Source organism: Vicia villosa, unplaced genomic scaffold (assembly GCF_029867415.1).
Source record: "Vicia villosa cultivar HV-30 ecotype Madison, WI unplaced genomic scaffold, Vvil1.0 ctg.002752F_1_1, whole genome shotgun sequence".
NCBI lineage: Eukaryota > Viridiplantae > Streptophyta > Magnoliopsida > Fabales > Fabaceae > Vicia > Vicia villosa.
The window spans coordinates 236,521-308,609 of record NW_026706021.1 but is presented as its reverse complement, the minus strand read 5'-3'; the positions used below and the strand labels follow the sequence as shown (position 1 = coordinate 308,609).

General features: G+C 34.3%; 2 protein-coding genes, 1 long non-coding RNA gene and 2 pseudogenes across 5 annotated transcripts; 1 reads left to right on the top strand and 4 right to left on the bottom strand.

The window, feature by feature from the left end:
* Nucleotides 1–6,422: 6,422 nt before the first annotated feature.
* Nucleotides 6,423–7,177, bottom strand: LOC131639737 (classical arabinogalactan protein 1-like). Its single transcript, XM_058910202.1, has one exon. The coding sequence runs from the start codon at nucleotides 7,111–7,113 to the stop codon at nucleotides 6,772–6,774; it is 342 nt and encodes a 113-aa protein (XP_058766185.1). The 5' UTR covers nucleotides 7,114–7,177; the 3' UTR covers nucleotides 6,423–6,771.
* A 32,429-nt stretch (nucleotides 7,178–39,606) lies between these two features.
* Nucleotides 39,607–46,899, bottom strand: LOC131639738 (bifunctional riboflavin biosynthesis protein RIBA 1, chloroplastic-like; annotated as a pseudogene).
* Nucleotides 46,900–47,744: 845 nt separating this feature from the next.
* On the bottom strand, nucleotides 47,745–48,260 carry LOC131639746 (secreted RxLR effector protein 161-like). Its single transcript, XM_058910210.1, has one exon. It carries the CDS (start codon nucleotides 48,258–48,260, stop codon nucleotides 47,745–47,747), a length of 516 nt encoding a protein of 171 aa, XP_058766193.1.
* Nucleotides 48,261–54,047: 5,787 nt separating this feature from the next.
* LOC131639745 (bifunctional riboflavin biosynthesis protein RIBA 1, chloroplastic-like) lies at nucleotides 54,048–60,437 on the bottom strand (annotated as a pseudogene).
* A 360-nt stretch (nucleotides 60,438–60,797) lies between these two features.
* On the top strand, nucleotides 60,798–63,723 carry LOC131639740 (uncharacterized). 3 transcript variants are annotated; one of them, XR_009295032.1, is made up of 4 exons: nucleotides 60,798–61,389; nucleotides 61,593–61,681; nucleotides 61,814–62,699; nucleotides 62,950–63,270. It is a non-coding gene; the product is annotated as an uncharacterized LOC131639740 (long non-coding RNA). The 3 variants fall into 3 exon arrangements; XR_009295031.1 differs by lacking the exons at nucleotides 60,798–61,389; nucleotides 62,950–63,270 and adding an exon at nucleotides 63,360–63,723 and having other exon boundaries at nucleotides 61,433–61,681; XR_009295030.1 differs by lacking the exon at nucleotides 60,798–61,389 and having other exon boundaries at nucleotides 61,433–61,681.
* The last annotated feature ends 8,366 nt before the right edge of the window (nucleotides 63,724–72,089 follow it).

Genomic DNA, 72,089 nt, shown 5'->3' with positions numbered 1-72,089 from the left:
GGTTTTTAGGGTTTTTATTATTGTGAAAAAAAAAAAAAATTTATTATTATGCTCGCCAAGACGTTTGTATCTTGTGCCTACGTATTCCCTAGTGCAATGGGAAAGTCAGAGCAATCGTAGTTCGGGCAAAGAACCACGAAAAGTTTTGTTGGTTGATTTTAGCGAGAGGTACTCGATCGCTTTCAAATGGAAATACTACGCGCACATGGATATGAGATCACTACAAGAATGGATGACTAAATCAAGAGTGAGACGAGATTTTGGCCATCATCACATTCGAGCGGAAGATATTCAATCTTCACATGTGGAAGTATGTTCGCATTTGAAGTTGAATAAGTGTCTCGTTTATGAAAAGAGATTTAAAGAAAAAGGCTATAAGGCAAAAGGTTTGAATGAAATTGAAGTTGTGTTTTAAAGGGACGTTTAGCAAAGGATTGAACATAGGTGTTCACCTAGCGCGTCTTTACCCAAGGTATTCAACAGGAGCGAGCCCCATTGTCACTTGTTGTCCTTGTTAATTAATTTGTTTTGATTCAAAGGTTCAAGGTATTCAAGAGGTGTTCACTTCTTGTCACTTGATCACTTTGATTTGATTAATTTGTTTTGATTCAAAGGTTCAGGGTATTCAAGAGGTGTTCACTTCTTGTCACTTGATCACTTTGATTTGATTAATGTATTTTAATTCAAAAGATCAAGGTATTCAAGAGGTGTTCACTTCTTGTCACTTGATCACTTTGATTTGATTAAGAAAGCTTTTTATTTAATGTTTTAATCCAAAAGAATCGAGGTATTCAAGAGGTGTACACTTCTTGTCACTCGATCTTTCGGTATGGTTTAAAAAGATTTTTGTAAAGAAGAAACTCGACGTTGGATCGAGAAATTATTTGGAACGACTTGGCATTGGACCAAGGTTTATTTGAATAAAATTCAATAAAAATAAAAATATTTTTGGTATTTTTTAATAATAAAAAAGAAATAAAAGTCTAATTAAAACACATTTTTTTGTATTTTTCAATATACATATGAAAAGTAAAAAAAACAATTAGTAACATATAAAAGAAAATGGGTTTAAAGAAAAGAGATGGGGTGTGAATCCTAGATTAAAGGTGTAAGGCCCAAATGAGTTATAAAAAAAAACCTTTGTGGTGGACCGGGTCGGGTCAAACCCGGATCCGCCTTTTACTAACAACATGGTTAGAAAGAAAAATAACCTAAACCAAGAGAAGAGAGGCAACGCCCCTTCCCCTCTTTTTAACTCGTTCTGTGTTTGGCTACTCTCAACTTTCCACTCAAATGATTCTCTCACGCGATCGATCTCTCTGCTAGCGATTCTCTCTCGGTTTTCTGCACTCTCTTGCTCTCAATAACTCTCTCGATCTCGTTTGCAATCGTTAGTAGCATACAACAAAAAAAACTCATCGTCTTCACTCATGAACATGAAAACGAAACCCTCTCTGCTTCTCTCTCTCGCGATGCGTTTCAACATCCACAGAAAGTAACATTCCTCACATCTCGATTTCGTTCTCTTTCGGTCTCACTCGTAGTTTCAAGAACAAACATATCAACAAGGAAATAGCACAACAATGATAATCAAAGCAATAGAACCCTTATCCCAAATGAAACCCTAGATCCCCAATCATCAGTTCAGAGTTTTACAAAGGTACATAAGCAAAGATAGAAAGAAAATCGAAATAGAATCAAGGGAGAAGATGCAAACACAGGTATATTCTTCTTGCTTTTAACGTCTGCTCTTCGTCTGCTTCTGATTTCGTCTTTTCCGCTTCTGTGTTGTGGATACGGTGATGATTTGAAGCAGTGGTAATATCGTTTCTTATGATATTTGCAGATTCAATATGGTGAATTCGGAACTGATATTGGTGAAGATTGTGAGAGGTTAAGGTTTCAGTGTATGAGGGAGGTTAGGTTGAACGTTTTTGGGTTCAGTGAAGTGAGGTTAGGTTATGGTAGAGGCCTGAGTGTCTTATTGTTGGGTTGTTGTTCTAAGTTTTTTTGGTAAAGGTGCATAGATGAAGCTAGGGGTGAGCATGGATCATAAACCAAACCAAACCAAATTATATATATGGTTTGGTTTGGATCTTAAAACTGTTCCGGTATGGTTTTTTAAAACCGATTTACATATGGTTCAATCCAGTTTTAAATCAGTTTTTAAAATTAAAACCAATTTTTAAAAAACCGGTTTTAAACCAGTTTTTCTCAAAACCGGTTTTTTACTTACTTTAAAAAAAACAGTTTTAAAATCAATTTTATAAAAAAAACCAGTTTTATAAACCAGTTTCCATCTTCAGCAATAAGCATAACTCCGCCTACTGATATAGCAAAAATAATATTTCCATCTCTTGATCAAAATATTAAAATTAAATTCTATGAATAATATGCAACGACTAACTAAAAATTTGTAGGTTTATCGTCACTTAATCAAAATACAAGCCAACATGTATTGTCGAATAACACTAAAAATTCTACATGACGTCCTTCTAATGTTATTATGCATATACACTTAACATAGTGATAGCAAATTGGAACTTAAAAAATATACAAACTAAAACAACACAGAAGAGAAAGCTTTTTTCACTAGTATTTAATTTTTCTAATCTGATGAGTGATACAATGCAACATTGCATGCCTTTATATAGTGCTTATACGGCGGTAATTAAATCACGGTGTGGTACTAGCTGCAACTAGCTGGTAGTCTATCTTACTAGTTGCAAACTTATCAATTAAGCAAAATAGCCATGACTTAGTATTAAGCAAAATAGCCATGACTTAGTAGTTAAGAAAATATCTAAATATCTTCTATCTAATTCTAGAATTTATTCCAACAATTCTAGAATTCTTCAAAGCAATTCTAAAATATAATTTCTTTCCACTTGATTTAATTCCAACACATAGTTTAAAAATTAATTAATTTTATCTAATTTATTTTATGAGAGTAAAAATGAGAATCGTATATATATTTGAATGATATGTTAGGTATGTACTAATACATAGGTTGTTTTGTAGATTAACCAATTAAAATTCACATTGAAATGAAATAAACAATGCAAGTGGGGTTATCTTAGTTTATGTAGATTAAAGTTACTGCTACTTAACAATGGGTTTTGGAGTATACCCATACTTAAACCGGTTTGTAACCGGTTTTTTTTAATGGGCCACCAGTTTGTAAACATAAATTTGGGCTGAACTTTTAAATGTGGTTTTAGTTGGATAGTAATTTGGTTCTTGGTTACCGGTTATTTTGCACACCCCTAGATGAAGGTTTGAAGGTGAGCAAGATTCAAATGTATGAAACTGTGGCTGAGTTGTGTTTGGTTTAACGTGAAGAGCAAAGTTTATATCATGTTTGTGTGGATTTGATGAGGAGTTAAAATGATGAAGTGAAGTGGTATTTTTTGAGAAAGGTTTGGAGAGAAGATTCACAAGTCTTTCTACCGAGTTTTTTTTATGGTTTTCTTCTTTTCTTTTCGTGGCCAGCCTCCCTGTTCTTTATAGACCAATTTTTGTGGATTTTTGGGGGAAGTTTAGAGATTTTACACATTTATGATGCTCTGCTTTAGCACTTTCTTGTTTCAAGTTTTTGTGTGGACCTTTTTTGAATGCAAGTCTTGGCTTATTGTGTTCGGCATGTAGGTTTTTTGGACGGTTTTGGAGATGATGGTGATGGACCACAAATTGGCGCAGGATAGTAGCAGGTTCTGTGATACAGAGATGTGAAAAAAGACAAAGCTTTTGTTCCTATTTTTTTTGCATTATTTTTTTTACTTGTGTGTAATGACAAAAAAAATGAATAAATGGGCTCTAACCAAAATAATCAATGGGCCTAAGAATCAAATATTTTTCCTTTTGTACATCATAATAAAAATGTTAAACTAAACAAAAATATCTATCCTAATTAACATAAAACTATATATTTAAAATTAAGTATTTTATAAATGAAATTATACTAAAAATAAAATACATATTTTTTTAAAGAGTTAAAAGGTAGTGCACTGACAGTGTAAAATAATTTTACACTGTCATCCAATAGAAAATCATAAATGTGCCATGTCATTAAGTTTTTTTTAAATAAAAAATTAGTTTAATTGGATACATGAGTGGTGATTGGTTGACAGTGTAAAAATATTTTACACGGTCAGTGCATCATCCCTTTTCTCTTTTTTAAATGATAAAAATAAAACAACATCTATAAATTGTCTAAAAATAAAAAATTAAACAAATGGTAATTTGAATAAAAATGTGTAAAAATGCTAAATGCATGTTGTTTTTGTTGATTTTAATAAAAAGCCAATTTTTTCAAAAATATGCAAAAAATGTGACAACTGAATTAAAAGATATCCAGATGCGACATGACCAAGAATGAATGAAATTTGTAGGGCAAAAATTGGGGTGCGACACTCAGGTTAAATATTTCAAGGAATATAATATGTCAAGTAGCGAGATTTAAAGTTAAGGATATCGAGATACTCACAACAGTGTAATAAGATAATCCAACGTGTTAAAATACTCTCGAGTTCATCTCTAAAAACTAGTGTGGTTACAAATCCAACATTTAGATGCACTCAAATGCTTCTATTATTTTGAACTTTATAGAGCATATTGAAATAAGATTAGTGAAAGTGTCTATTTCAAAGTCAGTTACAATAATAAAATTATGTTTATCCATCAACGATCTTTGATATCTCTTTAATGGAAATATCAACTGAATGGAATGCATGTGAATTCAACTATTATATAAATAGGAAGTTCACCTTAGGGATGATTAGTCAATCAATTTGTTTACTTTCTATTTGCATACACTTCATTTTCACTTTAACATTTGAATAACCTTACAGGTGCATCCATTATGCAAAGAAGAAATGTATCAGAAGATGGTGACGAGATTCAATCACGACTATAGCTGATCAAAACCAACGATGTGAAATTGCATCATTTATTCAAGTGATTCATCTAATAAGCTTACACAAGAACATTAGGGTTAGTTTTGTCGATATCATATATAATGAAGCTTATAAACATATTGAATTTACCTGAGACAATCTTAAAATCCAATAATAGGATATTTGTGGCACTCTTTAAGAGACAATGCATATGTCATGAAATTTGTAAAATCTTGATGACCTTCATAGAGGACGTTGGATTGAAGCCAATATGAATCCGTTTATTAACTATCGAAGGTACATCAACTTACAATCCCATTATAGGAAAATATTAAACATACTCAAAGCCATGTGTCAACACCATATACTTGACGTTTAAATTCCTCTTACAGATCGAGCAAGTTTCTATCATGCATTCATATTAACAAGCGGCTAGACAATGTTATATGTCAATGACCTCAAGGAAATTTGAAAAGACGCTGATTGAGATAAGAAACTCATTTAATCAAGAGACAATTGGCACTCACTTGACAGCCTAGTAAGAACACTCTTATGTTCAAACACTAAGAAACAACTTTTTCATAGCATATTCAAAAATATCTTAACATGAAAACATCTAATACAAGCCTAGGAACAACGTACTTATGTTCAAACACTAGGAAACCATTTGTGCTTATCCATATGGACATCAACATACATATTGACCTAAAAGTACTCCCTCGCATGTCGCCTTGTTATTGGTTTGGATTGAACTAGCACATTTTTGCGATAAAGCCTAAATTGAACCAAACTGAAAAACAACTTATTGATTTAGATTGATCGTGTACATGAAACAAATGTGTAAAAATATTATAAAAAATAACTTATCTACAACCAATTATTGTCCATAATACTAATTTTTTTTCCATAACTAGACTAACAACTTTTTCATAGCATTTTCAAAAATATCTAACAAAGATATCTAATACAAATTTTAGTATGGAATAGTCATTTGAGAGGAGAATATAAATGCTTATAAACACAATAGAATATTCAAAATTCCATATTATTTTGTTTCTTCGTTTAGATTGAACACGCAAACATTTGCTTTTTAACAACATGACTTGTGCGAATCAATTTTGATTGGTTTAGGTTGACGGACTTGCAAATATAATATTGAAAATTTGTTTTTAAAATTAAATCAATTAACATGGGATTTCATTGATTTGATTCATTGTTTTTTAGAATTAGTCACGTGCGAAAATATGTAGGATAAATGCAAAATCCATTGCAAATTAGTTATTGAAAATTTGTTGTTCGAATCAATTAACTTCATATTTTATTAGCTTGGTTTTTTTTGTTTTTGTAACTAAAAATTGCCCTCGATATAGCTCAAATTCAAATTTGTTTTTTTTTCTTGAATTTTTTATAATTTGATAATATTTATATGGATCAAATTCCGATTTGAATATAAAAAATCCATTGTATGACACAATTAACATTTGATTTTATTAGTTAGACTCGATTTTTGTAACTAAAAAATGCCCATAGTTCAAATTCCAATTTGTTTTTATTCTTCTTTGAATTTTAATATGATAAAGAAAGAGAGAGTAACAAATTTTCTAATCACTACCAACTGAACGTGAAAATCAGTTACACTTACTACCAATTAGTTTATATAGTACAACTCAAATTAAAATTAAATGCATCATCAAATTCCAATTTTGTTTGAGTTTACCACACAAAAGAATGGATATAATTATAGAAATAAAAATATAAAAAAAATCTCTACTTGTAAGTAATATTCATAAGAACAGTAGTACAAAATAAATCAAAGAATAAAATGAAATTGAAATAATTAAAAAAAAAAAAAGGAATAACTTGAAGAATTCGGCGTCTACAATATCAAAGCAGCTGCGAAAATCACAACTGCAGATCCAGCAGCAACAGAGACTCTATTCAAAACGACAGCGCTGGAAGCAGGTCCTGGCGCTTCAGATGGTGGACCAGAGATGGAAGAAGGAGAGATCGCCGGAGAAGATGCTGATTGTTCAGGAGGAGAACCTCCGGCGGCGGGAGAAGAAGCCGGCGGTGGAGTCACGGTGGCTGGTGACGGAGATATTGCTTTTCTCGGTGACTTCGATTTGATTGGAGATGAGGCTGGAGATTGAGCCATTGTAGTGCTCAACAACAATGCAGCAACAATCATGAAAGCCAAACTCAATTTGAAGTGAGACATTTTTTACTCTTGAAAATAGAAAGAGAATAAAAGAGTGTTTATTCTTAAGTGGAATGTGAAAAGAGTGAAGTGTGTGTGAGAAGAATGAATGAGGGTAGAATGGTATTTATAGGAACTTAAGCGCGTGAAAAGTTTATGCGGAGAAGCAGTTTCTGGGCTTAATTATAGCCGTTGATGTTGAAACTGTCCACTTATGATGGAATAAAAGTAAAAGTTCCCGTTGGTTTATTGGAGAAGTGCTAACGGTCGGAAATAGGACTAGGTCAAATATACAATTAATATTCGGAAGAAATAAGAGAGAGAAAGAATTGAAACATATATCAAAAACAAGAAAAACAAAAAAGTGGAGAAAAGATTTTATAAAAATATCTTTTAAAATATTACTATAAGTTTTTTAAATTTGTTTTTTATATATTGAAAAATTAATTTTGACATTCTGTAACATAAATATATATTTTTAAATTTTAAAGTATAGTTAAAATTATAACTTTTTAAAAAATACGTATTTTAATAATAATTTTTATTAAAAACTATTTGAAATAACTTTAAATTTAAATAACTTTTTTGAAATTTTGATATTAAAAAAGTATAGTAAAATATCTAAAATAATATTTTAAAATTTTTATTCAAAAATTCATTATAAATATTTTAAATAAAAATATATAACACTATAAAAATCAATTTTAAAAAATAAAATAAAACAGAATAATTTTTTTAAAAAAAATAAAACAAATTGGTTAAAGGTCGCCTTTTTAAAAAGACTTATGATACGTTGGAGTATCTATAAAATTATCGGTATTTAGGATAAAAAATTATAGTAGAAGTGTAAATGAATAAAATATATGAATGTGACTTATATATGAGCGTCAATTAGAAATGTCTTCGGTTGAATCAATATGGAGATGAGAATAAAAGGATTCTTTGCAACTGTCAATTAGAATTATAGTACTTATGCTGAGTTCTTTGTAGTATTGTAAGCGCTTGAGGTTGCAAAAAACAAGGGTTGGAGGAAGCTCTGGATTGAGTTGGATTCGCTCTTGGTGGTCAAAGCTTTCTTCAACCATTCCTTGGTGCCTTGGAGGTTTAGAGCCTGTTAGGCTCCGTACACGGATCCTTGTAAAATTATAACCTTTTCATCACTCTCATTTACATAGAGAGTAATAGTTGTGCATACTATTTTGCAAATATCGGTATGTCTTCTCATCCCATTAATTCTTTTGATTCTATCTCACATGGGATTAGGAAAGATTTTGTAAAGAACAGGTTTGATATACTTTTTTTTAGGTTTTCTAATTTCTTTTGACGAGGTTTTTGTCCCTCCCCTTTTGTAATGCTCTTTTTTGCAATATATGAGCTTTATTTTTAAAAAAAAAAATAGAAAGTGGAATAATTTTTTTTACTAATTTAAATGTTAATGGTGTTCATGTGGAGGGAGTTTCAGGTGTTTGTGAGTTTGTTTTTAATCATTTTGAGATATCCATTTTAAGTTAGTCATTTTTTGAAGACCAAATAATGAACATCTTCATTTCTTATCTCTATGCTCTAGTAATTCATATGTGTTGAATAGACATTTCCATAAATAGGAAGTGAAACAATAGATTGAGATAGTTTAAAAGCCCGACTTCTGGCGGAATTAATTTTGGTCATTTAAAAGATTTATGGCTAGAAAATAAAGGAGATTTTTTGAAGGTGAGAAAAACACAAAAAATATAGGGTTTGAATTGGGTTGACTGACTTAAACTATTTTGTTTTATTTCAAATGAAACTTAAGTCAATCACAAGTGTTGAATAATAAGGAGGTAAAGAAAGAGAGGTTAAACACACAAAAGTTATGCTTGGCCACCCCCATAACTCAAAGTTGCATTAAGCTCGCTCACACAAACAAATTTTCACTATAACCAAACATATCGCAATATTACAAATATTTTTTTTTGCCCAATTGATATATATATATATATATATATATATATATATATATAAATATATATATATATATATATATATATATATATATATATATATATATATATATATATATATATATATATATATATATATATATATATTAGATTTCAAGTACAAAGAACTAACCTCAACAGAGTCTCTTTGTCGTTTCAAAGAATATGGCTAACATTTGACCTTTTGAGAAGTTACAACCAAATAAATAGATAATTGATAAGGTGTTTATAAATATCACTCAACAGAGGATGTAAACAATTTTAAGCATAAATGAAATCACTTGTTTGATTGCTTGCTTCTTTCTTTCTTTCAGTATAGCTTCTTTTTTAGATGTTATTTCTTTGAAAGTTCTTTTATTTTCTGATGTTGATTCTCTAAAGTGTATTGACAAACTTGTTTATATGATGTTCGTTGGGTTATTGAATGAAACAACAAGAAGGTGAGCCTTTTGATCGTGTGTGAACTGCAAGTGCATGATTGTGTCAAGTAGTAAAAAACTTGATCCCATAGAGAGATATGTGATTACCAAATATTACTTTATCTACGTTTATCTAAAATGATCGAAAAAGGTTTGTTTGATATAGATAGAAAATGTTTATCTATGTTTAATAGATAATAAAAAGCATGACTAGGAGCTATGATCATCCATCTACATTCACCCCTAAGATCATTCATATTTGAATTGCAATAAGTTCTAAGTTATTTCTATAGAAAATTAGATAAATTTGTGCGACACCCATTTTCGTGGCATGCACATCTAAACGTGTTTCAGGAACAACTTTGCATATCAATCAAGAGCATACGCCATGTCATGCGACACCACATTCTTGATTGTTTCTCAACTGAGAACAAGTCGCCTTGTCAGTGGTGCCTCTAACTCAGTTGTTTAGTAATTCACTTTTCGGATGTCGAATCAATATTTTTCTATACATGATTGACATCTATTTTTACTTTACTTTCGTAACTGGCATAAACATGAAATAACATTCGAATCGTAAAATAAAGCAAACATATCCTTCTGACAATTACAAATGAATAACTTTGTAGGGGTTCTTCATGAGAAGACTCTGATTCATGTCCCTAAGGATCTACCCATTCATGGTGAGATGAACAACAACCATAAATAAATTTAAGAACATTGCAAGAAAAATAAGTAATTGAAAACAAGTAAAGCAATATCAAACTAAAATGAAGATAAAGGCAAGATTACAGTAAAAATGCTGGAACTTACAAAAGAGTAGCAAAGGCTTATGCTAACACTTAAGGAAAACAACAATTTGTAATAAATGATAGTAGTGAAGATGATGGAATAGATTGATCTTTAGTCCCCCTATTCATACTAATCCAAGGCCTATGTCACTAATTATTTGTACTAAATTCGTGCTTAATGGACACTAATCACAGAATAATAAAGTTTGGGAGGTTACATAAGCCAAAAGGTCAGAAAAACTTCCTAAAAATACAAAGTTCATATATGCCTAAGTGCTGACACGAGTCGTGTCAGCCTTAGGTTTCTTGTATGGAGGGGGATTCATGGGGGAAACACGACCTGTGTCATGGGATACAGGTTGGCCGTGTTGTCCTTGGAAAATTTGCATTAGAAGGCTCTGATTCGTGCGATCTTGGGCTATTTTCATTTTGATTTTCTATATGGACCTCTTATTACCTGAAAAACACAAAAGAAAGACAAAAACACATAAAAATGAATGAGAATGAAGAGAACACACATAAATCTATATGGACCGCTTACCACTTTTATATAACTTCGATTTTGATGAAAAATGTATGAAGGATTCACTGTAATCTTTACACTATTAAAACATTTTATTTCATGACCCACCAGAACTGGTCCGTTTATGACCGGATAACCCATTTTAGCAGCTCTACATTTAGGACTTCTATGTATGAGCTAAGTTTTAAAAGTTTTTAATTTCATATCATTCATCCCTCGAGTGATACATTGATCGTGGAGGTGGTTTATCATCATCTTTGTATAGTTGAGCTATTTTCATGCTAAATTCAGCGGAATTTTGAGATCTGGTATTAGTTGGAATACCGATGACTCTTGGTCTAAGCTTTGAATTGAAATTGGTTCAGTTTTGATGGTCAAAGCTTTTAAGTCAATCTCTTTAAATTTTTGGCTGATAAAAAACATATGAGAAGTTTATCGATTTTTTTTTAACATATGTCTCACATCTATGATCATCTCTTTATTATATATAATTTTGTAAAAAATAGGATATGTAATTATTTTTTTTTAGATTTACTTTTTCTTAACAAGTCTTGCTGCATCCCTGAATCCTTTATAAGTTCTCTTTTCTCTTTCAATATATATATATATATATATATATATATATATATATATATATATATATATATATATATATATATAAATAATTTGCATTATTATTTTTCTTTTTTCAATTGAAAAAAAATTTAATTGTTACTTTTTATATTTTATATATTTGTTATTTTTTAAAATTTTATATTTTTGTATTTTTTAATTAATTGTATAGAAATAGTTGCGTCAATTTTGGCATAAAAAGCGGTTCTAAGTCCAAAATACAATAGAAGTTGAGAGTCTTACTGAAAAGACATTGTTTTATCATGTTTATGGGTGACTAAATTCAGGTATGCTAGACCAATCATTAGTTGATCCAGTGGTGATTGGCGCTGGACTTGGTAGGGAGAACCACGGTTCGATCCCCCGCAACTGCGATCGTGAGGGGGAGGGGGATGGAACCACTTGATGCCAGAACTCGCCCCCGAACCGGATTCAGGTATGCTATTTTCTTTTTCCGAAATTAAAATAAATCTTGATTCAATCTTCAATTGGTATTGCGGGTCTTATAATGGATCAAGAGAGTAATATATTGCAGAAATTTAAATCAAAGTTATCAATATAAATGAGAATAACTGTAACAGAACCAAAACTTATAGTAAATCAAATGAATGAATTGAATAAAAAAACAAAATATAACTCCATAGCAGAATTAATGTCTCTACAAGATCAAAACAGCTACGAAAAACACAAGACCAGATCCAGCCGCAACTGAAACTCTGTTCAAAACGACAGTGTTGGAAGCAGGTCCTGGTGCTTCAGATGGTGGACCAGAGATGGAAGAAGGAGAGATTGCCGGAGGAGAACTTCCAGAGGTTGGTGAAAAAGCCGGGGATTGAGTTAGGGGAGCAGGTGAGGGAGAGATTGCTTTCCTTGGTGGCTGCGATTTGGTTGGAGATTGAGCCATTGCAGGGCTCAATAATACTACCTCCGGTCCTATTTATTAGAAAAGATTCTCTTTTCAGATACATTAAATAAATAATGTATTTGGACAATATGCTGTCCAGATACATTATTTATTTAATATATCTCAAAAAAAAATCTTTTCTTATAAATAGGATTAGAGGGACTAATAATAATACAGCCACAATCATTAAAGAAAATTTTAAGTTGAAGAAAGACATAGCTTTATAATTCTTCAGAATTCTTCAAAACACAAAGAGAAAGAAGAGAGAATAAAAAGAGATAATGAGAGGGTTTTTGATAAGAGAGTAAAGTGTTTGAGAAAAGCAACGAGAGTAGATGAATATTTATAGAAAAATATACGCGTCAAGTGTGGAGACAAGAGACGTTTTGTTTTAAGCCGTTGATGTCGAGAGGGTCCACTTATGATGATTAATTATCGAAGAATTATCATGTAATCTAATAATTGAAATTTATCTTTTAAAAATGAACTAGTGGGATGTTGCATGTTCGAACTCGCCTCTTGCATATACTATTTTTACACATATATTAACTGAGCTACTTTAATGAGTTCCTACACAACTACTAACTGAACTGGTCTAACAGGACAAGTTATAGAAGAAATAAAACTTATAAATTTTAATTCTTTTAAAAAGTGATAAATTCAATTTCTTTTTTAGTGTGTAAGCTACTAGACTATTTTTGTAAGTTTACTTATAAATTTAATTCTTTTAAAAAGTGATAGAGTATTTCGCAATTTCTCCCAAATAAATAATCTCACAAAAACTTATGTTAATAGAGAAGCTCGTATAAGTCAAAGTTAAAAAAAAAAAACTATTATTTTTATTGGTATTTTAGTTCGTTACTATTTAAAGAGAATTTGAATTTCTTATCTACACATGTTCAAATAAAATAAACTTATGAATAGGCTAATACCTCAATCACACATTCTAAAAGGTAGGACTCATACTTTAAAAAAAAGCTTATATACATACATCATTCCAAAATTCTAGATGTTTGAAGGCTTGTGCGCAATAAAGTTTTCCCGAATAATTTGGTGTTGCTTCAACTCTAGAATTTGCACGAACTTGCAGTTCAACTCTCTTAAAGAGTTGTGTTTATTTTGTAATAGAGACAAGACTTTTCAAGTTTCTTTGGGAATCAAGTAATTTAATCAAGTAATTTATAATCAATGTTATCAACACAAACTGGTTAGCTAGGAATAAGGCTCGATTGTAGAATCTTTTTGCTCCTCTTCATATAATCATCTCCCAAATTCTTGCTAAGGCCAAACATCCAAGAAACAACCCTAAGATCACATCCAAGGATTTTATGTTTGACTTCTGATCTTATCTGATCAGGAAGATCATCAAGGTCTACAACGTGTTGGACTTCTGTGAACTGGGGGGTTGTACCTGCAAGGTACTCCGATGCCAAAGTGAGAAGAGAAAGCAATCAGAGTGCAAGTACAAGGTAAGAGTGAGAATGAATGAAGTTACCTGACCCTCTACTGAAAGAGGGTATTTATAGTCCCCAGCGCTGGGTCAAGATCTCCCTCTTGGACTGGATGCCCAGACCCAAGATGGAGACTGCCAGGACTCTACGTGTATAGTGGAGACCAACACGTGGTCTCCTTCTTGGGTCAAACGCGGTCTTCTAGGAAGTGCGTGGACTCCGCCTTATTCTGAGGGTTGGAAGTGAAGGAACCATACGAGGAGGATCTTCAGAGAAAAGGGGTAGACGGAGGTGCTCGCAGGGAGCGCCTGCTCGAAACCCCCTAGGCAATCCTGCTCAGTCCATAGTCCTGCTCGAGGAGCTCGTGGATTTTCTAGGTTTACCCCATAGCGATTCATGCCCGGTGTACGGGCAGGTACGTGCTATGGTGACGAGGAGTTCGATTGGGCCTTCTCCTGAGTTAGGTGGGATTTGGGCCTCACGCTATGTTTTAATGTTATCTCATCCTCCTGGTGAACCATTGTAAGTGGTTTGACATCCCTTTTGTATAGTTGGAGCTCTCTCTTTGCTTAGTTTCGTAGAATTTTGAAAGACGTTGATACACTAATAACTCATGATTTATTTTTCTTGTTGTTAATAATATAGGTCTCACATGTACTTCTCATTACATCTTTAACCATATCTCTTGTTTTTTGGCTTTATACCACCGGCTTAGTCCAATTCGGAGGCGAGTTCTGGCATCAAGTGGTTATATCCTATCTCTTTAAATAGGATATAACTTTGTAAAAAATAGGATATGTTTATTCTCTTGTTTATTTATTCTTTTGAATGAATGTTGGCACCGTCTCTTCAATCCATTTTGTGCTTTCTTTTCACTTTCAATATTGACTTAATGAAAAAAAAAATCATAGAATAATTTAGGTATTTTTATTTTTCAATTGAAAAAAAATTGATTGTTACTTGTTCCCTTCTTTTTTTTCTTTTTTTTCATTTTTTAATTAATTGTAGAAAATTTTATTTTAACTTTGGTTTGTCATAAAAAAATAGTAATTCCAAAATACAACAAAAATTAAGAATCTTTTTAGTGACTATAAGTTTGTTTTAGGTTTTCTGTGACTAAGTTAAGCTATGCTCTTCTTTTTTTTTTTTTTTTCCGGAACTACAATAAATCTTGACTCAATCGTTTACTGCTATAGTGCATCTTATAGGAGGTCAAGAGAGTATTAATATATTACAGAAATTTAATTCTTAATTCATTAAATAAAATTTATCTGTAAAAGTGAGAACAACTGTATAGCAGATTTAATGGCTAAATAAATAAAACAAATGAATGAATTGAATAAAAAAACAAAATATAACTCCATAACAGATTTAATGTCCCTAGAAGATCAAAGCAGCTACAAAAATCAGAAGCGCAGATCCAGCAGCAACAGAGACTCTGTTCAAAACGACAGCGTTAGAAGCAGGTCCTGGTGCTTCAGACGGTGGACCAGAGATGGAAGAAGGAGAGATCGCAGGAGTAGATACTGATTGCTCAGGAGGAGAACCTCCGGCGACGGGAGAAGAAGCAGGTGGTGGAGTCACGGCAGATGGTGACGGAGAGATTGCTTTTCTCGGTGACTTGGATTTGATTGGAGATGAAGCTGGAGATTGAGCCATTGTAGTGCTCAATAATAACACAGCCACAATCATTAAAGATAAGTTCAAGTTAAAGAAAGACATGGCTATTTCTTCAGATTTCTTCAAAAAAATTAAAAGAGAGATAACAGAAAGAGTGTTTGTGAAAAGAGAGTAACGTGTTTGAGAAAAGAAAATAGAGTGGATGGATATTTATAGGAAACTAAGCGCGTGAAATCTATGCGCGTGAAATACGCGGCCGTTTTATTTTAAACCGTTGATGCTGAAAGGGTCCACTTATGATGATTGATTATTAATTAATTATTTCACGCGTTCAGCTGGAATATACGTCTTCCAATCTTGGATTTACGTGTGGTAATAAGGAAATAAATAAATAAAAGTTTCCGTTGGAGATTGGAAAAGTGGTAACGGTTCAAAACAAAATCAAGTGGAGTATTAAATTAATTTTTTTAAGAAAATTTTTTAGGTCTATGGTGGCAAAACAAGGTTGGAATTTTTTGGCGAAACCCAATTCTCTTGTATCTAGAATTTTCAAAGCAAGGTACTTTCCTCACTCATCTTATCTAGATTCAAAGGTTGGTAACAATCCGAGTTTTGTGCGGCGTAGTTTGTGGAAAGCTAAGGAGGTGTTAAAGGTTGGGAGTAAGTGGAGTATAGGGGATGGAAATAGTATTAAGGTTATGCATGAACCATGGCTTCGTGAGAAAGGGAGTTGGTGGGTTAGAGGGCCACAAAATCAAGATGTGCATGAACTCTATGTTAAGGATCTCTTTCTCCCCAACGTAAAGCAATGGGATATGGGGAAGGTGAATAATCTTTTTGATCATGTGGGGGCTTAGTCTATTCTTAAAGTACCTTTGGTGGAGGAGGTCAAGGAGGATAGGCTGGTTTGGCAAGAGGAGCAGAATGGTGAATATAGTGTGAAGTCGGGTTATAGGATTTGGAGAGAGATGCAAAGTAGTACTCAATATCTTGGGGTGGAGGGTAATTGGAAGAATTTGTGGAGCATATCTGCTCCTTCTAGAGCGAAGCATCTTTTATGGCGAATTTGTAGAGGTTGCCTTCCAACTCGTACAAAGTTGCAACAACACCATGTACTTTGTCCTTCTCTTTGTCCTTGGTGTGAATTAGAGGAAGAGGATGAGTGGCACATTTTTTTTGGTTGTATTTCTACGGTTCAAAGTTGGCGGGCAGCAAGTTTGTCTTCTTTAATTGACACTCGTTTACATTCTTTTCATGATGCTAAGTCAATTATTTTCGACGTCTGTAGTCGTGAGGACCGTAGGGATGCGGAGAGATTTGCGGTCTTGCTTGAGGCTCTTTGGAGAAGTAGGAATAATGTGGTGTGGCAATATAGTCGAGAAGATGCAATAAGAATTGGCTTACAAGCCTATCACAATTGGTATGATTGGTTTCAAGCCAAAGAGGAGTCTGTGGTGTGTGATAATAATAATAATTCGGTTGTTTGGATTCCACCTATGGTTAATCGGGTGAAGTGCAATGTTGATGCAGGTTTTAATAATGTTCGTGGCTCTACTAATAGAGGGTGGTGCTTTAGGGATCATTTGAGAAGGTTCATCAGTGCAGGTGCTTCGTGGGATGTGGGACTTTTGTCCGTTTTTGAAGCCAAAGCCATTGCTCTAAAGGAAGCTATCTAGCATGCTATCTCCTCCCAATTTTCTCATGTTATCTTTGAAAGTGATTGCCAAGTTATTGTCAATTTTATCCATACTAAGCATGTCGAATCCTCTGAATTTAGTTTTATCATTAAGTCTATTCAGAATTTGTTATGTTCTTTTCCGAACTTTGAGATTAAGTTCATTAAGCGCCAAGCGAATTCGGTTGCCCATACCTTAACTAAGGCGGCCAATTCTTGGACTAGGCGTAGGTTCTTTAATATGATATCTCCTTGTATTGAACGATGTTTGATAAATGAAATGTGTTAAGTTTGTTTCTGTCAAAAAAAAAAAAGAAAATTTTTTAGGTGGACACGGACATTGTTTTACAGACAGTTAATTACAGAATTTTAATTAATAAAAAAAAATCAAGAGTTTTTTCTCTCCTTCATAATCTCAGCCACTCTATAAATTTAATTAAAAATAAAATAAATTAAAAAATTATTCTCTTTTTGTTGGTTGTTTTTAAGAATATGAATTTATGGAAGGTTGGGGGAGAAGGTTGGATTGTTAGTGTGGACGATTCGGAAAATATAATTGAGGGACATGTATGGTTGGGTTCTATTTGTATATTTGGTGGAATCTGACATATTTTAACTAAACCCTTTGCATGGGCTCGGCGTGCACTAGTATGGTCTGGAGAAGCTTACTTATCTTATAGTTTAGGTGCTTTAGCCATTTTTGATTTTATAGCTTGTTGCTTTGTCTGGTTTAATAATACTGCTTATCCTAGTGAATTTTATGGTCCCACTGGACCAGAAGCTTCTCAGTGTATATGCAAAAATTTCTTTTTTTTTATAGTTTAATTGATAAAATTTCGGTCTTTAGAGAATAAGTTGAATTGAAGTAAAAATTATAAAAAGATACTATTTTTTCTTTTATAGATATGTTAAAATTTTGTTTGAAAGATCTAAATTCAATTCAATTTTGACCAATATAATTTTGGTAGGTGGAATATAGAATTCATATGCATTAGCACATTAAGGAGGAAGAAAGAAATAGAAAATATCTATATAGAAAATTGAAAAAAAAATTGATTTGAATTATATAAAAAATATATTATAATTTATTTTAAGAATTGAAAAAAATTAGTTTCGTTCAATGTTGGAGCATTGAACATTTTACTTTTTTATTTTATTGAAGATTTATTCATTATTTTTAAGATTTATGGAAAAATTAAAAATAATGTATCCGTATATACACATTTATTTATATTTTTTAGAAAAAGCACTTTAAGTAATTATAATTAAAAAGTGGCCGAATACATTATATTGTTTGTCGAAGTGTAATGCAAATTCAACACGTTTTAAATTTGTTTTAATTTAATTTGAGTTGTATTTAAGATTGGTAGTATAAATATTGAACTTTAAGTTTCAATTTAGAAGAGAATTCATTTTTTAGAGTGTAACAAAATTGTAATTGAATTTTCTGTTTGAAAGTTAGTTACTCAATTTTTTTCTTCTTTCTCTTCTTCCATCTTTATCTTCATCTTCAACCTTGTGCACCAACAATTGGTATCTAGAGCTACGATTTTGATTCAGGAAAGGGAAACACGAGTGTACGTGAGGTGTATGATTGATTTCGTTTCTTGAATTCGCATTGAAGGAAACAAGTACCTTCTCTTGGAGGAAACAAGTACTTTGTGTCTTTTGTAGATGAGTTCCTAAGAACAACATGGGTAGCACTCATCAAGTTTAAGTACGAGGTGTTTGCTGAGTTTCAAAAGTTCAAAGTGAAAGCTGAAAAACAAAGTGGTCAAAAGCTGAAATTTCTCATAACTGATGGTGAAGGCGAGTATAACTATATAGAGTTCAGGAAGTAATGTGGGGAGAATGGAATTGGGCATGCGGTTACTGCTCCATACACTCTGTCATACCCCAAAATTTGCCCTCCTCTATTCATCTTCAATGGCTCAAGGTTCAAAGGACCATTCAAGCCAACTCTCTCCTAATCGAAGGATCTTAAAATTAGGGTTTGTATGTTATCAAAGGAGTTTGAATCTCTAAGACCTCAAATGGATCTCAGGGTATCTCATATGTCTAAAGGTATCTCTATATCAATTATCAAGCTTCTATTTCAAGGATTGCTCACTCAATGGCCCAGATGATCAATAATCGACTATGTTGACCTAAAAGTCAACTATGGTCAAAGTACAATCAAAACTCCCGACTTTTGGTCAACATAAAGTATTGGAGGTTATATCCATCATTTGATCAAAGGATGATCATGATCCATTAATAAAAACTCAGAGATGAACAAATTCAAAGGTTCAAATTAGGGTTTTTTATAGGAAATGTCAACTCAACTTTGACTGGAAGCTTCAATTGAGATGAAACCAAAAAGGTCATTTAGAGGATTCTTTTAGATTTCTAAAAAGTCCTAGAATGCATTCATATGATTAAAATTGAGAGAGATACACATGGTTGAAGTTAGGCAAATTTCAAGATATGCATGAAACCCTAATTGCACAATTTTGCATTTTTGGACTAATGGGCCTAGAATTTTGATTTCAAACATGACCATGGCCCATAAAAGGACTTCTGAACCCTTTATTTTATTTTATTATATTTATCTTTATTTAATTGAATTTTTATTCATTTAAACATTGATAAATCATATAAATATGAAATAAATAGTTTCAAAATCAAGTATTTATGTTCCAAATATTCAATTAATCCAAGTTCAACCCAATGGTCAATTTATACTATTACTATGGCATTTATTTTATTTATTTTTTATCATTTAAAAGTCAAATAAAATCAAATAAAATCACAAAATAGTGAAATAAATTATGTGATTTATTTTTAATCATGTAAAAGGTCCATATACTAATATGAAGAGGAGGAATTTCGTTTGGCATGGTTAGGGAGAGAGATTGATTCAAAAAAAAGAAAGAATATATGTTTTATATCAAAAATCTTTCTCTCCAAAATAACATGGTATCCAAGCCCATTAAAAACCCTAATACATTCATATAAATAGGAATAATATACCTAAGGCAAGGGGGGATGGAGGAGAGGTGAAGGAACTAGGGTTTCAAAAGCTCCAAAAAACTCAAGAAACTCAAATCTTCTTATTGACACTTGCAGCCACATTTAACACCAACCAATTGTCCTATCATGATTCTGAGGTAAAACTGAGCAGAACAGGTCTGACGTATCGTGACAGGTCCATATTGGCTAAATCATTGTTCACCATTGCTAAGGCTTTAACTTCGTGAAGCTTCGAATGCTATGATACAGTCACCTTCAGGCCCAAACAACCATGCCATTGGATTCGTAGAGGACCGTTTAGTTAATCTGGGTCCTTGTTATTATCTAATCTGACCGATTTCGTGAGTCATATGTGTGCAATTTTTTTCCTTCGAAAACGTGCTCTTTCCGCAGGTAAAAGTGCAGGTAGTTCCCAAGCAAAATCCGCAGGTATGCCTTGGGAAGAAGATGAATAGTGTTCTGATCCTTGGACCATCACATGTGGCCAGTCCACGCATCCTCATTGGCTGGCAAAAATCTTCAATTCCTCTCTCCTCATTTGACTGGTTGGTCAAAGGGTCTGAAACATCTCTCTCCGCCCCATTGGACAAACGTGAACACATGGGGCCCACGCGCAGGATTCTCTGACTTTTCCCATTTACTCATTTATTCTTGTATTTAATTAATTCCCTGCGTAATATATATGAGTAATTGATTAGCTTGATTGGCAGCAAGGCATGTTGGCATTGTCTAAAACCCAAGTTCGAACCTGGCTGAAGACATTGTTTTTTTTACATTTACAAACCTTGCAGATTTAATGTTACTCCCCACGAAAAGACCACCATGCATCCTCATCTCCCAACCATACGATCTCCTATGATCCAAATCTAACGCATCCAGATTGAGGGGGTATACCATGCATCTCCCAGCCAGCCACATGGGACCAAAACCAGGTTTTCATATATTTTTTTATTATTTAATTATTTTGATTAGATTTAATTATTTATAATTAGATTTAATTAATTTATGAAAATAGGATTAGGATATAAGATTATGGTAGATTAGCTAGAATTAGGATTATAATTAGGATTAAGGCTATGATCTTTAGGATTTTTTCCGATTTATATTCCCGATTATTTTCTCGATCAACTTATTTATTTAATTAATTTTAATTATAAAAACCATAAAAACCTGTATAAATATATTAAGATATTAGGACTCGCTCAATCCCATTGGCCAGTGGCCAGGGTATTAGGATTAGGGTTTTTTTCAACCGACCTAGGTATTTAGACAAACAATTTAGAATTTTATTCGCTTCGATTAAATCAATTGATCGCGGTGGATAATAATCAATTAATTGTTTAATTAATTAAAATAATATAATTCAAATAAACTCATTTTGCTAAATGGTTTTAACCAAAGCTATTGGTTACGATGATTAGCATTTTCCCTTTATCAAATTTGTTATTATTTGTAATCGAATCTATCAATTATGAGGAGTAACGATAATTAAAATACGCATATTTGCTATTCGTGATAATCGAATCTATCGATTATAGTGGTTAGCAATCCTCCCTTTAATCCGTTAGCCATGGTAATCAAACCTATTGATTATTGCAACTAACGGTAACAAATTAAAACCATGGTTGTACGCCCAAATCCTAAAACACTTCCCAAACCTTTTCAAACACACTAAACCACGATACTACGGATTTTCATCCCTTCAAACATTGCGATGTTCACAACTACGACAAGGTAATTCAAAATACCTTCGAACTTCGCATTTCGAAACAACTTCAAAACAACTTCAAAACAACTTCAAACACTTTCATAATCAATTCAAAGTCGTACAACCCTGTGCCCGAACTACGTTGACTCTGATTCTCCTTAAGGAGATACGTAGGCACTTGGCAACAAGGCGAGTCCCCCTCTTACAAACTCTAATCATGTTCAATATAATTAGCCTTTTAACTCTATTAACTGTCTGTCATCTTTCTTTATTTTAGCCATAAACCTTAACTTCCAATGTAAACCTTAGGAAAGGGTTGAGGGTGCCTAACACCTTCCCTCGACCTGAATATAGTATCTTACCCTGAATCTTGATAACTGCGTAAGGTTTCCTATTCGCCTTGGTAGAATAGGTGGCGAATCTAAAGCTTATTTTTAGGGCAGGTTGCTACAACTGGCGACTCTGCTGGGGACACACTATAATGGTGAGTTATTACGCCCCTATAGGTTTTGGCAGGGTTTAGGTTTTTGGCAAATTTTTTAGGGTTTGTTTAGTTCGCCATTTTAGGGTTTATTTATTTGCATAAATATTTAAATTTAAATTTTTATTTATTTATTTATTTATTTCCCTTTCCATCTATTTACATCAGTTAAATAAACATCTCTTTATTTAAATAATATCTGTTTATTTAAATAATGTCTGTTTATTTAAATATTTGCTGTGTATTGCATTTTTTTAAATTGTAAGCAGCCGGATTTCGAGGTTAGTTTAAATATTTAAATTTTATTTATTTATTTATTTTCCTTTGCAATTTCATTACTGCAATTTAATTAAATATTTATTTAAGTGAATATTTTTATTTCTATTGCATCTTTAGGGATATATATAAAATTGTTGTTAAACCTAAGTGTGGGAGTTATCTTTAAGACCAGGGGGACTTGAATCGCCTACGAGTCTTATTGATAATTCCACTAAGAGTGGGTTGAATATCTGGAAATGTCCAATACGAGGCCTGACCTTGTTGAGGGCAGGACTTGGTATTTGGCTGATCTCTCTGAGAACCTAGCCCAAAAATTCGAACCTCATGGATAAAATGAGTTGTTCTAAAATCCAAAGAGACAAAAAGTCTCGGAGGCTACGAACGACCCCATGAGACCTTCTAGAACACTCCCATGAAAAGGGTAGGCTCCCTAAAGCCGCTACGTCGAACCTATGAACCTAGGACTTTTGTGCTTTTGTGCTTGATATATATTTGCGATTTATATGCCACGAATGTATGCATTTCAATTTTGCAGGTATCCCTACGTGGTCCATAGCCTGTAGGGACTCTAATTTCTAAGACCACGTATTTCCCACGAAGGACATCACCATCTATGCATTCCCTAACATGTAGGGATTTTATTTTTATATCCTTGTATCTACAACTACGCGTCCTTCCCACGAGGGACATCTTCGTTTACGCACGTCAATTGGTCTCTCGATGGCCATGAGATATAGTGACTGTCTCGAACGGTCACTCTGTGCTTGCCTCTACGAACCCCCTAGCCAATAGGGATTTTCTTTTACGCCCATGTGTTTCTACAACAACGTGTCCTTCCCCTGAAGGACATCCTCATTAATGCACGTTGATTGGCTTCACGGTGGCCATGAGAGCTAGTAACTGTCTTGAACGGTTAACCCGTGTTTATCCCGCGCATCCTCTGACTTGTAGGGTTTGGACTTCCATTTATGCGCCTTCAATCCCTAGCCTGTAGGGAGTTCACTTCGTCTTATATCGTCCTTAGATAGGTTGCGTTCCACATAAAGAACCTTCCCACGAGGGACAACTTCGTAAGTACACGTCGAACGACCTCTCGAAGGTCATGAGACTTGGTGACTGTCCTGAACGGTCATCAGCTGCTACTTTCCGCGTACCCCTTAATCTGAGGGATTCCCATTGGCGTATTATAATCTCAAGCTCGCACGTATGTCACTAGGGTCTAATGTCATCCCTAAATCCGCATAGACTATCCTTAGGATTATATCTATTGCACGTCCGAATTGCATTACATACAAGGGGTTATAATACGTACAAAAAAAAGGGTCTCTCGCATACGCATACACTTACATTCTCATGCATTCATACATTTACATTGGAATTTGCATTTCTATCTTCGCCTGCATCCACACTTACCATGCTAGCCAATTTCCCGATACTCGCGAAAAAATCATAGGATAAAAAAAAACTATGGTGAAAGGAGAATAAAAGATCTTGGTCTTACAAAAAGAGGATGTCTTCCACTATACCAACCACGTGTTCATGCCTTTTTCAAAACAAGATTATAAATACAACAAAGGCTATCGTCGAGCAAGGATCAGTTTAACAAAAGAGTTCCCTCATAGATACACTCAAGGGGTATCTAGCCATAAAGGGGTTCATCTTAGAATACATCAAATTTACAAAGACTCTCTACGATAACCTGGGGGCAAGGATTAGTCCAGTTGGGGCAATATTCTGAACAAAGATGCATAACTACGATGGAGGGAAGTCGACATATGTTAACTCCCCACCAAGGGGCAAAAGGTTCCTAGATTTCCTTTACTAATCTACAAATTCTGAAGGTTGCAAACGGTGTGACACTATCCTAAAAAAAAAGCAAAAGAGGCTCAGTCAAAGGAAACTCGTGAAGTTCCGATACGACGAAAAACCCATCGCTAACAATTTATTCCCGACAGATTCGACGTGCCCAAGGAGAATTCGAGATTACCCTTCACTTCTACAAATCCACGAACTAAGGAGTAAAACAAGGTCAACGGATTCACAAAGGAGATTGTCCTTAGGATTAATAGGTTTATCACTTCAAGTTGTAACTTCTACGATCACAAAATGTTATTTGATGTAAAACGTTGTACCTTTTGAATAGTAATTCAATAAAATAATCATGCATGTTTTGAAATCAATTCATTCGCTTCATTCGCTCACTACTACGACTTTCTACTCGCACCCTTCTATTCTATTCAATTTCGACTTTCAATTATTAACAAACTTAAGGGAGACTGACGAATACAAATAACTAAGTCTCGCTAAACATATGCTTTCAAGGTAAGACCGAACCGACGATGTACAAGCATTGTTTCAAATCCCAAACAGTGGAGATATAAGGATGTTAATCCCTTGTTACCCCCTCGAGCCAGGAGATGGAGTTTGTTTCTACTTTTCAAATAAACCTTGATTTCAACCAGGGGCAGGGTAGATTTCGATTAATTCAATGACGTATTTTGGTTGTCAAGAGAATCAGTCAATCCAAGCATAGGGATCAAGCAAAGGTTCAAGCATATCTTCTTCCTCGCATGCATCCAAGATTGAGGAAACAATGGAGGTAACATTCACAACATCTTCTTCCTCAATATATCATTCAAGATCAAGGACGTATCAAAGACGAAGCTTGCAAATCAAAGTCATGGCAGTCACAATATTCAAAATCCAAAGATCAAAAGGAGCATTAAAAAAAAGGAGGAAAACGCCCGCTAAGTCAAAATGAAAATTCCATGAAAGAAAATAAAATGACTTAGGCAAAATTTAGGGCATCCCGATGGATCAAATTAGAAGGAATTGGTTCATGCAAAAATAAGGGATAGAAAATAAAACAAAGGCGAAATGCGAAGGATAATCTTGTGACTGCTAGATCGACGAAGCTTCTCATCAATGCTTGGATCTCTACAATATTTTTTCATCAGTGCTTGGATCTCTACTAAGGCTTTTGCTCAACATCAAAACTGAAACGATTCTCTTACAAACAAAGCACATTCATTGGATTAGGCGAATATTTAGGATTTGGAGAACATCAAGGAGAAAGGGGTTGGGTTAAATAAAATTTTGAGCCTTATATCCATTGTTTCTTAAAACATGAACCATGCCAAGTTATAACAGTTAAAAGTCCTAATTGAGGCAAGGTTAACCACGAAAGCATATTAAGAAGGATTTGTTATATTGACTCCTAAGTTTGTTAAAACTATTTCTAACCGCTACGCTTTTTCAAGCATTCATTTCTAATCATCCAGTCCTAATTCACAACGGACTTCGATTTCAAAACTTGCATACCCATCGTATTGGAGTTACTTCTCAAAGGGTACAACGTCATCTACGAATATACACTTAGCATCGAGGAGATCTCAAAATTGGTTAATCAAAGGCGATCACTTCTAATAAAGACTCTGGAATGGGGAACCACATCTAGGGGGTTCTCCTAAACAGGGGCAAAATTTCAAGGATCACAGGGGCATACAATCAAACATCCTATTAACCAGGGGCATTCTTCCTAAGGTTCAGTCAACTTGGGGTACATCTCGAAGCAATAAACAGGGGCATGTCAAACATGGGAAGAACTCAAATTCAAAAGGATAGAACACTATGGATAGCTCTCCATATCCTGGGGATCAAGGGCATACCCCTTCAATCTAAAAGTCGAAGCATACGACAAAGCCAAAATGGGGCAAGGCGCACAACATAAGGAAAAGGCGTTCTCACACTCTACAAACATCGAACAAATCTTTCTCCTAACTACGATATTCAAAGTTCAAAAAATAGGTATTGGGGAATCGCGCTAGCATCCAACAACCTTATAACTCCAGCGAACTATATACGCTTTAGTTATTAACAACCTATCATTGGAGCATCATGCAAATACATATAAGTCACGCACTACATACATTGGTCGATACATTACACCGTACCTTTTTAGGTAGTCTTCTTTAAGACAAATCTCACGATCCTTTCTAGGAGTCTCCTCAAGCAGTCTTATTCAAGACGAATCATCATCATTTCTAAGAACCTTTTTAGGTAGTCTTCTATAAGACATTCTTTTGCCAAGAACCTTTTCAGGTAGTCTTCTTCAAGACATTCTCTTTCTAAGAACCTTTCTAGGTACTCTTCTTTAAGAAAATCATCATCATTTCCAAGAACCTTTTTAGGTAGTCTTCTTTAAGACATATCCTACAATCCTTTCTAGGAGCCTTTTCAGGAATCTCTTCAGCAGTCTTATTTAAAGACGAATTGTCATCCTTTTTTGGGAACGTCTCCAGGTGGTCTTCTTTAAGACATTCTTTTGTCAAGAACCTCTACAGGTAGTCTTTTTCAAGACATTCTTTTCTACGAACCTTTTCAGGTAGTCTTCTCTAAGACAATCATCGTCATTTCCAAGAACCTTTTTAGGTAGTCTTCTTTAAGACAAATCTTACGATCCTTTCTAGGAACCTCTGCAGGTAGTCTTCTTTAAGACATTATTTTTCTAAGAACCTTTCTAGGTAGTCTTCTCTAAGACAATCATCGCCATTTCCAAGAACCTTTTCAGGTAGTCTTCTTTAAGACATCCTAAGAACCTTTTTAGGTAGTCTTTTTAAGACATTTTTCAGCCTTTCCAGGTAGTCTTCTTTAAGACATCCCTCATCCGTTGCTAAAAATATTTTCAAATAGTCTTCTTCAAGACAAACATTCACATCCATTCCAGAAACCTTTTCAGGTAGTCTTATAGAAGACATAATTTCATTCCACGCATTACTTCGTTCCACTCATCAATCAACATATACATTACCAAGCCAGCATAAGCATAGCCGTGGTGTAGGTGCAAATACGGTTTAAGCAGGTTCAATAAGGAGATAAAATCTTAGGATTGATATCGGCATCAGCATACATACATACGCATTAGCATATGCATCTCATCTAGTGCATTCACATACTACAAAAGCCCAGTTTCCAACCCTCGTGTTGCGATAGGTGTGTTTTCCGACCCTCGAGTCGTGAGTTTCCAACCCTCGTGTTGTGATTGATCTGTTTTCCGACCCACGTGTCGTAAGTTTCCAACCCTCGTGTTGTGATTGAGGTGTTTTCCGACCCTCGAGTCGTGAATGTCCGACCCTCGAGTCGTGAATATTTGACATGCTATTTTCTCTGACCCTCGAGTCGTGAGTCTCCAAACAGGTGAATCTTTTTTCATGCAGGTAAGTTTGCTAGAACTATAGCAAATAATTCCTATTATACAGGTACACTTGTCAGAACCATGGCAGGTAATTCCAAATGGTGCAGGTGAAATTTGTCCGAATCAGGGCAAATAATCCAAATGGAGCAGGTGAGCTTGTCAGAACTACGACAGGTAATCCTAATGGTGCAGGTGAACTCGTCCAAACTAGGTCAAGTGATCCAAATGGTGTAGGTGAAATTTGTCCGAGCCAGGGCAAATGATCCAAATGGTGTAGGTGAAATTTGTCTGAGCCAGGGCAAATGATCCAAATGGTGTAGGTGAAATTTGTCCGAGCCAGGGCAAATGATCCAAATGGTGTAGGTGAAATTTGTCCGAGCCAGGGCAAATGATCCAAATGGTGCAGGTGAAATTTGTCCGAACAAGGGCAGATGATCCAAATGGTGCAGGTGAGTTTGCGATAACCCTCGCAAATGATCCTATTGGTGCAGGTGAGTTTGCTATAACCCTAGCAAAGGATCCTATTGGTGCAGGTGAGTTTGCGATAACCCTCGCAAATGATCCTATTGGTGTAGGTGAGTTTGCTATAACCCTAGCAAAGGATCCTAATGGTGCAGGTGAGTTTGCTATAACCCTAGCAAATTATCCTAATGGTACAGGTAAGCTTGTTAGAATCATAACAAGTGATCCCTCTTACAAGTCCTCGCTATGTAAGACTCAGGCTTTAGCAGGACGATTCTTTTCTCTCAAAGGGGTTTCACAAAGAGTTTTACAACAAGATTTTCAAAAGGTTTCTCAAATGGGTTTATCGCGTTAGTCCCTCGGCAGTGATCTTCTCCGAAACATCAGCAATAACACACAAAGGTTTTATCTTTCTTTTCAGAATTACTAACATACTTCAACTAACATAACTAACAATCATGCATCATTCAATTACATACCTCATTCATACATAATACATACATGGCTCTCATTTGTTTTGAGAAGCTCGCAACATCATACATTGCATGCGTCATAACATTGCATAAAATTCAGGTTGCCTTTTTAGGTTATGCTACAATCAAAGCATCTGGTTCCTTCCAGAAAGTACATGCTTCACACTCCAAAAGGAGAAGGGTATTTACCTTGGATGGCATCTTTAAAGCCCATCTCCCACATAACTTTTTCCCAACAAATGCAAATTTCGGGGCATTCTCAGTGTCCAATCATCTTCTACCTTTAGATCACGATAGGCAGACGTGCCTATCTGACTCTTCAGGTTTAAGAAGATTGAACAGGAGCAGCTGTCATACCCCAAAATTTTCCCTCCTCTATTCATCTTCAATGGCTCAAGGTTCAAAGGACCATTCAAGTCAACTCTCTCCTAATCGAAGGATCTTAAAATTAGGGTTTGTATGTTATCAAAGGAGTTTGAATCTCTAAGACCTCAAATGGATCTCAGGGTATCTCATATGTCTAAAGGTATCTCTATATCAATTATCAAGCTTCTATTTCAAGGATTGCTCACTCAATGGCCCAGATGATCAATAATCGACTATGTTGACCTAAAAGTCAACTATGGTCAAAGTACAGTCAAAACTCCCGACTTTTGGTCAACATAAAGTATTGGAGGTTATATCCATCATTTGATCAAAGGACGATCATGATCCATTAATAAAAACTCAGAGATGAACAAATTCAAAGGTTCAAATTAGGGTTTTTTATAGGAAAAGTCAACTCAACTTTGACTAGGTATAACTCCCTCATACTTTCTCAGAAATTGCCCAACCAAAGCCTATTCTGAAGGAAATTTGATTCTCTACAACTTTGTCTCTCACAAGACAAGGCTATAAAAGCTTCATTTGTGAGATATGGTCCAATACATTACAGGTCCTCTAAAAAAATCAATGAAACATACCTTTTGGGTCAAAACTCATAATTTGAGCATGGAAGCTTCAATTGAGATGAAACCAAAAAGGTCATTTAGAGGATTCTTTTAGCTTTCTAAAAAGTCCTAGAATGTATTCATATGATTAAAATTGAGAGAGATACACATGGTTGAAGTTAGGCAAATTTCAAGATATGCATGAAATCCTAATTGCACAATTTTGCATTTTTGGATTAATGGGCCTAGAATTTTGATTTCAAACATGACCATGGCCCATAAAAGGACTTCTGAACCCTTTATTTTATTTTATTATATTTATCTTTATTTAATTGAATTTTTATTCATTTAAACATTGATAAATCATATAAATATGAAATAAATAGTTTCAAAATCAAGTATTTATGTTCCAAATATTCAATTAATCCAAGTTCAACCCAATGGTCAATTTATACTATTACTATGGCATTTATTTTATTTATTTTTTATCATTTAAAAGTCAAATAAAATCAAATAAAATCAAATAAAATCACAAAATAACATGGTATGCAAGCCCATTAAAAACCCTAATACATTCATATAAATAGGAATAATATACCTAAGGCAAGGGGGGATGGAGGAGAGGTGAAGGAACTAGGGTTTCAAAAGCTCCAAAAAACTCAAGAAACTCAAATTTTCGTATTGACACTTGCAGCCACATTTAACACCAACCAATTGCCCTGTCATGATTCTGAGGTAAAACTGAGCAGAACAGGTCTGACGTATCGTGACAGGTCCATATTGGCTAAATCATTGTTCACCATTGCTAGGGCTTCAACTTCGTGAAGCTTCGAATGCTATGATACAGTCACCTTCAGGCCCAAACAACCATGCCATTGGATTCGTAGAGGACCGTTTAGTTAATCTGGGTCCTTGTTATTATCTAATCTGACCGATTTCGTGAGTCATATGTGTGTAATTTTTTTTCCTTCGAAAACGTGCTCTTTCCGCAGGTAAAAGTGCAGGTAGTTCCCAAGCAAAATCCGCAGGTATGCCTTGGGAAGAAGATGAATAGTGTTCTGATCCTTGGACCATCACATGTGGCCGGTCCACGCATCCTCATTGGCTGGCGAAAATCTTCAATTCCTCTCTCCTCATTTGACTGGTTGGTCAAAGGGTCTGAAACATCTCTCTCCGCCCCATTGGACAAACGTGAACATATGGGTCTCACGCGCAGGATTCTATGACTTTTCCCATTTACTCATTTATTCTTGTATTTAATTAATTCCCCGCGTAATATATATGAGTAATTGATTAGCTTGATTGGCAGCAAGGCATGTTGGCATTGTCTAAAACCCAGGTTCGAACCTGGCTGAAGACACTGTTTTTTTTTACATTTACAAACCTTGCAGATTTAATGTTACTCCCCACGAAAAGACCACCATGCATCCTCATCTCCCAACCATACGATCTCCTATGATCCAAATCTAACGCATCCAGATTGAGGGGGTATACCATGCATCTCCCAGCCAGCTACATGGGACCAAAACCAGGTTTTCATATATTTTTTTATTATTTAATTATTATGATTAGATTTAATTATTTATAATTAGATTTAATTAATTTATGAAAATAGGATTAGGATATAAGATTATGGTAGATTAGCTAGAATTAGGATTATAATTAGGATTAAGGCTATGATCTTTAGGATTTTTTACGATTTATATTCCCGATTATTTTCTCGATAAACTTATTTATTTAATTAATTTTAATTATAAAACCATAAAAACCTGTATAAATATATTAAGATATTAGGACTCGCTCAATCCCATTGGCCAGTGGCCAGGGTATTAGGATTAGGGTTTTTTTCAACCGACCTAGGTATTTAGACAAACAATTTAGAATTTTATTCGCTTCGATTAAATCAATTGATCGCGGTGGATAATAATCAATTAATTGTTTAATTAATTAAAATAATATAATTCAAATAAACTCATTTTGCTAAATGGTTTTAACTAAAGCTATTGGTTACGATGATTAGCATTTTCCCTTTATCAAATTCGTTATTATTTGTAATCGAATCTATCGATTATGAGGAGTAACGATAATTAAAATACGCATATTTGCTATTCGTGATAATCGAATCTATCGATTATAGTGGTTAGCAATCCTCCCTTTAATCCGTTAGCCATGGTAATCAAACCTATTGATTATTGCAACTAACGGTAACAAATTAAAACCAGAGTTGTACGCCCAAATCCTAAAACACTTCCCAAACCTTTTCAAACACACTAAACCACGATACTACAGATTTTCATCCCTTCAAACATTGCGATGTTCACAACTACGACAAGGTAATTCAAAATACCTTCGAACTTCGCATTTCGAAACAACTTCAAAACAACTTCAAACACTTTCATAATCAATTCAAAGGCGTACAACCCTGTGCCCGAACTACGTTGACTCTGATTCTCCCTAAGGAGATACGTAGGCACTTGGCAACAAGGCGAGTCCCCCTCTTCCAAACTCTAATCATGTTCAATATAATTAGTCTTTTAACTCTATTAACTGTCTGTCATCTTTCTTTATTTTACCCATAAACCTTAACTTCCAATGTAAACCTTAGGAAAAGGTTGAGGGTGCCTAACACCTTCCCTCGACCTGAATATAGTATCTTACCCTGAATCTTGATAACTGCGTAAGGTTTCCTATTCGCCTTGGTAGAATAGGTGGCGACTCTACAGCTTATTTTTAGGGCAGGTTGCTACACACTCCTCAACACAATAGTCTTGTTGAATGAAGAAATAAGACTTTGCTTGATATGAAAATGAGCATGCTGAAAAATAAGAAACTCCCTCACACCTTATGGGGTGAAGTTGTTGCAACTACATCATATGTGCTCAAAAGGTGTTCAACCAAGAAGCTGAAGGAAATTGTTCCTTTTGAGAAATGAACTAGAGATAAGAAAAGTGTGATTCATTTTAGAGTATTTACTTATTTTTGTTACAAACATGTTCTAGTTGCTACTGGAAAGAAGCTGGATGATAAAAGCAAAGTAGTGTTGCTGATTGTAACACCCTTCTAATACCCCGCATAAATAATACACAATAATCAGAGTAAACATGAAAAGGGCATTACAACTTCCAAATAATTAACAACAATACTCATGTCATGCCATGAAAGAGAACGTCAACCAAATTTATTCAGATCATCATGTTTAACACAGCGGAATTATCTTTAACATCTGAATAACAAACAGCCAAGTCACAGACTTAAAACATCAACATAACAATCCATCCAAAATAAAAAGAGTTTAACAAGTAACTCTAAACGACGCCCCCAGTGTTACACGACCAGAGCATGACACGGACCCAACTGACTCTAACGAACTACTTGACGAGCTAATCCTCACCAAGTACGAGAGCTACTCCTCAATCTGAAAAATAACAACAGTAAGGGTGAGTCTCATTCACATTTAACTAATGTTATAAGATATAGATAATAAAATATCATTTCACATGCCATTCACCCAATCACAGTTATGATCAGATTCAAACCATACAATCAGTAAGCAAATAACCAGATTAACACATATTATAACATTGGACAATCTTCCATTCATGTTATAATAGCAAAACAGCCTAATGCAATGCAACTACATGCATGTGGTACCAAAATCTGGGATACAACCCAACTCACCGACCCACCATCGTCAAGGATACGGTAACACCCACTCACTAATTCCACACAATGGGAATTAGCTACCACTGATCCACCATCGTCAAGGATCAGCCACATAATGATTATGAATGCATGCATCAACCATAACATGCTCATCACCCACATAAATCGATCAATGTCATAATCATTAATAAAACACGCATTTCACGCCAACAATACATGTATAATAAACACCAGTTATAACCACAACATCATACAGGTAAAACATTCATTAGTGTACCTATAAACATATCCCACCACAAACAAATAAGATCGAGTGTTTAAAAATAATTCAAGCCACAACTCAAAATACCATTTGAGTATATAAATTATTTGATTAGCTTCACTGTACTCGAAACGGCACCAAAATCCGGTTTACGGTTTAAAAGTTACACCTCTTTAAAACTTTTCAGAATGGACAGTCGCAACAACTAACAGCACGCGGCGCCACACACGGTTCGCGGCGCGGAACGAATAGGAACTACGCCTTCGCGGCGCAAACAAAGGTTCGCGGCGCGGAACGAATAAAAACTACGCCCTCGCGGCGCGGTCATATGCTCGCGGCGCGTACTGAGCGCAACAAAGCTTCCTGGCCTTCTGCCAAGCTGTTCGCGGCGCCAACTCCTGGACGCGGCGCGAACTGGCGAATCCCAGCGCTCCGAATAGCAGAAAAATAGCCTGCGATTTTACCCTTCCTTCACCAAATCATTACCAATTCAACCCATTCCAATCAGATTTCGCATACAGTACAACAAACACATATTATAGCACATTATAATACATTCAAACCATCCAAATAACATCATTACACGAATCAACATATTCATTACGTGTAAATCCTCCCAAAACCTAACAATTCTACAACCTAAGCACAACCCAATTGGTACGGATAACACGATCAATTCTATCATATTATCTATAATCCCATAATAGAAGATAAACGGAAGAGTCCCCCCTTACCTGAAGGTTGATTCTTCGTTCTTCCTCGGTCGCACTTCTCCGTTCCTCTTCTCTTTTCACGTTCAAACTTCTTTTCCCAATACTGTAACCTTCTCTATTCTACCACTCCTTCTATTTTATTAAGAATAAAATAAAATTATTTTAATTAGTAATAGGGCCTACCAATGCACCCCCTCCCTTACTAACCACAACTCAAGCCCAATTGCTTAATTCCTCATAATTCAATTAATTTAATTAAATTAAATTATGAAAATAAATGGAGTGTTACAACTCTCCCCCACTAAATAGTTTTCGTCCTCGAAAACATACCTTAGGCAAATAACTCTGGATAGGAATCCTTCATCTGACTCTCCAATTCCCAAGTCACATTCCCACCTGCTGGTCCTCCCCAAGCTACTTTGACCAGTGCTATCTCCTTGCCATGCAATTGTTTCAGCCTTCGGTCTTCAATCCTCATAGGTAAAGTTTCAACTGTCAGATTGTCCTTTACCTGTACATCATCGACTTGGATCACATGAGATGGATCAGCAATGTATTTCCTCAACTGTGATACGTGGAATACATCATGCAGATTCGCAAGCGTCGGTGGCAACGCAATACGATACGCCACTTCTCCCACCCTCTCCGTAATCTGGAACGGACCAATGAATCGCGGAGTCAACTTCCTTGATTTCAGTGCTCTACCAACACCAGTTGTGGGGGTCACCCTCAAGAACACATGATCTCCTGCTTGAAATTCAAGTGTCCTCCTCCTTTTATCATGATAACTCTTCTGACGACTCTGAGAAGTCTTCATCTTCTCCTGAATCATCTTGATCCTTTCTGTCGTCTCCTGAACAATTTCCGGTCCAATCACGGCACTTTCGCCAGATTCATACCAACATAAAGGCGTTCTACACCTCCGACCATACAAAGCTTCAAACGGAGCCATACCAATGCTCGAGTGAAAACTATTATTGTAAGTAAATTCGATCAAGGGTAGATAACTATCCCAAACACCGCCTCTTTCCAACACACAAGCACGCAACAAATCTTCTAGTGATTGAATAGTTCTTTCCGTCTGTCCATCCGTCTGCGGATGATAAGCAGAACTCAATCTCAGCTTAGTACCCAAAGCTCTCTGCAAACCTTCCCAGAATCTGGATGTAAACCTTGGATCTCTATCCGACACGATACTCGAAGGAATACCATGTAAACTCACTATCCTGTCAATATACAATTGAGCCAGCTTCTCCATTGGGTAATCCATTCTCATTGGTATAAAGTGAGCAGACTTTGTCAACCTGTCTACAATAACCCAAATAGCTTCACAATTCTTCACCGTCCTCGGCAAACCTGAAACAAAATCCATAGATATACTATCCCACTTCCATTCTGGAATAAATAACGGTTGCATAGCTCCATACGGTTTCTGATGCTCAATCTTCGACTTCTGGCAAGTCAGACAAGCATAGACAAATTCAGCTATTTCCTTTTTCATTCCAGGCCACCAAAACAGCTTCTTTAAGTCATGATACATCTTGGTAGCACCAGGATGAATACTCAATCCGCTACGATGTCCTTCTTCAAGAATACTCTTCCTCAATTCGGCAACATCAGGAACACAAACACGATTACCAAACCTCATTATACCATTCTCGTCGATTCTGAATTCACCTCCTTTATCTTGATTAATCAGAGTCAACTTATCAACCAACTCTACATCAGTCTTCTGACCTTCTCGGATTTCCTCCAGAATACTACTAGTCAGCTTCAGCATACCCAATTTAACACTGGTAGGAGTGTCTTCACATACTAAACTCAAATCTCGGAATTGCTCAATTAAATCCAATTCTCTCACCATAAGCATAGACATATGCAAGGACTTCCTACTCAATGCATCGGCAACAACGTTTGCTTTACCCGGATGATAATTCAGTTCAAAATCATAATCCTTGAGAAATTCTAACCATCTTCTTTGTCTCATATTCAACTCTTTTTGGTCAAAGAGGTACTTCAAACTCTTATGATCACTAAATACTTCAAACCTTGAACCATATAGGTAATGCCTCCACAACTTCAACACAAATACCACTGCTGCCAACTCTAAGTCATGAGTCGGATAGTTTCTCTCATGCACCTTGAGTTGTCTCGACGCATAAGCGACTACCTGTTGATTCTGCATCAGTACACCTCCTAATCCTGACAACGAAGCATCACAATAAACAACAAAAGATTCCGCCGGATTCGGCAAAATCAAGATCGGCGCACTAGTCAACCTCTTCTTCAACTCTTGGAATCCTTCTTCACATTTCGAATCCCAAACAAACGCTTGACCCTTCCTAGTCAACTTAGTTAACGGTAATGCTAACTTTGAAAAACCTTCAATGAACTTTCTATAGTAACCCGCCAGACCAAGGAAACTACGGATTTCGGAAACTGACCTCGGAGCTTCCCACTGAGACACTGCTTCTACTTTCGTTGGGTCAACGGCAATACCATCCTTAGAAATTACATGCCCAAGAAAGCTCACTTCGTTTAACCAGAACTCACACTTTGACAGTTTTGCATAGAGTTTCTTTTCCTTCAATAGTTCCAATACCACTCTAAGATGATCCGCATGCTCTTTTTCATTCTTAGAATATATTAAAATATCATCAATAAATACTACTACGAACTGATCCAGAAAAGGATGGAAGATCCTATTCATATACTCCATGAAAACCCCCGGCGCATTGGTTACTCCAAATGGCATCACTGTATATTCGTAATGACCATACCTCGTTCTAAATGCTGTTTTCTGAATATCGTCCGTCTTCACCCGAATCTGATGATATCCCGACCTCAAGTCAATTTTGCTGAACACACATGCTCCAACTAGTTGATCCATCAAGTCATCAATCATCGGCAAGGGATACCGATTCTTGATAGTAACCTTGTTGAGTTGTCTGTAATCCACACACAACCTCATTGAACCTTCTTTCTTCTTCACTAGTAACACCGGTGCACCCCACGGTGAGACACTAGGACGAATAAATTTCTTCTCAAGTAAATCTTCCAATTGATTCTTCAACTCATTCAATTCCGATGCCGACATACGATAAGGTGCCATCGACACAGGATTAGTTCCAGGAATTAGTTCAATAGCAAATTCTACCTCCCTCTCTGGCGGCAATTCTCTTACATCTTCTGGAAAGACTTCTGGAAATTCACATACTACCGGTAAGTCACTACTCACCGCTTTCTTTTTCACTTCCATGGATGCAATCAACATGAACACGACAGCCCCGTCCTTCATTGCTTCATCCACTTGTCTAGCCGTCATCGCTAAATCCTCAGCACTGACATCTCCAGGAAAAATAACCGTCTTCGTGAAACAATTGATATGAACCCGATTAAATTGCAACCAATTCATACCCAAGATAACATCAAGTTGTTCCAACGGAAGGCACACTAAGTCCATTCCGAATTCTCTACCAAAAATATCAATTGGACAGTTCAAACAAGCGAACGAAGTAGTCACTGTACCCGACGCAGGAGTGTCAATGACCATACTTCCATTAATCTCAGATATTTCCAAATTCAGTCGTTTAGCACAATCCAATGAAATAAACGAGTGAGTTGCCCCAGTATCTATTATTGCAATTAAAGGAGTGCCATGGATAAAACACGTACCTTTAATTAACCGATCCTCTGGAGTAGTCTCTGAACCAGATAAGGCGAACACCTTACCACCAGCTTGATTCTTCCTCGGCTTAGGACACTTAGGACTGATATGACCTTCTTCCCCGCAGTTGAAACAAGTTACAGTGTTCCCTTTGCACTCAATAGCAATGTGACCTGCCTCTCCACATCTATAGCACTTCTTTTCCTCACTTTTGCATTTGTGAATGCGATGTCCAGGTTCTCCACACTTGAAGCACTTAATAGGGGCACTAGAGTCTCCCCCACTAGGCTTCTTCCAGCCTCCAGCTTTCTGGTTACCCTCACCATAAGGCTTACCACGATCCATATGCTTTTTCCCTTTCCTGTCGACTAACTCGCGAGAGTGCGACGACTTCAGTTTAATATTGTCCTCTTCAAAGATTCGGCTGCAGTCAACCAAATCGACAAACCTGCGAATCCTCTGGTATCTGATACCCTGTTTAATCTCATCGCGGAGACCATTCTCAAACTTAACACACTTCGAGAATTCACTAGCCTCATCATTATTGTAGTGGACATAATACTTTGCTAGCTCCACAAACTTGGACGCATACTCTGGCACAGTCATGTTACCTTGTGTCAGCTCCAAAAATTCAATCTCTTTCCTGCCTCTAACATCCTCAGGGAAGTACCTCCGCAAGAATTCTCTCTTGAACACAGCCCAAGTGATTGCAACACCTGCAGCTTGCAGTTCGTCCCTACTAGCCATCCACCAATCATCAGCTTCTTCAGACAGCATGTGAGTCCCATATCTCACCTTCAGATTTTCGTCACAATCAATCACCCGGAAGATCCTTTCAATCTCTTTCAGCCACTTCTGGGCGCCTTCGGGATCGTGAGTGCCTTTGAACAACGGAGGGTTGTTCCTCTGAAAACTATTCAGCTGCCTGTCAACACCAATTCCAGCTCCATTGGCATTCCCTCCCAGCACACCAGCAATCATGCCCAGAGCCTCAGCGATAGCATCATCGTTTCTTCCTCCTCTTCCAGCCATTGTTCTGCTAAATATCAAACAATATCTATTAGAACAAGAAGTATCGACAGTGTCAACCTTACACTAATCGCATACGAGGGATTGACCGACACTAAGACTCTGACTCAAACGACCGACAATGCTCTGATACCACTATTGTAACACCCTTCTAATACCCCGCATAAATAATACACAATAATCAGAGTAAACATGAAAAGGGCATTACAACTTCCAAATAATTAACAATAATACTCATGTCATGCCATGAAAGAGAACGTCAACCAAATTTATTCAGATCATCATGTTTAACACAGCGGAATTATCTTTAACATCTGAATAACAAACAGCCAAGTCACAGACTTAAAACATCAACATAACAATCCATCCAAAATAAAAAGAGTTTAACAAGTAACTCTAAACGACGCCCCCAGTGTTACATGACCAGAGCATGACACGGACCCAACTGACTCTAACGAACTACTTGACGAGCTAATCCTCACCAAGTACGAGAGCTACTCCTCAATCTGAAAAATAACAACAGTAAGGGTGAGTCTCATTCACATTTAACTAATGTTATAAGATATAGATAATAAAATATCATTTCACATGCCATTCACCCAATCACAGTTATGATCAGATTCAAACCATACAATCAGTAAGCAAATAACCAGATTAACACATATTATAACATTGGACAATCTTCCATTCATGTTATAATAGCAAAACAGCCTAATGCAATGCAACTACATGCATGTGGTACCAAAATCTGGGATACAACCCAACTCACCGACCCACCATCGTCAAGGATACGGTAACACCCACTCACTAATTCCACACAATGGGAATTAGCTACCACTGATCCACCATCGTCAAGGATCAGCCACATAATGATTATGAATGCATGCATCAACCATAACATGCTCATCACCCACATAAATCGATCAATGTCATAATCATTAATAAAACACGCATTTCACGCCAACAATACATGTATAATAAACACCAGTTATAACCACAACATCATACAGGTAAAACATTCATTAGTGTACCTATAAACATATCCCACCACAAACAAATAAGATCGAGTGTTTAAAAATAATTCAAGCCACAACTCAAAATACCATTTGAGTATATAAATTATTTGATTAGCTTCACTGTACTCGAAACGGCACCAAAATCCGGTTTACGGTTTAAAAGTTACACCTCTTTAAAACTTTTCAGAATGGACAGTCGCAACAACTAACAGCACGCGGCGCCACACACGGTTCGCGGCGCGGAACGAATAGGAACTACGCCTTCGCGGCGCAAACAAAGGTTCGCGGCGCGGAACGAATAAAAACTACGCCCTCGCGGCGCGGTCATATGCTCGCGGCGCGTACTGAGCGCAACAAAGCTTCCTGGCCTTCTGCCAAGCTGTTCGCGGCGCCAACTCCTGGACGCGGCGCGAACTGGCGAATCCCAGCGCTCCGAATAGAAGAAAAATAGCCTGCGATTTTACCCTTCCTTCACCAAATCATTACCAATTCAACCCATTCCAATCAGATTTCGCATACAGTACAACAAACACATATTATAGCACATTATAATACATTCAAACCATCCAAATAACATCATTACACGAATCAGCATATTCATTACGTGTAAATCCTCCCAAAACCTAACAATTCTACAACCTAAGCACAACCCAATTGGTACGGATAACACGATCAATTCTATCATATTATCTATAATCCCATAATAGAAGATAAACGGAAGAGTCCCCCCTTACCTGAAGGTTGATTCTTCGTTCTTCCTCGGTCGCACTTCTCCGTTCCTCTTCTCTTTTCACGTTCAAACTTCTTTTCCCAATACTGTAACCTTCTCTATTCTACCACTCCTTCTATTTTATTAAGAATAAAATAAAATTATTTTAATTAGTAATAGGGCCTACCAATGCACCCCCTCCCTTACTAACCACAACTCAAGCCCAATTGCTTAATTCCTCATAATTCAATTAATTTAATTAAATTAAATTATGAAAATAAATGGAGTGTTACACTGATTGGGTACCACATTACAAGTGTTTATAAGTTTTATTTTCTAGTCACTAACAAAGTTGAAGTCATTAGAGATGTCATTGTGAAGGAAGCAGAAGTATGGGATTGGAGCAAGTCTTAATCCAACTCGGGTGCAGTGTTGACACCTGAGTTAACTTCTGGAGGAGAATCTGCCTTTGAAGAGGATTCTGCCTTTGAAGATGAGTCAGAGTCTGAAGGTAACTCTGAAGTTCTAGGAGACTCTGAAGGTGAGTCTGACTATAAAGGTGAATCTAATTTTGATCCAGATTTTGATGATGATCCAGACTTTGGTGGTAATCCAACCTCTGACGGTGTTCATACCTCTGAAGGTGGAACTTTTGAAAGTGGTCCTGCATCTAATAATGTTCCAGCATCTAATATTGCTCCAACATCTGAAGAAGATTTTGAACAAGTCCAGAGGCCTCAAAGAATAAAAAAAATACCAATAAGATTTGTAGAGTTCTGTTGTGAGTTGCTGTTTGGATTATTTTATTTAATCAAATACTTCATGATATCGAGACAATTTAAAGTATATTTATCGTTGAGTTTCGTAGCGCTGTTATAAGGTTTTTGAGGAGCGTGATTTTTGAAAGAGATGTATGATACCCTTTTCACAATCATGTTCTGTTCCATAGATGTGTCCCATTTTCACACGTTTTCTCTCAAAATATCTCTTGTTCTCTGAGGTGATAAGAGTTAACAGTGGGATCCTACCAGAAACGGTTAAACCATAACCTTTAAGAGTTAAGACCAATATATTTTAATGGATTGTTGGTCATCAACTTCATAGATTTAACACCTAGATCCCTCAATATCTACAAAAGTAGTAGCATTTTAAATTAAAAACCATGCCAATGATAACTTTCTATAACAATTGTGATCAACATGTATTAAAGTAATTCAAATTTTATTGCAAGATATTCAACATCAAACAAATAAGCATAAATTACCTGTGCACCAATGCCATACTCTCTAGAATCAACAGGCAATCCCAACTCCTCATTGGCTTCTACGGTATCTCGTCCATCATCCTGTAGGTTAAAAGCACGAAGCTTGTGGCCCAATCCAATACCTCTTCCTTCGTGTCTGCGTAGATATATAAGTACACCTCTACCAGCAGCCTCAATTTGTTGCATTGCAAGTGCAAGCTGATTTCCACAATCACATCTGGAAGATCCAAATATATCTCCAGTTAGACACTCCGAGTATATCCAAACAAGAACATCTTGTCCATCTCCGACATCAACCTGTTAAATGAGATATACTCAAAACCCACAATTAGGGGTTGCAAAATATAGGTAGATCCATATAAACTACATTATAGACAGAAGGAATTCTCACCTTAACAATTGCAATATGCTCAATCTCGTCAAATAGAGACCTATAACAGTATGATGTGAATTGTAACACCCCAAATTCTACCCCGCAATTAACAAGGAAAATCAGAGTGCAAAAACTTAAAAACAAACATCAAATTTGAGGCGTCACATATTCGTCTAAAATAACATCGCAAATCATGCTCATAATCATAGATACATAACACGTATATGGAGGAATCATACTTCATTAAACATCAAACTCAAATAATTCATAATATCGCAGCGAAATTCAAATAGCATCATAATCCAAATCTTAACATCTATGCCAACATGGTAATAACTATCCAACATGTCTCAATCAAAGAGAACAACAACAAAATCCAACCAGATAAAACAACATAATCAAAACATAACGACATAAAGCAACAAGCAACGTAAATGTCCCCCGAGTGCTACGTATCAGAGCATAGACACACCGACTCGAGCTATAAGATAAACGGCTACTCCACATCGTTACCTGCACGTTACCAACCAAGGGTAACATTCAAACAGAAGGGGTGAGATATCAAAAAATATAAAGGAATGTATGATAATATTCAAAGCAAGGAAAAGATCATACATCTCTCACCACTTCTCATCACAAACATCTTATAACAACTCTCATCAATAAACAACTTCCAAAACGACAACAATGATATTAAATCAATTACGACAATATATTCCCAACTCACAAATTATAATATCATCACGTCACAACAAACATCAAACATAAGTCAAATGCAATTCAAATGTGACTCGACTTATACAAATGCATGTGGTACCATTTGGAGTAAAACTCCCATCATCTCAAAGTTTTCCATTAGGCACATCGTCGCTATTTGCCATTAAGGCCATCGTCGCTTTTGCCATTAAGGCATCGTCTCTTTATGCAATGGATGTGACTAAATGAATGTAACATCCATACAAACATAACATTTGCAACACATCACAAACACCGACTAAAAATCATTACTTTCATAGTAATTCGTCACTTCGCAATCACGTCACTATGTTGTAACATCATACTACAATATATCACTTCACATTCACATCGCTATGTTGTAACACCATACAACAATACATCACTTCACAACATCAAACGATACAATTTAAGAAAGGATTAAAAAAGGTTTCCAAAGGTTTTCCAATCATATTCATTAGAAAAACATCAATTAGAACTTCACGGAGGTTCAAACGGCACTTAAAAAGGAGTTACGGATCAAAAGTTATGATCTTTTAAACTTTTCACAAACAGGGCATTTTCGCCCGGAGCTCCAAGGCAGTAGCGTGACATCTCCTCGCCCGCTTGACTCACTCGGCAGAAACCTGTGGGCGCTGGCTCGCCCGGCGAAGCAACTTACTCGCCCGACGGAAGTCACAGAACAAGCACTCGCCCAACGAAGCAGAACGCTCGCCCGACACTCCTCACCAGAACTGTAAAATTCTGTGCGTTTTCAGCACTTCCATCACCATCTCAAATTCGATTTTAACCCACCAAACTCGTTTCAAACATCATTTTATCACATGTTATGGGTTCCTATTCATGTTTCTAGTCATGAGTTCTCATACAAACATCAACCACATGAATAATGGCACAATTTCATGGATTATATCATAAACCCTAACATTTCAATTCACACATTCATGGAGAAACAACATACAATTAATCCCACCCTAAACATCATCATACAACCCTTTATCATGAAAGAATCCCACCCTTACCTCAGGTTTTGGATTGAAGTCAACTCTAGCTTCAATCTTGGATTCTCCTCTTCTCTTCACTCTTATATTCTTTTCCCAATTTTCACAAAATAAGATTCTAGTCTCTAATTCTCTAAAACCCTTGTTTTTGCTAAACCCTTACTATTTTCTCATTATGCTAATGGGCTCTAATTAGTACCCCTCACTTACTAACACCAACTTAGGCCCAATAACTAATAGCCTCAATAACTTATATTATTTACTAATAATTCCCAACAAAATAACATAAGAACCAAATAAACACATAATTATCACATAATCCACATAATCGTCAATTAATTCATACAACACACAATAACATAAATAATTAAAGTAAAAATGAGCGTTACATGAATGCCCCCCACATTGTAGGCACTCTTGCAGCAGAAGAGTGTTCTACTAATTCATCTCTCTTTCTTCTATATCTGCCATAAAAACAAACAATATATTATATGCATTTGAAAGCAAAATATAAACATAAAAGACATTATATATACGCAAACAATAAATTTTCATCATCCAAGATATGTAACCACATACCTTATCAAGTCGGCAATAGATACAATTTTCAAATTCTCACGCTTAGCAAATTCGCGAAGCTTAGGCAATCTAGCCATGGAACCATCGTCATCTACAATCTCACATAGAACTGACACTGGATCCAAACCAGCAAGTACGGTAAGATCAACTGAAGCTTCTGTATGTCCAGCTCTCTTCAAGACACCACCATCCATGTATTTAAGTGGGAAAATATGTCCTGGGCGGTTGAAATCAGCTGGAGTTGAATCTCTAGACGCAAGGGCCAAGATTGTTGTTGCCCTATCATGAGCTGACACCCCTGTGGTTGTACCATGTTTAGCATCCTACAAATGCATTTAAATTGTTGAAATGTATCAACTTCTATCAATAAAAGGCCTAAACCACATAAAAATGAAATTTCCTTAAAGATGCAATTAAGAACAGTAATACATACCACTGACACAGTGAATGCCACAAAAAGTTTTTCAGTATTGGCCTTACTATCCACCATCAATGGAAGTTTCAATCTATCAAGATCTTCATCTTTCATGCTTACACAAACTATGCCAGTTCCATGCTTTACTATAAATGCCATGGCTTCAGGCGTTGCCAACTGCGCTGCCATTATCAAGTCTCCTTCATTTTCTCTATCTTCATCGTCTACAACTACTACCATCTGCATGATTAATATCCGTTAATAAAATAAATTTATCACCACAATATCACAAAACTTATGACAGTAGATAAGTTCATATAAGTTAATTCAAACAGGTTCTAACTATAAAAAATTATACATATAAGACTAATTCACAACCTTTCCGCAACGAATGTCTTCAATGGCCTCAGGGATAGAAGCGAAACCTTCTGTAGGACTGTCCAAATCAAATTCATTGTTGTCAGCAGGGAATAAAATGCTAGTTATCCCTGAATCTTGTGTTGACGTTCCCTTTGGTTCATCAACAACCAGATCTTTACCTATAACAACATCATTGCTATTTTTTGGATAGGGAAGGAGGTCATCCCCTCCAGCTACCAATGTAGCTTTAACCCTTAAAGCAACATTATGATTTGAAGCAAATTTATAATTCAGTTTGACAGGTGGGAAATTTTTGAATAATCTGAAGTGATTGGATACCCTACAATGAAGAAGATCAAATCAAATGTTAATTTCAAATAGTAATATCCAAACGTCAAATCAAAGAGAAACAAAAAAAATATCTTCTCGGCCTATGTTTGATTGAGTGATTAGAATAGTCAAAATTGATTTTGACGTGATTGTATTTGTGTTTGATTACTCATGAATAAAATTGATTTTAATATATTAAATTGTTATGGAATATAGTTGATTTTGCATTTATAATTGATTCTAACTTGAACTAAATTTTTAAATCTAACTAATTTTCACTTTAAAATAAAACCAATTTTAGAAAATCAATCATAATTTTATAACCGCACGGCACAACAAAACTTAAGGTTAGTTGATAATTGACATCTAAGATGAGACATTAACTATATAGTTCATGTGTGATACACAAAAAAAAAAAAGGTACATGTAGATTTAATTTAATTAATGATTCTGATTTATTAAAATAAAAATATGAATATTTATACAATCCCTCATACAATCTAATCCTTACATTATCTCCTCTAAATTTTTTTAACTGACCAAAAATATGCATGAAGTGGTTTTTTAAATTAAAAAAATGGGAGATTAAATTTCACAAATTCTACCAATAATAGATTTGAATATGGAAAAAAAAAATTACATCAAACTCGTCTAGGATGGTAATGGGCAGGGTACTATAGTATTTGTTCTCATATCCGCAGTTTACAAAAATTTCCATACCCGAATTTATATCTGCGTGGACACAAATGTTCATACCCATACTCATATACTATGGTTACCTCAATACTTGTACTCGTACCCGTTTATTCGCGTTTATTCGCGTTTGTAGTTAAATTAAATTCTGAAGTCACCAAATTAATAAAAGATGGTTAATTTATTGTTATATATAGAGAATCTACAAAATAAACAGATTTACACCGAAAAGAAATATTTTATACTTGATAAAATAGAGTTGAAAATAGAGTTCAGAACATACCCGAAAAATGAGAGGGACGTTGAGGAGGAAGAAGAGAGATTGAAAGTAGCAACAGCCATAGTTTTGTTTGAACAAATGAGGATGCAAGAAGAATAGTCTTGTGATTGTGGATGCTCTTAATTGTGTTTATATAAAATTCATAGTGTCCTGTATCGGAGGAAGTAACCCCGAAACATGGTGATGACAGACAACATAGATCGGTGTCTCCTCCTCCCATGTGTTCCTCGTATAATATTTACCAATGCATACATAGTATTTTATGTAGATGATGAATCAACCATAGTTTTTTATTGTGAATTATTTTGTTCAACATTGAATTAATTATATTTCATTATATTCTATGTTCTAATCTAGATCGCCATTTCAATCTTATCTTTAAGAAAAAATGTTAATTTTTGTTTTTATGATTTATTTTAAAAAGATTAATATAAAAATATTTATTTTAAAAATTTGTATATTCAATTTTTTAAATTAAATATTAATTTTATATGATGAATTTTCATTTTTAAATTTTTTTTAACTTGCATGTTTAAATTTATACACAAGTTAACAAGGTCATTTTTATTAATTTTTCAAATTCAATAATTTGAATGAGAAATATGTTGGAACAATTGAAATTTTTAAGAAAGATAAGAGAAAGAGAAGAGAGAAAAGAAAGAAACTGAATTGAGTTAGTAGTTATTTTTTTACATCTTATTATGCCCTTTATATAGCCAATTAAAATCCAAGCCTAAAACTCTACAAAAATCGATTTAAGCCCAAAACATACAAAGTGTAAAATATAAAGCTACAAGTTACACTTCGACATAACAACTACATGTTGTATTTGACTCTGTCGAATACAGCTGACTGCTACTATTTTGACTGGCTACTTCGACACAGTCGAATACTATCTTTTGATAGAGCATTGAATTACAACTTCTTACACCCCTCATAATTCATGTTCTAGAGACTTCTCAACCCGATGCTTCTCTTTAACTCGTCGAACTTGACTTTCTTCACAGGTTTGGTGAGTATGTCAGCTAGTTGTCATTCTATCTTGTAATGTTCAAGTTTGAGTTTTCACTTTTTTAACTTGATCCCTCAGAAAATGATATATTCTCTCAATGTGTTTACTTCGACCATGACACACTGGATGATTCGTCACTTCGATTGCTGACTTGTTATTGACAAATAACTTCATATTCTTAGGTTCCATAATCTTGAGCTCTTCAAGCAACATCTTTATCCATGCTGCATACGATGCAACTACATACTTAGCTTCACATGATGACAAATCCACAATGCTTTGCTTCCTTGAGCTCCAGGAGATTGAAGCACATTCGATCATGATTATGTAGTATGCAGTACTCTTTTTCTCGTCTTGATCTCCATTGAAATTTGAATCAGTGTAGCCATATACCTCAGCATCTATGCAGGTCTTCTTTTGTCTTTGTATCCGCACACCATAATCAATTGTACCCTTTGTGTATCTCAACAACCTCTTCATTGCTATAAGATGACATTCTTGGGGTTTCTCCACGAATTTTCTCAACAATCCAACACTTTGACAAATATCTGGCATGGTATTGCAAAGGTACCTCAAAGATCCAATGATTTGTTTGTACAATGTCGCACTTACAAACTCATCATCTATCTCCCTCCTCAACTTTTATCCAATTTCTAATGGTGTGGTAGTTGCATTATAGTTGCTCATCTTGAACCTTTTCAAGATATCTTGGGCATACTTAACAAAATAGTATCATACCCCAATTTTTGACCCTAAAATTATCCATTCATGTGCATTCTAGTCATTGATTAAGATCACAATCTTGAGGGTGTTCTTTTGATGTTGTACTCACCTTATCTTTAGGAGGGACCATCAAGCACCTATGTTTATCTTGTATATATCACACTAACCAAAATACAAAAATATGTCTTTGTCTTTAATGTTTTTGATACAAGGTAGGTGTTAAAGCAAGTGCATTTATACCACTCCTAAATTAGGGTTTTGAAGGTAATCTTCAATTGAGTAAGCATTCATGGGAGCTAAATGGATTGAATGCAAGTATCATGTTTTAAGCATATCCCCACTTCAATTGAGCAAGCTCATCTCAAGATTGTGTGGTTTGATTCATCAAGGAACTTCATAGGTTCATGTGTTTATTTCCATGCCTTCTTCAACAAGTTTCATCAAGCTATGGACCTCAAAATCAAGTGTGCTTCAAGAGAAGATCATTTCAAGTTCTTATATACTTCCTCATGTTTTATCATGCAAGAAAAGTTCAAAGGATTCCAAGTCGATTCAAGAAGATGGGCCTAGTTGGACAAGTTCATGGTTTTATGGTTAGAAGGGCATAACTTTCTCAATTTTCAATATTTTGAGTGCTTCTTTTTGCAAAATACTCTCCTTGACATCATTAACCACTTCTCTTCATCAGTCAAGAAGAAATTTTGTGAAGAAAGTCATCAAAAGTTAGAAGACATTACAAGTCTCCTTTGAAAGTTAAGGAATTGTGTACCAACTTCGAAGGATCATAACTTGCTCAATTTTTATCATCTTGAGTCCATTATTTTGGCATAATAATCTTGAGTGAGACTACTTTAATCCATATATGAAGTTCAAGAACAAAATATAAGTTGAAGATCATGTTTGAAGAAGAAACATTATAGGTCATGACTGGTGTGCCTAGGGTTTCAAGGCATAACATGTGTGCAAGACTGTCCCAAAGCTAAATGATTTAAAAATCACTTTCTCTTGCATAACTTTGAATTAGGATCTTGAGCCTAGCACTTTGGAATTTCATCTGAATTCTTGATACTTTGATTGCATTGTGCTTGTTTGTCTGGAAGTCATTGGAGTTTACTCCAAGGCATTGGGTTATTTCTCTTTGTGTATGCAGGTGATTCTTTAAAAGTCCTTGATGGTTAATTCCAAGGCACTGTGATAAGGAATTCATCTGAACACAATTGCTACTTTGACCAATTTTTGCCTCAAATTCTCATGGTGTATTTCCAAGACTTTGTGCAAGTTGTACATGAAGATATCAAGTTCATCTGGATCCTATAGTTGGTATTGTGTTTCTTGGGTTATGGTTTAAGTCCAAAGGATGAGAAATCTACATTGACTCTTTAATGTCAAGTGTTGGCTTCTTGTTTGGTTAGATTGTTCTTATCCTTAGCTTTTACTTTATGCTTTAGGATAGTCCCTTCATCTCCTCCCCCTTATTTAATTTTCAAAATCTTCTCCCTTTTTCCAAAAACCTTCTTATATTTGCAAACTCTATTAAAAACCTTTTTGGCTTTTCTTTCAAAGTTTAGACATGATTAATTATTGTGGTGAGATGTAAACCCCGAAAGTCTTGATATTGATTGATATGATGGAACCTTTTCCACTTGAAGAAGTTAGTGGCATAATTGTTGATTTATCCAAGTTGGAGCCCTTCTTTCATTTGTGATGCAAAGGGTCCATTTATTCTCACGTTCAAGATAATTGGCTGAGTATTCTCTTCTATGACAATAAAGTGTCTATCCAGTTTTTTTCAAAACTTTTTCCTCTTAAGTGGAACTACATTTGCTCTGACTTCTCAATTGCACTGAGGAGGTATGTAGGCACAAGATGTAATGTCTTGCCGAGCATAATTTTAAAATCAAACAAAGCTCTTTCTTTTGCACACAATTCTCTTTTTACACAAATTTTTAAAAAAGGTTCCTGTGGGGTACCACAAATATGAGGGGTGCTAACACCTTCCCCTTGTATAACCAACATTCGTACCTAGAATCTCTCTTTTTGTTTTTTTTAATTTAAAAACTTCTCTGGGTTTATTTCGCTCTTTTCCCATTTCCTTTGGAAACAATAAAGCGCGGTGGCGACTTTCACTAAAATAATAAGTCAAGTCAATCAATAGCTTTGATCTCCATTTTCCTCTGCTACAAATAGGATTTGTATTGAGTGAGTTGTTATTTACATCATACTATGCCCTTTATAAAGGCCACTGAAACCCATGCCCAAAACTTTACAAATTGACCCTAGCCTAAAACATACAAAGTGTAAAATATAAATCTAGAAACAAGTTACATCTCGACAAAATAGTTATAGGATGTATTTGACTCTATCAAATATAACTTACTCCTACTATTTCGACCCGACTTCATAGGCATTATTTGTAGATTCATTCAATCATAAGCTTTTACTTGCTTATGATTGGTTAAGTTCTAAGAATAAATTGGATGATCTCAGAACACTTCCTCGTCGAACCCCTAATTATTTACATTGGATTAATGTGGATGGCATACTTAGCTTGACATTGGTAGAGCTTGAAGTTGTTGCCAACATATTATGCCCTTATCCCACCATTTAGATTGCACTCTTCCAAGGTCGCCACCGACTTTGCCGCATTTTTAACACATAACGTTGAAACTTCAAATATATAAATCTTCACATATTTTCCTTGGGATTTTCGGTGATAAGGTAGGCCGAAAAGAAAGGAAACTTAAACTAGAGCTTCTACTATAAGTGGGGAAGATGAGTCTTCTGGCGCGATGGAGGAGACTAGTGTCGCGACACTCTAATGAGGGGTTGACTGAGTCACTTCAGGAGTTACCATTGTTGATAGTTGTGGAAGCGAATATTAATCAGATTAGTTAATAAAACTGTTGGACAATTTAGCGGAAGGAACGTCAAATATCTTAAGTGGAATTTTTGTGAAAATCAAGAAACAATTCCCTCAAATGGCATCACTATTTTGTTCCGTAATAGGAAATAAATGATTGGTTGGTGAAGTCCATCGTGGAAGATATTTGGTACTATGGTGAGAGTCTCTAGTAAGTGGAGATGGGGTGTACCTACAAGGTTAACACTCAAACGTCCAAGTCAGTGAAGTCAAATAAAAGGATTCATGTGTGTAATGAATCATATCTTGGTGTGATGTAAAGCTACACTTAATAATAGTTAGAAATTCCTACGATAATGCCAACACGAGATGCAGGAGACAGTTGGATGGGTTCTAACGGTCGAGATGAGCATGGTGCCTAGCTTCTATGAAGCTTTTGGCAAGGGTACACATGTTCGTGAGCCTCATTAGATGAAACTCTCAACCAGGCTTCACATTAGTCTTGTCTTATTGGATCATTTGTCTAGTGTGGTACAATTTATTTCTTTATAATATATATAATCAAGTATTGAATAAGGTTAATCAAAAGGAGATCTGAAGTGCATGATTAGGAGATATAATTAATACTTTTTGTAATATGTTTGCTTGAAGCCTCCTGTGTAAATTATGTAATGTAATGAAGTGTAGTGATTGTGTTTGCTTTGAGCTAGAGTTGAAATCCCAACATGGATAAGCGTGTTTATGTTTCTAATGTATTCAATACTGGTTTTGGAGACTTTGAATACACATATATTATTCTAGACATATATACATATTTGGTTGTTACAATTTTTTATTAGAAGAGGTCGAACTCAAACTTAGTCGTAGATACTTAATAATGGATAAATAGTTGAATCAAGAAACGTCAAAAGAGTCAATGAGGTAAACATTCATTATCCATTTTGACATCACATATCCACCCAATTGTTTTTGTATCCAAGAGACCTTGACACCACATATTTACTCAAGAAGGCAATGGGAGTATGAGTCTTTTCCTTTATATATCTAACATTTTATTCATGTTAAGTCAATATGGAGACTTTAAGCACTCACACTTGATTCCCATGGTAGCTTATACATTTGGGAAGTTATATATGTTATTCTTGATATCATTTCATTAAATATTATGATATTTATGTGTGAAGCATAGTATGATGAATGACAACCCGAGAAGATGTGGAATACCAAAGAAGAATCCATAAGCAACTTCATAACCCAATTCAGAGGACTCACAGGAATGAAGAGAGTTGGGAAATAAATGTCGCATCAATAATAACAACAACATAAATTACAGATGCAACAACAACAGCGAGATTTCATGGTGCAACAGAAACAACAATTTATGCGAGAGGGAATAATATTCCAACCTAAGGATGGAAGGGTCATTCAATAATTTTACATAATCAGAACATACACAAAACCCTATTGCAATCACACACACAGGGCCGATCCAACACTTTTCGAGGTCTGAGGCAAAATTTAAAATTAAAAATTTTTAATATAGTAAAAATATTTTTCTAAAATTAATATATTTTCGATGTTTTCGAATGTAAACCAATTAAATTATTTTAATGAATTTTATTTAATATTTTATTTTAATTGATAATAAAATTAACTCATCTAAATACTCTTCTCATATATTTGAAAAAGTTCATAATTAAAATACAATGTTAAAATTATAAAAAATAAATACTTAGATATCAGGTTTTCTATTATATTAAAGAACTAACAAATTTATTTGATTTTTAAACTAACAGATCAAACAATACACATTATAAATAATTGTTTCTATTATATATTCTTAATGTGTTATTATTTATCTGCATATAACTTTATCTAAAAGGTTGCTTTTTTAAAAAATAAAAAAATCAATTAACTTAAATCATAAAAATATGAAATAAAAAAGTGAGGCCTAGGCGGTAGCCTTGGTAGCCTACCCCTAGGACCGGCCCTGCACACACATGAGCGGAGTCATCAACATCATTGCATTTCTTGCAACACATCCCTCAATTTCAAAGACCCCACACTATAAGAAAATATAATTGATGTTCATGAGTTTTTTAAATATCAATTACTTTTTTTAACATTAATCACAATTTTATCATGAATAAATGTAATATACCTATGACTCTCATATGGATAATTATAATTTATCCACTACAATATTTCATAGAAAGTGTTAATAAACACACACACTTTGAGGTGTTTTGCATGTTCGAATTATAAAATCTAAACAAATGCTGAAGAACAATTTATACTTTTGGATTGTAGTATCCAAAATTTGTCATGCTGAAAGAAAACAAGTGATAGGGTAAAAGAAAGTTTATGAGTCAGATTATTGGGTGGGAAAAAAATAGTCCACAAAATATTAATTTACTTTGGAAGGATTACTTCATGATTTGACAAAAAAAGGAAAGCTAAAAAAGAAGTTTAATAGCCCTATCATACATAGTAGAGCTACAGTACACGTAACTCTTACTTACTATCATGCATTATAGGCCACTGACATAAATGAAGACAAAAACATGGTTGATATATTCCAATGATCTCCATTAACAAGGTAGTTTTCACAATACAATACAATAAGTTGAACCTCAATAATAGACAACGCAAGAAAGACAAGGAAATTTGAATTTTGTTTTGGCAATTGCCTTATTAATGAATGACACTTTCAAAATGAATTGTAATTTAGTAGTGCCACATATGTCATATGCATCTAGTATGAAAATTATGGCTTCTTCACAGGCCAGTGACACCATTTGAATTTGAATCTTCAACAATATTGGTTTTAACATTGCCACAGTCATGTTCCGTGCCATAGATGTGTCCCATTTTCACACGTTTTGTCTCAAAATATCTCTTGTTCTCTGAAGTGATAAGAGTTAACAGTGGAATCCTACCAGAAACAGTTAAACCATAACCTTTGAGACCAATATATTTTGATGGATTATTAGTCATCAATTTCATAGATTGAACACCTAGATCCCTCAGTATCTACAAAAGTAGTAGCATTTCAAATTAAAAAACCATGCTAATGATAAATTTCCATAAAAATTGTGATCAACATGTATTAAAACAGTTCAAATGTTATTGCAAGAGATTCATCATCGAACAAATAAGCATATATTACCTGTGCACCAATGCTTAACTCTCTAGAGTCAACAGGAAATCCCAACTCCTCATTGGATTCTACAGTATCGCGCCCATCATCCTGAAGGTTATAAGCACGAAGCTTGTGGCCCAATCCAATACCTCTTCCTTCATGTCCGCGTAGATATATAAGTACACCTCTACCCGCAGCCTCAATCTGTTGCATTGCAAGTGCAAGCTGATTTCCACAGTCACATCTGGAAGATCGAAATATGTCTCCAGTTAGACACTCTGAGTGTACCCTAACAAGAACATCTTGTCCATCTCTGATGTCACCCTGTTAAATGAGATATACTCAAAAACCACAATTAGGGGTTACAAAATATATGTAGATCCATATAAACTACATTATAGACAAAAGGAATTCTCACCTTAACCATTGCAATATGCTCAATCCCGTCTAACAAAGACATATAACAGTATGATGTGAATGCCTCCCACATTGTAGGCATTCTTGCAGCAGAAGAGTGCTCTACTAAATTATCTCTCTTTCTTTTATATCTGCCATAAAAACAATATATTATCTTCATTTGAAAGCAAAATATAAACATAAAAGACATTATATATACACAAATAATGAATTTTCATCTTCAAATATATGTAACCACATACCTTATCAAGTCTGCAATAGATACAATTTTCAAATTCTCACGCTTGGCAAATTCGCGATGTAACACCCCTTTTTACTACCCCAATATAGTTAACATATAATCATAGAATAGCATGCATATAATTCAAAAGGGCGTCACATCGATGTTTTTAGAAGAACTATAACCCAAAAAAAACTGACAGCTTTTATCTACACAACACAATACACCTGGTCATTTTAATAACACTCAATATAAAATCACAATTTACCCTGGATATGCATTCACAGCGGAAAATATGATACTCATGTGATTCATAATGATTCATGTCCCATACCATGATCATACATCGACTAATGGTCTCAATTCAACATAAGATAGAATCAGAATGTTTGGCTTATAAGTCTCTCAAAACGACAAGTAGCCAACAAAAGTTCACAAGTCATAACATAATACATGAGCAAATATAACATGAGTTCAATACGTCTAATCTATCCAGTGTTACATGACCAGAGCATCGACTCACTACCTAGTCTCCAATAACCAAGGAAGAACCTCCGGCTAGGTCACACGCGGCTACTAAACTCCAGAACATGCATGTCGCCAAACGAGGGCAACATTAAAACATAAGGGTGAGAATACGAACCATTGTGAAGAAAGTATAACCGATTACAATGGTTAAATCAACACTTCAAGTAATTAATCATACTATGCATAATCTTGTAGATAATAGTAATCAACCCATATTTCATATGTTATCAAGTATACAACAAGCTTAAATAGCATAATATTTCAATTCTACTATTATTTTCTCAATTACGTATACAACCATAATTATCACGTATTCACACATTTAATCAAATATGTATTCCACCTTACTCGTTTCAATTATCGAACTCATACACATATCACAACTACCTCAACTTCACATATTCAATTATCGCATAATTCTAATGTGACTCAATGCAAGATATGTGACGCTATGCATGTGGTACCGAATTGTGAACCCAAAGTTTCACCGCCTCCCGATTCAATATCTAGAATCTAGGCCACGCTTCCGATCCGGACAAGACCAAAGCCCACCAAACGTAAACATATAGTTTACCGCTTCCGATTCAATCTAGAATCTAAGCCTCGCTTTTGTTTCAAAGCAAACCACCTTTGTTTCAAGGCACACTATGATATGAATGTATGTACAATGTTAACAAACATATGCAATTAAGATCATCTCTACCATCTTAACATTTTAGCATATCACAATAATTCAACTCTATGAATTATCCACCAATTGTACACAACATTCTCATCACATAAGCATTATTCACATATAATAGCCAACACACAATTTCAATCCACCATTTCAATTAATACTAGTAATTAATACTATTACATGTTAACTCACAATTTGTCAATTTTATATGATTTACTCACTTTCAAATTAAACTAACAAGTCATTAGGATTTATGCCATCTAGCTATTCAAAAAAATTCAGTTTTGGAACCATAATAGAAGCATACCCATATATCATTTTATCATGAGCGTACTGTTGTTAACATAGAAGCCAATTTCATTAACTATACCCATGGCCAATTAATCTATATATGCATCTATCGCAAAGTTATTACATAAACAAAGTTAATATACATTGTAACTAAATAGATTAATATACATTCTAACTAACCTATACATGGTATAATACACATTCTTTGCCAATTAATTACACATGTGTCTATCACCTAATTTCATTAATAAAACATAATGGCTATTCACGTTGGAATTTGACCAAAAGCTAAACAACAATAGCCAATGAACAGTAACAGTGGCTGCATCTATTCCTAAGCATGCTGTCACGTTTTTAGTTGGCCAATGGTACCTCACTATGGCATTTTTTTATCCTATAGCATTTACTATGACTCACCTTTATTAATTGGACCAATAAATAATAATAAGTGGCACTTCTATCAGCAAGTACATTGGTGCCTCATGTTTCTTTTCCTGCGCAAATTGATTGTTAGCAGTGGCATGTTCCATCACATAAGTACATTGGTAACTCATGTTTTCACTTGGCCAATGGCATCCCTATATATATATTCCCTTCTAGTCAAAAATCGGAACAGGGCATAGAGAAAAAAAAAGGAAGACATTAATTCAATCCCCATGTAAAATACACTAAGGCATGTGGCCATAACAACCACTTGTCATTGATGTCGCTACAGTATGTAGCTCGTGGACTTGTTCCTAATTTAAAACCAAATGCTACAGTAAGCGACATTTCCATGAATTAATTATGATGTGGTCAGTGTTTTATCTACCTACTAGTCAATCACTCATAGCCAAGGAAATGGGTGAGGTACACGAAATGGAACAGGCATTTTTTTCTTTGACTAATAGCTAGTGGACAACAACATATTCATAAAATAAAATGTTGGTTCATGTTTCATATATGGAAACAGTAGCGAGGGGATGACGGACCGCGAACAGCATACCATGGCTATACATTTTCAAAACTATATGAACACAGTATATTGTTCCGCCATTAGCTTTGTTTTTTTCTCTCAAATTTCCAATTTCTCACCAGATCCAAATATACTAAATAGAAATAAAAATACATATTTTATAATTCCAACTATGGATAAATAATAATTTTAATCTACCAATTACCCCATTATACTAGCCCACAATGATTAGGGATTCTCCCCCTTACCTCTTGATTTCTCCTCCAAAACCCTAGCTTTTCTCTTCTTGTTCCTCTCCTCCACTTCTATTTCTTCAAAATCAACAAAATGAACTAATGATTCTCCTACTCCTCATTTCCTCTCTTTCTATCTTTATTTATTATATTGGGCTTTAAAAATGAGTAACACCTCCTAATAGCTTATAACTCCAACAAATAGGCCCAATTAATCTAACTCTCTAATAACTTAATTAACTCTATTAAACACAAATACACTCAAGTTTAATTAATTAAATTAATAATTATATCTCGTAACGATTAAATAATTAATTAACACACCAAAGAGTATAAAATATTATAATAAAATAAATACCATAAAAACGGGCTGTTACACGCGAAGCTTAGGCAATCTGGCCATGGAGCCATTATCATCTACAATCTCACACAGAACTGACACTGGATCTAAACCAACAAGTAAGGTAAGATCAACTGAAGCTTCTGTATGTCCAACTCTCTTTAAGACACCACCATCCATATATTTTAGTGGAAAAATATGGCCTGGACGATTGAAATCAGCCGGAGTTGAATCTCTATACGCAAGGGCCAAGATTGTTGTTGCCCTATCATGAGCTGACACCCCTGTGCTAGTACCATGTTTAGCATCCTACAAATGCATTTAAATTGTTGAAATGTATCAAATTCTATCAATAAAAGGCTTAAACCACATAAAAAAGAAATTTCATTTAAGATCCAATTAAGAACAGTAATATATACCACTGACACAGTGAATGCCACAAAAAATTTTTCGGTATTGGCCTTACTGTCCACCATCAAAGGAAGTTCCAATCTATCAAGATCTTCCTCTTTCATGCTTACACAAACTATGCCAGTTCCATGCTTTACTATAAACGCCATGGCTTCAGGCGTTGCCAACTGCGCTGCCATTATCAAGTCTCCTTCATTTTCTCTATCTTCATCGTCTACAACTACTACCATCTGCATGATTAATATCCGTTAATAAAATAAATCTATCACAAATTAATATCACAAAACTATAGAAAAATTATAACATATAAGAATATTTCACAACCTTTCCACGACGAATATCTTCAATGGCTCCAAGGATAGAAGCGAAGCCTTTTGCAGGACTGTCTAAATCAAATTCATTATTATCATCAAGGAAAGCAATGTTCGTTATCTCTGAATCTTGTGTCGATGTTCCTTTTGATTCATCATCAATCAGATCTTTACCTATGACAACATCATTGGTATTTTTTGGATAGGGAATAAGATCATCCCCTCCAGATACCAATGTAGCTTTAACCCTTGCAGAAACATTATGACTTGAAGTAAATTTATAATTTAGTTTGACAGGTGGGAAATTTTTTAATAATTTGAAGTGATTGGATACCCTACATTGAAGAAGATCAAATCAAATGTTAATTTCAAATAATAATATACAAACATCAAATCAAAGAGAGAAAAAATCATGAAATTTAATAGCTCTAAGACACAATAAGAAGGTATCTACTCTAAGCTAAAAAATCTAGGTCCATAAATAAGAGTAGATTTCAGCAACTTGACCTATGTTCGATTGAGCGATTAAAATTGAATCTAAATTTCTTAAATTGATTTTGAAGTGTTTGTGTTTGGTTAGTCATCAATAAAATTGATTTTGACGTATTAAGTTGTTCTGGTTAGTCATGAATAAAATTGTTGGAAAATATAACTAATTTTGCATTTATAATTGATTTTAACTTGAAGTTAATTCTTTAATCTAATTTGATTTTCACTTTAAAATAAAATCAATATTACAAAACCAATCATAATTTTTATAACCGCACAACCAAACTAAGTTAATTATAAGTGACATCTAAGATTTAGATGAAATAATTTTAAATTGATCATTCTAATATAATGGATAGGAGAATAAGACATCAACCACATTTGAGAAATTCAGTTTTTCACAAGATGCTTAAAGGGTGAGTTTATGGAAATTTCTAGTAGGTTTTAGAAAAATGGAAAAAAACAAATGTGAAAATATAAAATAGAGAAGAAAAAATAATTTTGTATTATGCTATTCTTTATAGATTTTGGGGTAATTTACCCCAAATGACATATATTGATGAAATCTAGCCACATAAAATAAAATTTTAATATCACCTATTAACTCAAAACACAAAACATAAGATATAGAGTCTACGTTTTCTCTCATTTATAAATTATTCAAAATTTAATTTTTTATCCAAGAGAGAAATTATTATTCACACTTGACATAACAACATCTTACTAAAAGACATAAAAAAGTCTAAACCCTAAAAAAAGTGTAAGGATGTTTTAAATCGTGTAAGTTTGTTTAATTTAAATTGAATGATAAACTAATGAGAGATTTAATAAAACTCTCATTCTTTTTTTTTTTTTGATGTTAATGAAACTCTCATTCTATAACTCACATAATTGATAAAATTTGTTTATTATATATAATCCATAAAATAACTGTCTACTAACAACTCTAAATAACTTTCACATGCCTAGGTCAAAATAAACAGTTTTACACCAAAAATTGATAATATGAGTTGAGAGAAAGCTATAGCAATATGCTAAATTGAAAAAGAATAAGAGGAAAGTTGGTTAGAGATTGATAGGATAGAAATGAAAAGATACCGTGGAGATGAGAGATTGAAAGTAGCAACAGCCATGGTTTTGTTTGAGCAAAAATGAGAATGCAAGAAGAAAGGTGTTGTGATTGTGGCTCTTAAACTGTGTTTATATAAAATTCAAAGTGTAATGCATACAAAATCTTTTTTGTGAGATCATCATATTTTAAGAAAACGTTTTATTTTTAATAAAACAATAATGCTTCATCTAGAATTCCACGTGATATATTTCTTTAATCTACAATATAAGAAAGTTCAATGCTCTGGAAAAGACCGAACTGCCCCTTTGCTTTTTTAATGAGCCACGTGGCTGCCTTATTTGCTTCCATTCCTTTTCCTTTCCTTTACTACTTTCTATGCTACGTGTGACAAGCTTTCACTTTCTCTGCTTTTTTGAACAAACCCAAATCTTTTCCCATTTCATCACTTTCTCTGCTTTCATTTTTTCTTTCTCTCTCTCTTCTCTTTCAATCTGTCGTGACTTCTTCCTCTCCCTCAACCTTCCCCTCTTTGTCTCTTTCTTCTTCTTTCTCTCTCCGAGTCTTCTTTCTCTCTCAGTGCGACATCTTATACTTTCTGCTTTCTTCCTCTTCCTTTCCCTTTTTCTTCATCATCTTCTTCATTTCCCAAAACGAAACCGACACGGTTATCAGTTTTTTTGGATTTCTGTTTAAAGTTACTATTTAAATATTGTGGTTAGTGTTTTTGTGGTTTATATGATGATTTTGTGGTTTATATGATGATTTTGTGGTTACGGTTTTTGTGATTGTGGTTGATATCATGATTTTGTGGTTAGGATTTTGATGCTGCTATTGGCCAAATGGGGGTATGTTGTACTTTTCATCTTTCTAACAAAAATATGAATAATATTTTCACCAGTTGCTTTTAACATCCAGATCTGTGGTGGCAACAACAGGTTACCGGCGATTAGTGTGGTGGTGGTGGTGTAAACGGGTTTCTGCCGACGAGTGTGGTGGTGGCCGAAATCAGAAAGGTTTATATATGACATTTTCAACTTATGTTTCATTATTAACTCATTCTATTGTAGAAAGTGCAAGATCTGAACTAATTATTATTGATCTAAAATTATTTTTATTATAGATCTGAAATTATTATCGGTCTTTATGGTATATTGGTTTTGTCGATCTTTATGATACAATATTTCTCAACTTTGATAGTTCTTTTTGGAATGGTCAGAGATGAATGGTTGAAGCAGCTGTTGCAGAACAATCCATTGTACATATAGAACTTCGTCCATTGCTCGCTTGATGTGGTTGATGACTGAGGTGTGTTTGCTATGCGATAATGCTCATTTCAATTTGGGGTTTTTTTGGTTACTTTGTTTTATTTATAGTTTTGACTTGATTATATAGTTTTGAAAAGTGGTTTATTATTAACATATGGCATCTATGTTGAAGATTGCAGAAAAACAAAACTTCTTAATATTCGAGGATCGTAAGTGTGCCGACATTGGTAACACCATGACCATGCAGTATGAAAGGTAATACATTACTGGAAAGTTTTATAATTTTTGAAATAACTGACCATGCGATTGTTGTTGCTGTTGCAAAATATCCGAAGGAGTTTAATTTGAGGAATGTGATAAAGTTGAAACGCTGGTTTCTTAAGGTTTGAATTGAATATTTCGTTGTTCATTTGGGGTAATTAAGTTTTGTTTTTTTAAGAATGTCATCTAATAATCAGAAATGGTTTTTTTTCACTAAACTGAGATTGGATAGGGGAAGGTATATATAGAAATGATTGATAAATAATTTAAATTATATGTTACTGATACTTTTAATATTGGTGTTGATGTCAATAGGGGAAGTTTGAGGAAGAGGAAGAAGACACTGTTGGTGAGATGGTGTTATCAGTTATAATACCATAAGCAGTTCTTATAGTGTCATCAATAGTTTTGTGTTAGTTTTAACATGATTATATACTACTGTGTTATAACTTGTGCTGATTATTGTCATTATTTGGACTATTTGAACTCACAAGGAGTGGGAGTTCTACTGAGTCTTTCAAGTCCGAAGGAATTGTTTTATCATGTTTTGATGCTCCTAAAGGAAATGCGAACAAAGATTGTCAGGAAGCTTCTGCTTGCCGAAGTAAAACAGATATAGACAATCACTTACTTTTAGGAAAAGATCATGAAAGTAAGAGTGTGCCATATGAGTTGTACAAAAAGCACACAACTGTATTTGTTAAGAGAGAAACTTTTCTAGATATTGTCTATGATGTTCTTACTGACTACAAGTATGTGGGTCCAAACCAGAGCGCCGACTTGATGCTAGCTTGCAGGTATTTATATCTTTATGGCAATTATTTTGATAGAACCTCAATAGAAGAAAAGATTAAATTCTTTTATCCTTACGAAGCTATTAAATCTATTGATAAGAAGTATAACGTCTATGAAACAATCATCGCAATTGCATCGACAACGGGAAGATCAGTAGTAGCTGATGCAATTTCGTATTTTGTGGTTATATGTTAATGTTGCTCGATTGTAAGATATTGTTCCTCAATCTTATATTTTTTATTGTACATGCAGCTTTTAAGAGAGTTTCACGACTCTAACTGATGCCTTTAAGCTTGCAAATTAATTCTCATCATCTAAATGTAGCTTCTCAAGATTCCTGCCCTCCAAAATTGGTTGTGTTGTGTTTAGATCACCTAGCTTGTATACATGCTAAAACTCTTTTACATCTAAATGCAACTTCTTAAGAGTCGAGATACATATTTACATGGTAGTTATACAGATTTGATCTGATACAACCAAGTTTGTACCTGTTAGAACTGGCTCTAGAACTATCCTCTCATTTGTTGTATATTAGCTAGAGTACATGCAATCTAAATCTAAAAGTCATGTCAATTATTTCTCCCTTACATTTCTTTTGTTTCCATTTTTAGCTATTTGTTCAACTGATGTGGTCTTTTTTACTATTCTTTGGTACCTATTAGGTTTAAAAATTTGCAGCTTTTTACATCTGTGACACAAAGAAGTTGTAGCTCTGAGCCAATGGTCGATCACATTCGAGAGGTTCCATATAGATAACACAGAAGAAGTGATTTTTCAGCCGGTGGACCAGAACTGAAATTACCAGGCATCTTTTAGTTGATGACTCAATACTTAATGCTCACGGGCCGATCCATTCCAGAAGAATGCTAGCAATGAAACTTTTTAAGGTTAATTTTGTTTTGAAAAGGTTAACACATCCGTTAAATTATATAAATAAGCACATAGTGTTTGCAGTATTTTCAAGAGAGATTGCAATTTTAACTTCCCATCATGTCTACAAAATTGCAAGGAAAGAAAGAATTCTTATGATAGGACATGTTGTTATCATAAGAGACAAAATTTTTGAAACTAATGTTTCTATAATCTTTTTATGTCTTAAGAATTAAAAAAGATATATGTATATTAATGTAACATATGTTAGAAATGAAACTCATATTGTATTTTATTATATGAACATTCTTCCCAACTTGAAAAATATTTTTTGCTAAATGAAATAACATGGAGGCGGTTGACACTTTATCAAATTGAATCACGTAGCAACTAGCAATATTATTAGCAATTATCAATAAGTTAATGGTAGAGACTAAAATAAACAAAAAATATAAGGTTGATAGATGGACCCAGAATATAATTATAACCCTTAATCCATATATATATATATATATATATATATATATATATATATATATATATATATATATATATATATATATATATATATATATATATATATATATATATATATATATATATATATATATATATATATATATATATATATATATATATATATTCTTTGTTGTGGCGGGGGCTTACATGCATTATCTCGACGGGTTAATTTACCTTAGATGGAGAGATTTAAAAGGTTGTTAAGTTGGTAGTGAGTTTGTTGCGTTTTAGGTACTTAATTTGTTGTTCAAAATTTAGATATACATTGGACTGAAAGGTGAAAGTTTTTGTGTATGTATAGGAAAAATACCCTTTGTTTTTTTGTGTGTGTGTTAGATTCATGAATTTTCAAGTAAAGAGGTAAGGCTAAGAGAATACATTGATTTTCTGTTGTGCCCCAAGTATGTAGTATATTACATGTATCCATTTATATATTTTACTTCTTTTGAGGATCTTGCAGCTATTTTTTTATTATAAAATCATGTAAATATTCAAAAGATGTTCTGTCATCTGAATTTTCACCAAAATTAGTGATTATATTTTATTATACTTTGAAAATAAAAATGTGCAGACGCGTAACACACGATAACTGTGTGAATGCATGAGTAATCAGGCCAACATATGTGTGAACGCACGGGTAACATACTATATAGTGTGAACGCACGGGTAGTACATGAGTACATGTGTAAACGCACGGGTAATCAGACCAAATTTCGTGTGAACGTACGGGTAACACCAGTCAAAATTATTGTGAACCCACAGGTAATACACGAGTATCGTGTGAACGTACGGGTAACCAGCCCAAAATCCGTGTGAACGCACGGGTATCTAATATTTTTATTTTGAAGCAATTTTTAATTTAAAATACAATAATTTTTAAGATAATATATGAACAATTATAGTATATATTATTGATGTCTTTCTTTTAAAATTTGAAAAATTGATACAATTTTGTTCTTATTTAAAAAATATGTCTTTCATTTAAATATTTATCTTTGATTACCTTATATATTTATCTTTGACTATTTTTTTTACTTTTTTTTAATAATTTTTCGATTTTATTTAATTTATTTGAATTCACATGACAAGTGACATATCTGAAGCAAATTTATAAGCTAATTTTTAAATAATTTAAATTTTAAATATTTATTTGTCTCATTTATTAAACTTTATAAATCCTTTTATTATTTCAACTCTATCAATCTTAAAAACATCTCTCTCTTTTTTTTTCTATTTTTCAAAATTGTTTTTTTTTTTTAAATTATGTGTTTAATAGTTATTTTTAACCTTTTTTTTTTTTAACTTATACAATTTTTTTCAATATATATATATATATATATATATATATATATATATATATATATATATATATATATATATTATTTTTACTAATTTGTTTGAATTCACATGATAAATTAGTGACGTATCGCATTCCACAGTGGAACCCGTGCGGACGCACGGGTTTCCCACTAGTTATTTATTAAAATAATATGCTTATTTTAGTGGAGGGAATACTTAATTCGTGTAGCTGTTGAATCAACCATAATTTTTTATTGTGAATTATTTCGTTCAACAATTAATTCATTATATTTCATTATCATCTATGCTCTTATCTAATTTAATCTTATCTTTAAGAAAAATATTAATTAAAAATAAAAAAATTGTAATTTTAAATTAGAATCAGTTCTATAGATAAAATCAATCCAATTAAAAAACAACTAATTCTATTGAAATTAGTGTCAACGGAGCTCTGCAATTCACTATTTTAAAATATTAAATAGATTTTAAGTAAAAAAATAAAATACAAATACATTATCATGTAACTTTTCGAAATAGTTTGCATTAATGCATAAACTAAAAGTTCAAATTTTATTTGAGCTTTATGAAATGAAGTGATTAAAAAATCTGCAATTTAAATTTCACTTTTCATCTAAAATCTACCTAATTTAATTATTAATTAAACTAACAATTAGGCATGAAGTGAATTGAAGAGAATAAAAGTCACGAAAATGACTTGTATCAAACAAAAGGAGATTCCTTATAATATAATCTTCCTTTCTTGGTTTTCAATTAATAATTATTTAAGAGAAAACACTCAATGAAGATAACCAACATTTCACTATCACTAAATAACATGATGGATGGCAATATATCAACCGTATTAAAATGGTAATAATTTTTTCGTGAATATCAACTGTATTCAAACATAATTTTTTATTGTGAATTATTTCGTTCAACAATGAATTCATTATATTTCATTATCATCTATGCTCTTATCTAATTTAATCTTATCTTTAAGAAAAATATTAATTTTTTCTGTTATGATTTATTTAAAAAGATTAATATAAAAATACTTTAAAAATTAGCAATTTCATTTTTTAAAATTAAATATTTATTTATTTTTGATGAATTTTCATTTTTAAATTTTTTTAACTTGCATGTTTAGGTTTATACACAAGTTAACAACATCATTTTTATCAATTTTTAAAATTCAATAATTTGAATGAGAAATATGTTGGAACAATTAGGATTTTTAAGAAAGAGGAGAGAAGAAAAAGAGAGAAAAGAGAGAAACTGAATTGTAAAAAATAGAATTTGTATTGAGTGAGTTGTTATTTTTTACATCATACAATGTCCTTTATATAGGAAACAAAAACTCAGGCTCAAAACTCTACAAATCGACCCAAACCCAAAACATACAAAGTGTAAAATACAAAGTTACAGTTACACTCAACATAACAATTATATGTTGTATTCGACTTTGTCGAATACAATTGACTCTTACTACTTCGAGTGGCTACTTCGACGCAGTCGAATACTATATTTCGACAGAACATCGAATTACAACTTCCAACTCACTCCCTAATTCATGTTCTCAAGACTTCTCATTCCGATGTTTCTCTTCAACTCGTCGAACTTGACTTTCTTCATGGGTTTGGTGAGTACGTCGGCTAGTTGCCATTCTGTCTTGCAATGTTCAAGTTCGTGTTTTCCTTTGTTAACTTGATCCGTCAGAAAATGATACCTTCTCTCTATGTGTTTACTTCGACTATGACACAGTGGATGATTCGTCATTTCGATTGCTAACTTATTGTTGACAAACAACATCATCTTCTTGGGTTTCATAATCTTGAGCTCTTCAAGCAACATCTCTATCCATGCTACTTGGCATGCTGCATACAATGCATCTACGTACTCAGATTCACATGATGACCAAGCCACAATGCTTTTCTTCCTTAACCTCCAAGAGATTGGAGCATATTCGATCATAATTATGTAGCCTGCAGTACACTTCTTCTCATCTTGATCTCCATTGAAATCTGAATTAGTGTAGCCATATACCTTTACATCTATGCAAGTCCTCTTTTGTCTTGGTATTGGCACACTATGATTAATTGTATCCTTTATGATTCTCAACAACCTCTTCATTGATATGAGATGACATTCTTGGGGTTTCTCCATGAATCTACTCAACATTCCAACACTTGGACAAATATCTGGTCTGGTATTGCAAAGGTACCTCAAGGATCCAATGATTTATTTGTATAGTGTCGCACTTGCAAACTCATCATCTGTCTCCTTCCTCAACTTTTCTCCAATTTATAATCGCGTGGCAACTGCATTACAGTTTCTCATCTTGAACCTTTTCAAGATATCTTGGGCATACTTCTTCTGGTGCAAGAATATTGCTTCACATGTGTCTTTGATCTTCATGACTAAGAAATATGACTAGTTCCCTAGGTCTGACATTTCAAACTCTTGCATCAGCTTCGACTTGACTTTTCTTATCTCACCTTCATTTGCACCTGTAATAAGAAAATCATCTACATACAGGCATAAAATGATTCGATTGACTCTATCAACATCATTGACATACACACTCTATGTTTAGAGACACACTTTGTGAAACCTGCTTCGATATAGAAGCTATCTATTCTCTTTTTCCAACCCCTCGGGGCTTGTTTCAAGCCATATAGAGTCTTCCTCAATTTGTACACTTTTGACTCATGCCCTTTGATATTAAATCCTGGTGGTTGACTGACATACAGGCATAAAATGATTCGATTGACTCTATCAACATCATTGACATACACACTCTATGTTTAGAGACACACTTTGTGAAACCTGCTTCGATATGGAAGCTATCTATTCTCTTTTTCCAACCCCTCGGGGCTTGTTTCAAGCCATATAGAGTCTTCCTCAATTTGTACACTTTTGACTCATGCCCTTTGATATTAAATCCTGGTGGTTGACTGACATAGTCTTCTTTTTCCTAAGGTCCATTCAAAAAAGCGAATTTTACATCCCATTGATGTATCTTCCACCCTCTGTGTGTTGCTGCCGACATAATAATCCTGATTGTCTCCAACCTTACAACAGGTGCGTAGGCTTCATCAAAATTCATACCAGGTTTTTACAGAAAACCTCTTGCCATTATTCTTTCTTTATGCTTGAGAATCTCACCATTTGGCCTTCGTTTCAGCTTGTAGACCCAATCCACATCAATTGGGTTCTTGCTATCTCTTTCAAAAATCTCCCATGTCTTATTTTTCTCGATTGCCTTAGTTCTTCTTTCAGGCTTCTCACCAATTCAAATCATTCATGGCTTGATCCAAATTAATTGGTTATATTTCAACCTTCGTCATCGCTTATTCTATTAAACCACCAACTGCATCAATAGATTAATTTAAAAATCTCTCATATCCAGCTAGCATTATCGACACATTTCTCATTCTAATCAACCTTCTGACATTTTGCTCAGGTGGTTCTTCACTTCGATTGGTGATGACTTCATTCTATTGATCTTCATCCTCAAATATAGTTGTGACAGTATTTGAAGGTTGAGAAAACACTTAGAAGGGGGGGTTGCATAAGTTTTTCTTTTTCGTTTTGAACAAAAATAGACAGAACACGGTTAATTTTATCCTTGTTCATTTGCAACTCAAACTACTCCAGTCCACCATCCACAGGTGATTTGACTCTCACAACGAGGACTTAATCCACTATAATCAGAACTTGATTACAATTGCACAGCCAGCTGGTGTGACTAACAATACAATGCACGAGCTAACTGCTTGTGACTAAGAACCTGCACAAACCAACTGTTTGTGACTAACCAACTTCTAAGACTCAACTAGTCCTATACTTCTTGAGACTTCGTACCCAAACTGGTCTCTCAAGGATATGTTACTGAGTAACCTCAAATGATAGTGTTTAAGATTGCTTCTATAAAGCGTTAATCACAACTATGATATTTCACTAATATTTAGTACAGAAAGTTTGAACTCAAAATATGGATATGAAACTTTTCTTCAACGAGTTTTGATGTATCTTCACACTTTGATGATTTTCAGAATAATGATGTTCGTGTGTGTGTCATTATTGTTTGTTGTTTCAAACGAACATGAATATATAGCTCAATATTTTTTGTCCGTTAACTTGATTCTTGGACGAAGCATTGAATGCTTGCATGTTTGCTTTTTGTTTTTGTTTTCTCCAATGAGCTGCATGTGGATAGCTTCTTCAATCAACCTTGGGAGTTGCACTTTTTGAGTGTTGGAGCCTTCTAGCTAATGATTATGTTTTTAACGGTATCTTTTTTTTGAATCAGAATTCATGAAGTTCTGTTCAGCCTTGAATACATCTTCTGTATCAGTATGTTTGCAGCGGTTTTGGTGCTTTATCAAAAGTTGCCTTAAGACATGGGTGTCTTTGCATTTATTCATCTTCGCGTATCATGTTCTGATGGTACTTGTATTGAAACATCTTCTGAAATCAGAAACATATAATTAGAGTACCACATTTACTTATAAAAAATTTATTTGCTTGTTATCATCAAAACACTACAAATATGATTAAAACCAAACTATGTTCTAACAATCTCCCCCTTTTTGATGATGACAAAACATTTACGTTATGTTCAAAAAATTTGTATATAAGAGAAATAGTCCCCCCCCCCCCCCCCCCCCCCCCCCCCCCCCCTCCCCCCCCCGTGATGTATAATTTCCCCTGAAATAAATACTTGAAGAGAAATGTAAATAATAACTTACCTGAGCAATTTCCACATCTTCTAGAAGTTTTAAAGTATCTTTCTTTCAGATATCGTATATAACACTTTGCTTTAGAAGATCTTTCATTCAGAATAAATTTGTGCACTTCTTGAGAAGTTCTTTCTTTCAGAATTTATCTGCAGATTTTCAGAAAGAAACTTTTTGTACTTTGTACTTGTTAGAAATGTTCAGGTCATTTGGAATAGTATTTTCCTTTATGTGTTTAATGATCATAATATCAGATACAGGATCAGACATGTTATGCTATTTCAGAATCAGAATATTATCAATTTTCTCCTCCTTTTTGAGATATTTATCTTTTAATGAGTACTTCAAAATTTCTAATACTTTATCAAACTAATTTTCACTTTACTTACTTAACTTAATTAATTCTCCCCCTTTTTGTCATAATAAAAAAGGTGTAAAAATGTATGAGCTTTTTAGTCAGATAAACGGTTATAAGTATTAAAATCAATGTTATCCTAGACAAAACGGCAGACAAAAAGTAAAAATTCATTAAAGAAGAAAAAAAATAGACATTTACAGACACCAATATCTAAGACATAGACTCCTAGTAATCATACTCATAGTTTCCACCAGTGAAGGGAAAACGTTCACTAGGTTCAGCAAGCAATACTTCTTCTTTGTTTAGAAGTTCTGTGGAGCGAAGAGTGCTCACGATGCCTGCAGACTCGAACATAGCGGACATGATTCTACCATATGGTATGAATAAGTCTTGACCACACTTGAAAGCTTTCAGAGACTCTCACAAGTGTCTAAAAATAATGGCAGCAAGGTTGCTTTGCCTGTTTAATTCCAGACGGTTGATCAAGAACCTATCTCTTGCAGACAAGATTTTGTGGAATTTTCCTCGAGGAATTAAGTTCGAGAGAATGAGATGAAACCAAACTTGTTTTGTTGGAGAGAAATAGTATGGGTTGTTGCGGATACGACGAGCTAGTCTGCTCATGTAGTTTGGAACGAAGAATGCATTGTCATAGTCAAATACGGTTAGACATGCAACATTGTTCCTAGAGGGACACCCAATTACTTCAGCAATGAAGTCTTTAGAGATGGTGAACTGGAATTCATGGATGGAGGAAGTAATGTTCAGATTTTCTTCACTAACTAAAACATTGATCCGGGATTCTTTTACCAGGTTGATAAAGATAGGACCATTAAGACTGACAACATAAGCTTTCCATCCTTGTTGATAGCAACAGTCGATAAAGTGATCATTGCTTCTGGCTAACCATAAGTATTTTTCTTTGATCACCGTGAGGGTTGGTTGGGAAGACATGACAAAAATGAAGATTTAGTAGAAAAACTGACACATATTGGTTTTAGGGTAATGTAGAATTTTTGACACAAGACAAGTTTTTATAAGTGAGATACGAGGGGCGTGAAACGTTTTGCCAGGGTAATCAATGCATAGATTCGCATGCATTATGAAAAGAAAAAAAATCGGTTTTCTATTGTAATCCGTTTACTAGATATTTTTTGTTAAGAATTAGACAGTATATACATGTTAACTTAGATTTAGACCTAAATGCAAAAAAAAAAAAAATATTTATAAAAATTATGTTTTATACATGGGTAGTTATGTTCATAAGGTAGCGGGAGAACAACCTAAAAGACATAAAAAAGTGTAAACCCTAAAAAAAAGTGTAAGCATGTTTTAAATCGTGTAAGTTTGTTTAATTTAAATTGAATGATAAACTAATTGATAAATAAATATATATATATATATATATATATATATATATATATATATATATATATATATATATATATATATATATATATATATATATATATATATATATATGCTATATATATGAGGGCATATCATATGAGAATGCCTTTTTTATATGAGAATGTGAGAATGAATCTGAACCATTGAATTTTAAAATAAATGGTGGAGATTATGTGTGAATATTTTTTCTCTCTCCT

Coding starts and splice junctions, on each gene's coding strand:
- LOC131639737 (XM_058910202.1), bottom strand. CDS start 7,113: ATGTCTCACTTCAAATTGAGTTTGGCTTTCATGATTGTTGCTGCATTG.
- LOC131639746 (XM_058910210.1), bottom strand. CDS start 48,260: ATGCCAGATATTTGTCAAAGTGTTGGATTGTTGAGAAAATTCGTGGAG.